At 44.0% G+C, this 71,573-nt stretch overlaps 3 protein-coding genes across 13 annotated transcripts in view; 2 read left to right on the top strand and 1 right to left on the bottom strand.

Moving 5' to 3' along the window:
• The window catches only part of Uros (uroporphyrinogen III synthase), a 23,856-nt gene extending 22,357 nt beyond the window's left edge, over window positions 1-1,499 (top strand). For 7 of the 8 annotated variants that reach the window (XM_076554290.1, XM_042285155.2, XM_015995853.3 and 4 more), the window contains one exon: window positions 1,059-1,499. In XM_076554290.1, coding sequence (XP_076410405.1) covers window positions 1,059-1,196 — 138 coding nt within the window. In that variant the 3' untranslated portion in view covers window positions 1,197-1,499. Of the gene's footprint in view, window positions 1-518; window positions 1,036-1,058 lie in introns of those variants that run through there. The other variant, XM_042285187.2, reaches the window with a different exon arrangement.
• A 3,940-nt stretch (window positions 1,500-5,439) lies between these two features.
• On the top strand, window positions 5,440-12,419 carry Mmp21 (matrix metallopeptidase 21). Its single transcript, XM_006976936.4, has 7 exons — window positions 5,440-5,717; window positions 6,991-7,504; window positions 8,631-8,770; window positions 9,036-9,177; window positions 10,184-10,441; window positions 11,615-11,787; window positions 11,994-12,419. Exons 1-7 carry the CDS (start codon window positions 5,556-5,558, stop codon window positions 12,291-12,293), a joined length of 1,689 nt encoding a protein of 562 aa, XP_006976998.2. The 5' UTR covers window positions 5,440-5,555; the 3' UTR covers window positions 12,294-12,419.
• Window positions 12,420-14,177: 1,758 nt separating this feature from the next.
• Edrf1 (erythroid differentiation regulatory factor 1) lies at window positions 14,178-50,322 on the bottom strand. Of its 4 annotated transcripts, none has more exons than XM_042285076.2 (25): window positions 49,918-50,322; window positions 48,699-48,907; window positions 47,420-47,486; window positions 46,665-46,790; window positions 44,117-44,241; window positions 43,239-43,395; window positions 40,860-40,961; window positions 40,497-40,618; window positions 39,685-39,796; window positions 37,853-38,000; window positions 37,665-37,773; window positions 37,132-37,243; window positions 36,001-36,261; window positions 34,056-34,127; window positions 33,605-33,755; window positions 30,652-30,840; window positions 30,147-30,347; window positions 28,791-29,009; window positions 26,667-26,890; window positions 25,036-25,194; window positions 24,565-24,714; window positions 23,370-23,523; window positions 20,635-20,750; window positions 18,659-18,810; window positions 14,178-15,005 (listed from the first exon to the last, which is right to left on the bottom strand). In XM_042285076.2, exons 1-25 carry the CDS (start codon window positions 50,023-50,025, stop codon window positions 14,825-14,827), a joined length of 3,726 nt encoding a protein of 1,241 aa, XP_042141010.1. In that variant the 5' UTR covers window positions 50,026-50,322; the 3' UTR covers window positions 14,178-14,824. The 4 variants fall into 4 exon arrangements, with proteins under 4 accessions (XP_042141010.1, XP_006977004.1, XP_006977003.1 ...); XM_006976941.4 differs by having other exon boundaries at window positions 14,723-14,999; XM_006976942.4 differs by lacking the exon at window positions 40,860-40,961 and having other exon boundaries at window positions 49,918-50,297.
• Window positions 50,323-71,573: the final 21,251 nt, after the last annotated feature.

The raw sequence follows: 71,573 nt of genomic DNA, 5'->3' as shown, positions 1-71,573 counted from the left end.
GGCATCCCCCAGTCATCACACTGCCGCTGTTCAGTGGACAACACACCAGTAGTTAAAGATGCTGCTGGGAGCTTGGGCTCTGCAGCTGCTAGGAAAGAAAGAGTTTCAGAGCTGACATTGATCACAACTGTGGGCCAATACGAATTCGTGGGAGTCTTCCTTCATCGCTGCGACTCAGTGCCAGCCCACATGGGCACTGTTGAGGTTGACAGAGGACCGAGTCCTGAGATCCATGAACTGGGCGGCTTAGCATCCTTGTTTCAGCTCTACCCCAGATTTGCACAGTGGCCTTCCTTCCTCTAGGAGTTTGTGAGACCCAATGTTTATAACAGTGCTCTTTAAAATGCAAGGGTTCACAGGAGGTTAATGGGTAACTTGTGACCTGTGCTTGCTGCTTATGGCTGACTTACATAGAATACCACAAAGGAGCCATGCCAGAGCAGTGAGAGATTTATGGCACCTGCCACCAAATGATTGGGAGCCATTGCATTGTCTTTTTCTTTCCTGTCTTCTCACAGTGACCACATGGCCTGTGGGGTGACCATCTGTGCACCGAGAGGTCACACATCTGTCAGTGAGCATATGCCTGTGCCCAGCACTGAACACAGTTCGTTCACCCTGACCACCTCATGTAATCCCCCAGCAGCCCAGCAGACAGCCTGGTTAGAGATAAGGAGGTGGGGGCAGAACCCTGGCCTTCCAGCTTATGGCTGTTCTGTGTTCCTGGAGATCCAGACCCACCTTGGCACCCCATGCTCCCCACCTGCTTCCAGCCGGAGCCCCTGAAATTGAGGCAGAACTGTCTGCAGCTGGAGCCCCTGAGAAAGATGGTGCCTACCCCAGGCTTTGTCCCCACACACCCAATCCTAAGGCTATGTGCACTTAGGGCAGGAGACTTGTATAGACTCTGGAGCGAGCTTCAGATCAGGTGGCAGCGTTGTCTATGTGAAACATCCGTAGGAATGACGTCCTAACGGAAAGTCTGTCCAGATGACGCCCCGCACACAGCCCTTGCTGGGGTGCTGAGACCGTGTCTCTTGTGTCTTGCCTCCTCGCAGTTTGTAGCCATTGGCCCCAGTACAACTCGTGCTATGGCTGCCAGGGGCCTGCCTGTGAGCTGCACAGCAGAGAGTCCCACACCGCAAGCCCTGGCTGCAGGCCTCAGCCAAGTGCTGCAGCCCAACAACTGCTGCTGAGGCCGGCCTGGGCGGGCCAGCTCCTTCCCTGGGCGTCGACAGCTTGCCGCTGCCTCGAGGATGGAGCCCAGGATCAGAGAGGGGGCTCTGGAGAAGCTGCTTGTGAGCACGTCACTGTGAGCATGTCATCGCTATGTGTGAAATACGAAAAAATAAGACTGAGCCAAGCCTGGTGGCACACTCCTCATCCCAGCATTCAAGGGAATGGAGACAAGACAGTGGCGAGTTTAAGGCCAGCCAGGACTATACAGTGAGACACTGTCTCAAAAATCCAAATAAAAATAAACAGACCTAACGTTCTGACTCCTTTGCTTGGGATAATTATGCTTCAAATACGAGGATTTTTTATCTCATTCTGAAATGTAACTGCAGTATATCCATCGGGCTAGCTGCTTTTGGAGAGGGGGAGAGAAGAAAGAAGAGGAGGAAGAGATAGAAAGAAATGTAGTGCCCTGCAGAAAGGTTATGAAAAATCTGCCCCCAAACTTTATTTCTTCTAGGCCAGTGATTCTCAACATGTGGGTCGCGACCCCTCCAGAGGGGTCACATATCGGATATCTTGCATATCAGATATTTACATTGTGATTCATATCTAACAGCATCAGGAAGGCTGAGAACCACTGCACTGGGCAGTCCTGGTCTAGACTTGTGTTGCATTAAGACAACCAGCCTGTGGGCTGGTGGTGGGGAAGATGGCTGTGCACTGGCAGAGCTGTCTTCATGGAAGGCCAGGTTGGAAGACATCTTCCCTGATGCACACCATGCCCGCCCAGCCTGGTGCAGTTAGTTTTACGCATGTGATCTGATCCCCAGAGCACCTCTGAAGTCCCTGAGCCACCTCACATCATCACCACAGTGGAGGAGGAAGGGTGCAGTGCCATGGCCTAGTGCTGTGGTCTGGGCATGGTTGGAGTGTGCCCCTCAAAGTTTGTATGGTAGGATCTCGGTCCCCAGGTGCTCACGGAATCTTTAAGAGGTTGGGCATAGGCCTGGCGAGTTGGTTCAGAGGCTCAGTGGGGTAAAGGCCTTGATGTCAACCTTCATAAAAAATCTGGAATGAGAGAACTGACTTCCAGTGGGTCTCTGTAAATAAATAAATATATATAAATATACAAATGTTAAAGAATTTTTTTTAAAGGCCTCATGCCAGAGAAGTGACTCAGTGGTTATGAGCATATACTACTCTTCCAGAGGACCAATCTCAATTCTCAGCACCCATGTCAAGCAACTCAAAACTGCCTGTAACCCCAGCTCCGGGGAACCCACACCTTCCTCTTCTGGCTTTCACAGGCATCTGCACTCACACTGTACCCCCTCTCCACACACACATACACATGATCTTGAGAAGAAAATAAATGTTGAAAAAGATGGGGCCTTACAGGAAGGCCACGAGTCACTGGGGTGTGCCCTGGGAAGGGAACTGGGGAACTGTGGTCTCTGGCTTCCCACTTCAATACGACCCTTATTCCTAAACATGTTCCCGTCACTGCTGCTGGTTTCCAGGTGGCACTACTAATGGGGAGAGGGGGGCTTACAAGGATATGAGTGCCGTTCGGACTTTGAGGCCACACCGAGCTAAGCATAACTGAGAAGAGCTTCGTACGTGGACAGGGCCTGCAGCACCAGTGCTGTGGTGAGCCCTGCTTGTCTACATGGCATCAGAGCCTGGCACAGACTTTCTGATTGGAGAGTCACATCTCACTGTCAGCGTTCAAACCTCGCCCCCATTCTCAAGGACCCTCTTCTGTGGAGGATGCCTATTCTTGAGGGAAGAGCAGGCACCACACTCAGTGCTAAGGAGGCTGGCAGCACCTTCATATGCAGCCTTGGGTGTCCTGAAAGCATGGCGTCAGGTGTGCGGGAGCCTTGGGGCCAGCTGCTGTACCCATACACTGCCCTTTCTGGCAGGCACTATCAGATTACAGTGTCATCCCATCATGCAAGGAACAGGGAGTTTATGCCACAGCGGACTGGCCCTGTGGAGCTGAGGCACAGCAGGAGAGGAGCCCTGGACACAGGCTGCCATGTTAGTGGTGCCAGCTGGCCTTGATAGTCTGTTTTTAGACCCGAGCCATGCAAGCCTTGGCAACCTGAGTTCAGTTCTTGAAACACATAACAGTGACAGAAGTGATCCCACAGAGTTGTCCTCTGACGTTCACACCCACACCCCGAACTCATTATATACAAGTGGATACACACTAGAAAGGTTTGTTCATTTCTGTACTTTTGGCTAAGGCAAGGCTGTGAGGAACAAAACTTTAGAATTACATATAATTAAAATTTCCATAGAAATACCTTGTTTGGTAGAATACTATACCACAGGAGCATGTTTTCTCTCAGTACACTCAGTGAACAGATTTCTATTCCATTTTTAAAAATAATTTATGTTTTTTTCTTTTTGATTTTTTGAGACAAGGTTTCTCTGTGTAGCTTTGGAGCCTATCCTGGAACTCACTCTGTAGCCGAGGCTGGCCTCAAACTCACAGAGATCCACAAGCGCTGGGATTAAAGGCGTGCGCCAACACTGCCTGGCTAATATAATTTATAATTTATGTTTTATGTGCATTGGTGTTTTGCCTGCCTGCATGTCTGTGTGAGGTGTCAGATCCCCTAGAACTGGAGCTACAGACAGCTGTGAGCTGCTTTGTGGGTGCTGGGAATTGAACCCAGATCTTCTGGAAGAATAGACAGCGCTCTTAACCACTGAGCCATCTCTCCAGCCTCTATACCATTCCCTTTCTTCCAGTGTTCCCAAGGCTGGAGGATGTTGACATGTGTCTCCAGGTCTCCTAGTGACCACAGATGCACACGGTGCAGGAGTCACCTGTGAACCTTCTGACAGTGGTCACCTTAGTTAGAGCAGAATGTAGTGAAAGGGCAGGTACGTCCTCTCCAAAAGAAAGCAGGCTAGGGGACAGCAGCATCTTCAGAAGTCACCATTTCAGGGCTCTAGGATAGGCTCAACACCTGACAATGAGAAGCTTTCACTGTTGGATGCTGGACTCGCCATGGCAGGGGCAGAGGGAGGAGGAGGGAGAGAAAGCAGCTGAGGCAGAGTTTAAAAAGAAAGTGGAAGAGATGGGTAGAGGGGTTCCACTGCTCCTAGGGAAGCTGGAGGGGAGACAGACACACTGACAGACAGCAGAACAGGAGGGTCCTCACCATCTGGGGAGGGTATTTACTGAATGTTGTCTCCAAATTATAAATGCCTCATGAATGGTCTTCAATCCCTGGTGCCAATGGCCCTGGTCACAGCAAGGCCTCATGAGGGGCAAGGCAGGGCTTGGGTGCAGATGGGGACCTGTGCATGGGCCTCTGGTATGAGAGTCCAGGCTCAGCTCGAGACTCCAGGGACTGAAGGGCTGCCTCTTACTCCCTCAGGCTGTGTGTAGAATGTTGTAGGCCTCAGTGGTTCTAGATTATCCTCACACCGACTCACTGACCACAGAGTGGGACTCCACAAAACGAACCTGTATTCAGGAACACTCAGGCACCCAGGGCTCCCGTGGAGGTATGGATGACCCATGCATACACTTCTCTACAGACATACACCTATGTGTCTGCGAGAACACTTACCATGGTACTGCCCCGCCGCAGGAGCTCGGTCCCCTTTCCTTGAACTGGTTTTCAATTTTGCTTTTCTATGTGCTGATTAGACATTCTATTTTTTTAATTACATTATTTATTTTCTATTTATTTGGGCAGCGGGCAGTGAGTGTGCTCATAGAGGTGAGAGAGCAACTTGCAGGAATTAGTTCTCTCCTACCATGTGGGGCCAGGGATTGAACTTAGGTCATGGGGCTTGGCAGCAATTACCGTTACCTTCTGAGCCACCTTGCCTACCCTAGACATTCTTTTTTTTTTTTTTTTAAATAAAGAAAAACAACCAGTAGAAGAAAGATGAAAACGAAGTCTAGAAACAAATTAACCTGCCCTAAGCCCCAGACCCCTCAGCGAAAAGAGACCCCAATAGGAGCAAACTGAGGGGTATGGTTTTAAAGCTGCAGGCCCAGTCCTAAAAGGCATGTTGTTAGGGCATAGGCTGGGCCTTCAGAGCAGCACAGGTGGACGCATTCAGCACGTCTCCCTCAGTTCATTTAGGAGCAAACTCAACCAGGAAAGTCAACACAGGAGAGCAATCCACGGACTGAAGGAAGAGGAGTTCTTACACCCATGAGAAAAGTAGCCCTGGGGTCTTCAAAGGCAGCTCACCGGGGCCTCAGAAGCAGCTTCCTCGCAGGCACACTTCAGAGCTGGGTGAAGAATGCTGGCTTGCTTATAAAAGGGTCCCACCATGGCCTGCTCCTTAGGAGGGGAGACGGGGACGCAGCAAGGTAGGACCAGAGTCCCAGTGGAGCCATGCTTGCTGCCTCTGGCTTGCGTCTGACACTGCTGCTCTGCTGGCTGCTTGCACCCCAGCCCACCCAGCCCGAGAGGCTTTTCCACAGCCGGGACCGTTCGGACCTGGAGCCATCTCCCGTGAGCCAGGCCAAGCCCATTGCCGACCTCCATGCTGCTCAGGTAAGAGGAGACCCACAGAGTAGCAGTGTCTGCGTGCACAGGCAGTATACACCACACACACACACACACACACACACACACACACACACACACACACACACACACACTGTGTGTACATGTAGAGGCCGGAGCATAACAGAAGGATGGCTGTGCAGAGGTGGAGAGCCTGCTTAACCCCGGTGTCGTCTTTGTAAAGCTGGGAATGACACCTGGGGCCATGCACAAGCCAGGCAAGCACCTCTCCCACTGAGCTGCACCTAGCTCCATCTGATCTTAATCCTTGCAGCATCAGTGTCTAGGTGCGATCAGCCCTGTGCAGAGAGCAGCTTTAAGTGTCAGAGGACATTCGAACGTGAGCATGTGGTGCTGTCAGGCCCCATGCTGATGGCATCCCTGGGTTGGCCTCCGCCAGTCGGAGCATACAGAGAAATGAGAGCTGCGGCAAAGATTCCCTGCACCGTGCTATTGAGTGGCATTCACTGACACAAGAAGATCATGGCGCCCTTTCTCTAGAGTCATGGGTTGCAGTAAGAGTGGGTTTGAGTTGCTGGTCGGTGGTGGCGCACGCCTTTAATCCCAGTACTCCGGAGGCAGAGGCAGGCGGATCTCTGTGAGTTCGAGGCCAGCCTGGGCTACCAAGTGAGTTCCAGGAAAAGCACAAAGCTACACAGAGAAACCCTGTCTCGAAAAACAAAACAAAACAAAAGAGTGGGTTTGAGCAGACTTCTTGCCCCTCGACAGCCCCTGCAGTCTGGTGGTTCCAGGCACCACGAGCAGACAGATGATCAAGATTTCCCCCTAAACTCCTGGCTCCAGGGCACTCCCATGGTGGAGGGCAGTGAGAAGGGATGACGGGCCAAGCTTGCCTCGGATGCCAAGGGACACCCCCGCTGCCCCTGTCTACCCTGTCCTTGCATGCTAGAAGCCCTCCAGACTCTCAGAATGAATCTTGCCCAGTCCCTGGGAACTGGGGAGTTCCAGCTTCCTGGGTGGGCTTCCCTCTCAGCTCCTCAGCCCACAATGTACACCCACCTCCAGCCGTGACCTCTTCCCTTTGGCATGGCCCCTTCCCTCCAAGTCCCCCTAGCTGGCCTGCTTCGACTTCGCTCCTCCACAGGGCATGTGGCACCCATGATGTCACTCTGGTAGGCCCTGGATACTGTCCTTCCTCTTGAACTCCGCTCTGTATCCCGTGCCCCTCCACACCCGCTACAGCACAGGAAAAATCCTGGCAAGAGGCAACCTATGAATTCAGGGCTTTTCTTTCCCACAGAGATTCCTATCAAAATATGGCTGGTCAGAGGAGCCTCGCCCAAAGGAGTCAGCAGGGGTCCCTGTGGGCTCCACCTTGGCTCAAGCTGTGCGTAGATTCCAGAAGGCGAACAGACTGCCAGCCAGCGGGGAACTAGACTCGCCTACACTGGCAGCTATGAACAGGCCACGCTGTGGCATCCCTGACACAAAGCTGCCACCTCAGGCTGCCCTGCCAACCCCTTTAGGTCTCCGGCCCAGGGCCCGGCAAAAGCGCTTCCTTCAAATGCTGCTGCCCAAGCCAGGTGGGCAACATGAGGGCACCTCAGACACTGGGCCCAGCCGGGCCTTCTCCAAGAAGACACTGACCTGGAGGCTGGTGGGGGATGCCTACAGCAGCCAGCTCTCCGTGGAAGAACAGAGGTATATCTTTAGACTGGCCTTCAGGATGTGGAGTGAGGTGACACCCCTGGACTTCCGGGAGGACCTCACTGCCCCTGGCACCATGGTGGACATAAAGCTAGGTTTTGGGAGAGGTAAGAGGGGTAGGGACTTGGGATCCCTTCCTGCCTCCTCTGCAGGCCGCCTCTGAGTCTTCCCCTAGGGCCCCATGCCTAGTATCATGCCTAGGGCAACCCGGGCCAATCACAACTTGATTGCCTTGTCCCCCAGAGTGGTGTGGTTCCAGCTCCTACCTGCTGGGCTTCTTCAGAGATGACACCTACAAGGAGGGGGTAGCATCTGCTCTCGGCAGATTCTAAGGTCTTTGCTGTTGGGGTTCACTTGCCTGGAGCACATCTCAGCCCATCAGCCACCCATTCTCCTGGGCACATGGAACAGCAGTGGGTACAGCCTACTTGACCTGTGTGAAGACACCACTACCTCCTTGCTGACAGACTGAACGGATACCCTGACTCCTATGGCCCATCTGTGAACTAGAGTGTTCTCATCCACCTTGCTGCTCGCTCTCTTATGCGCTCTCTCTCTCTCTCTCTCTCTCTCTCTCTCTCTCTCTCTCTCTCTCTCTCTCTCTCTCCTCCTCTCTCTCTCTCTCTCTCTCTCTCTCTCTCTCTCTCTCTCTCTCTCTCTCTCTCTCTCTCTCTCTCTCTTTTAATTTCCTAATTCTAGAGTACATGAGACATGGTTTGTTATAAAAGTGTAGAGGTAAGAGATGGTGACTTTGAGGTCTTCCCCATTATAGTGACCCAGCCCCAAATGTCCCCTCCATCAGCACTGGCATCACACACACAACCACAACACACACACACACACACACACACACACACACACACACACACACACACACACACACACACCAGTTAGTAGCCAGATGTTTCTAGTCTTTTTTGTTCTCTGTGTAGCCCTGGCTATCCTGGAACTCGCTCTGTAAACCGGGCTGTCCTCAGAAACCAGAACTCCTCCTGCCTCCACCTCCTGAGTGCTGGGATTAAAGGTGTGCACCACCGCACCCAGCTTGTTTCTAGACTTTATAGCCACACTGTTCACAGACCCCCAGCAGCTCCGTCTGCTTCCACGGACCTTATGCAGAGCTGACTGGTGCACTAGCTCCTGGAGACTGGTGTTGTCAAAGTCTGTACTGTCAGAAAGGGACTTAAGATGGGCACCTTCATTCACTGCTACCCACCCCTCTCCCCACACCAGGCCGGCACTTGGGTTGTTCGAGGGTGTTTGACGGGAGTGGACAGGAGTTTGCACATGCCTGGCGTCTGGGTGAGATCCACTTTGATGATGATGAGCACTTCACCCCTCTCTCCAGTGACACGGGCATCAGCCTTCTCAAAGTAAGAGGCTCCAGCTGCTCTGTTGGGAAAGGCAAAGCACCTAGCACAAGTTCAGAAACCCAGCTTTTCCTTGGTGTGTGCATAACCTTCTAGAAAGTTTAGCAAGTCTCTGATGGTGGTTCCCCAGGACTCACCCTGTTTCTCTCCCAAGCAAGCACTACTCTGCACAGGGAATAGGCCAGACCCCTATAATTTAGTGACTGGTCCCAGCATCATCAGAGACTGAGGTTTGGTTCCACACCTGTGGTTTGTGTTCCCCTCTTAGGTAGCTGTCCATGAAATTGGCCATGTCCTGGGATTGCCTCACACCTACCGGGCGGGATCCATAATGCAACCAAACTACATTCCCCAGGAGCCTGCGTTTGAGTTGGACTGGTCAGACAGGAAAGCAATTCAGAGACTATATGGTAAGGTGCATCTAGGGCAGATCCAGCCGAGGGCCCCGAGGGGGCTAAAGCCAGCAGGCTCCACTCAGTATTCACTTGGAGGCTGGTCCCCAAACAGCACAGGTTGCATGGATGAAGGGACAACCCCAAGCGCATCTGCAGGCTCTTAAAGTGATCGCACTAGACCACAGACAGCCACAGGTGAAGATCAACCATCCCTTCTGTGCCTTCTCTCTCCACTCCTTACACACTGGTGAGGACAGAGGACATCGTGGCTTTTAGACACACAGAGCTCCCATACCTCGGCATCACAGAGCTGTGTGGATACAGAGCCAATGTAAGAAGCTGTGATGCCACACATCAGCTTCGCCACAAACTTTCAGTTGTTATGCCAGGCACCTATGGCTGTTTAATACAAATGGTGGGGTAGAGAGGTGGCTCAGCAGTTAAGAGTGCATTCCAGCCTTCCAGAGGTTTAATTCTCAGCACCTACAACTATCTGCAATTTCAGCTCCGGGACTCTGACCCCCATGGGCACCCACATACATCCATGTAATTAAAAAATTATTTTTTTAAGAAAAAGGACAGATGGTTGGTTACAGCACAGATGCCCAAGCAGGGAAAGCATTTCCAATCCTAGGTCCTCACTGAGCCCATCCCAGTTCTGCTCTCATGTGCTCCCATTCTTGACATTCAAAGCCTATTGCAGACACATGACCTTCCCATAGTGGAAACATGGCTGTTTGTGTGTCCAGAACCAAATCAAATGTCTTTCCTCTCATGAGATCAGATGGACCAACAAGAGGCATGGGCCAGCTGCACTAGGGTGGTCACAGAACTGCATCCAGACTGGGTCTGGGAACCAACCCTGTGAGCAGCTTTCTAAAACAGCCTGTGCAGTCTCTATGGTGCTTCTTTAGGGCGTTCCAACAGGAAGTGCTAGCCATGTAGTCGTCCCCATTCCAGACAATTATGAATGCTGCTGTTTGCAGTGACAAATGGCTGGAATTATTTCTTCTCTTTCCAGGGTCATGTGAGGGATCATTTGACACAGTGTTTGACTGGATTCGCAAGGAGAGGAACCAATATGGTGAGGTGAGGGTGAGGTTCAACACCTACTTCTTCCGCAGTAGCTGGTACTGGCTCTATGAAAACCGTAACAACAGGACTCGTTATGGGGACCCTCTCCAAATTCTCACTGGCTGGCGTGGAATCCCCATGCAAAGCATCGATGCCTTCGTCCATGTCTGGTCATGGGGAAAGGATGAGCGATACTTTTTTAAAGGTAACAATGCTTTGGACATCGCTCTATTTCTCTTACTCAACTTGCACTCAGGATGTTTCCAGCACTTACCAAGGTTTCATTGTTGTTGTTTTTTTAATTTTTTTTAAAAGATTTATTTATTTATTATGTATACAGTGTTCTGTTTGCATGTATCCCTGCAGGCCAGAAGAGGGAGCCAGATCTCATTACAGATGGTTGGGAGCCACCATGTGGTTGCTGGGAATTGAACTCAGGACCTCTGGAAGAACAGCCAGTGTTCCTAACCTCTGAGCCATCTCTCCAGCCCCCAAGGTTTCATTGTTAAGTGCTGGTGACCACTGGCTTTCCTGTATGCTTAGGCAAGACGGCAGGCTCAGGGTGGGCTGTATCCTGATCTTAGGAAGGTTCCTAAGTCACCAAATGAATAAACGTGGCTAGATGCCTCTAGCATGGAAAAGAATGGTATCTTAGGGTTTCTGTTGCTGTGAAGAGACACCATGACCACAGCAACTCTTACAAAAGAAAATATTTAATTGGGTGGCTTACAGTTTCAGAGGTTTAGTCTGTTACCAGCATGATGGGAGATGGAGGCATGCAGGCAGATATGGTGCTGGAGAAGGAACTGAGAGTTCTACATCTTCATCTGTGGGCAACAGGAAGTGAACTCTCTACCACACTGAGCATAGTTTGGGCAAAGGAGACCTGAAAGCCCACCTCCACAATGACACACTTCCTCCAACAAGGCCACACCCACTCCAACAAAGTCACACCTAATAGTGCCACTCCTTTGGATGCCACTTCCTTTCAAAACACATGTGGTCTGTAGACTAAGACTCGAGATTTCCATGAGGTTTGTGGGCTTTCACTGAGAGGCATCTAGCATTCTAAGACAGCAGTGATGGGCAGGACAAACAGTGGGGTCAAACTGAAAAGTCATGGGAGGCCTCAGGAGATGGCTGAGTGAGAAAACCTTTCTCTGGAATCATGGCAGAGCACCACACAGGGCTGACTTAGGTCCTATTGGAAGCTATCATTTGGAATGACATGAAGTGGCATGCCAGTTTGTCATGGGATGGTGGGTGAAGTCTCACTTGGGTGGAGTTCAGGAGTCCTGGGTTGTATCTCTGGTCCATGCCATGTTTCTTGTGGTCTGGTATTAATAAACCACATTGACAGTTTTGGGTTGGCTCTCAGGAAATCAATACTGGAGATATGACAGCGAGAATGACCAGGCACACACAGAAGATGAACAAGGAAGGAGGTATCCCAAATTGATTTCAGAAGGCTTCCCTGGCGTCCCCAGTCCCCTGGATACTGCCTTTTATGAGCGGAGGCAGCAGTTAATTTACTTCTTCAAGGAGTCTCTTGTAAGTATCACTAGATCCAAGTTCTTAGTTGAAAGATATTCTCATTACTTCAGATCTACACAACAATGGCAGATCACCAGATGGGAAAATACTTAGAACTTCATTCACGTCTACATAATTCAGTGCAAAGTCAGATTAAATCAAGACGCTGTTGTAAGTTCGAGTCAACAATCCTCAGAAAAGTGTACGTCTGCTTTACTTTGCAGGTATTTGCTTTTGATGTCAACCAAAACCAAGTACTTAATTCTTATCCAAAGAAGATGAGCCAAGTGTTTCCAGCAATAATGCCACAAAACCATCCATTCAGAAACATCGACTCAGCTTACTACTCTTACGCACACAGCTCTGTCTTCTTTTTCAAAGGCAATTCATACTGGAAAGTAGTCAGTGACAAGGACAGACAACAGAATGCTCAGCTTCCTATGAATGGCTTATTTCCCAAAAAATCAATTTCAGAGAAGTGGTTTGATGTTTGTGATGTCCATACCTCTACACTGAACATGTAATGAGATCAGGACAATTCAGACAGTGCTAGGACTTAGAAACAGTTCTAAGAGAAAGTCAGACTTCTTTGCAAAGAAAACCAACCAGATTCTTAGTGGCTAAAGCAAATATGGCTTCCCAGGCTAAAACTGAAAAAGAAAGCATTACTTGAACTTTAAAAATAGATTTAAGGACCAGTTACTTGGGGAAAAAGTATCTTTTAGAAACATCAAATAATTTACCCTAGGGAATTCCCATCTTTTCAATTCCACATGACCTCTGCCATCCAAATAGTACCACCAGTGGTCACAGCGTTGTGTGGTACAGAAATGGCTTGCTTTCACAGCACTTGAACTGAGGACTGGCCTAGGGTAGGACACAGAATTGAAATTAACTATACTGCACAACACGTTATAATGACGTGTTTAACATTTGACATGAACCAAAGGTCCCAATGTGTCTTAGTCTTGTCTGTCTGGCACAACAGACAGACCTACATCTCTGCACTCTGCAGTGGCTGCCTCCTGCTGCCAAATGCAACTTGTCTGTGCACACAGCTCACCCCAACTGGCTGTGGCTTTGAATGCATGGCCTTTCTGGCTCACCCTAAATGGCTTGGTGGTCTTCTCTCCCTGCAAAGCAGTGAATACTTAATTATGTCCTGCAGGCCAGGCCACACCACAACAGGGCTCTGGAAGCTAGATGGGTAACTAATTATCCTAATCTAGGACAGGCATTATCCTTTATCTTCTACACAATAGGGATTATGAATTTTTTTTTTTTTTTCAAGACAGGGTTTCTCTGTGTAGCCCTGGCTTTCTTGGACCTCACTCTAGAGACCAGGTTGGCCTGCCTCTGCAGACTGAAGGTGTGTATCACCGTCCAGCTGGCTTACAACTTCTTAACACACAAAGCCACTGTCATATAACGATGGTATCTGGACAATGAAATTAACTGAACAAGGTTCAGAAACCTGAGTGGTCAGGCCACAGAGTCTTCTAAAGGAACAGCTAAAACACATGTACTTCAGGAAACTTTAATTTAAACCAACATAAGTAATTACAACACATTTGAGAAGGATGCTTTATTTTTTCCTGCAGAAATTTTCATGTTATTGCTATGACAAGGGAAAGAGCCAAATTCCTACTTCCTTGGTTAAAAACCATCTTCCTTCGATCTGAAGGCTTTTCAGCTGAGGAGAAGGGCTAGGAGACAAGCAGTCCCAACATCCCAGCTCATTTCTAGGGAAGCAGGGGGAAATCCTGATGAGTTCATCTGCTCCAGAGGTGCTATGCTCAGTGGAAGCAGCCAGGTCAACAAAGGGCTGTGTGTTACTGTGTTCACACTCACTGCAAGGGCAAGGGAACACAGTAGTCCTGAAATGGGACTGCTGAGTTGGTTCAAAAGCTTTACAATTTCACCAAAACTTTAAGGGTTTCAGTGATTAATTCTTGTAAACAGACGAAAATGTGCTCCAAGGACAATGCAAACCAAACAAGAACTAGACAAATGGCTAGAGAATCTGCCTTTGCTGCAATGGAGGCCAGCTGAAGTGAGAGAAACCCATAGCTGCAGGCGTGGCTGGTGTGGGAGAGGCTGCACAGTGACTGGACACCAGAGTGTCACCCAAGCAGAAGAGTCTGCTTGATTTACGTGCTGCACACTTCCTTGAAACTATTGGTCAGAGCCCCAAATGCAGTCAGCTTTGGTAACGGGAGAGGATGAAGGCATGCAAGTGGGCAAGATCCTTAGAGCAGCATGGCACAAGCAGAATGTTCCAGGAGCATGAATGGGTGGCAGACCTTTACCTTGAACATTATTATCTAGGTTGTACTTCGTCAAGTTTTGCTAATCACAAGCAAATCAAATCACAGCAATGTGAAGAATGCAAGTGGGAAATACCAAGGTATGTTAAATAAATAGCTTATTTATTCAAAATAGTTCTCTTACCTTATTCACAGTTTCAAGTTTAAAATGAAAAAAAATGATAGATAGTACCTATTCTTTACCAATGTCACATAAAGTCAAAAAAAAAGTGAGTCCTTTTGGAACATGCACTGAATAGAGACCTGCACAATTACCAGTCTTCGAAAAATCCTGCACCACAGCTTAGAGGGTATACTTTTTGTGCAATTTAGAAGGAAATGCTGATGTGCAGAGTTTCTACTAGCCATTTGAACCCGTCAAGTCACTTGGATAAGTTTTCTTAGCCAAAGTAACATTTTATCCAAAATAATCTCATCTTCCACCTGGTGGTTTAACATACTGAAGACTATTTGCAAGTGTAATCTCATCATAGGAAGTGTGCTATCACGGAGGAACCATGTACGTTTCTAGGAAATACACTGGGAAGCTTTTGGTTCCATTCTGGTTTTTCACCTTTCAAAGGAAGAAGCCAAAACAACCCACGTCCTCTGCCTGCTGTGGGAAACGAGTCTCCACTGTGGACCTGTTTAAATGGCATCTCCTCATATTTAATAAGACTCAGCACCGAGTAGACAGAACAGCTCTGGGTTGGGAAGGCACTGACAGAGTCCTCAGGTACAACTTTGGGTCACGGGACAGCACCGCCACTTGACCCGCTGCTCCCAGAGGCAAGCTGCTCCAGCAAACAGATGATGACTTCAATTCTTTCCAGCAGAGTTGAGTTTCTGTTGGCAGTTGCTCTCAAAAGCTGAGAATAAATCTGCTTGTTGGTTTGGAGGACTGTATCTTCTTCAGTGTTACTGCTAGAGCTAAACAGACAGGTGAAGGGGACAGAGGGAGAGGTCAGAAACAACAGGCACTTTATAGAGCAGCTGCACTTCCCTGTGACTGCTCAGTGAAACACACACAGACCACCGCCTCAGTGGCAGGGGCACTGGGAGAAGGCACAGTGAGCGACCATGAAAACATGGTCAAAGAATATATGCCTTCAAGAGAGGAGAGTGGGAGTTGCGGCTGGTGAGGGCACGGGGAGGCTAGGTGGCCATTCTTCTACTCACCAACCCACATCCCAACCAGCAGTTGCGCTCTGGTCTCAGACTCCCAATTCAACTTCTTCCCATTTGTACAGCTCATGCTTTTTCTTAACCTCTTGCTACCCACTGAACTAAAGTCACTGTTCACAGGCTCCACCATGTCAAACAAATCCTTTTCCTCTTAAGATAATTAGCTGATTTGCCTTACCTACCATTTTACTCAACTAAATACTTAATGTATTTGTCTCTGGACAGTCCATGAAGTTATTCATTTGTTCTCTGTACTACAAGAAAGGGCTCCAGGATTCCCAGAGACTACTTTTTATAGCTTTTCATCTCAAATCCTAACGCCTCCAAAATGTCGAGGGAGGCCCTACTCTGCTACAGCAGTGAATACTAAAGTAAGGGAGAAGAAAAGCTCAATTCTTAACCCAAAGTAGAATAGATTCTTTGCAACTTAATAAACAAAATTTACATTTTGTCCAATAGCACCTACATAGTTGTCATATCATGAAGCACACTCAACAGCTTAAAAATGGAAATTTTCAAAAAGAAATTTATCTTAATTTTTTAGATTTCACTGTAATTACTGGGAACTTAAGTTAGGCTTGCTTTTCAATGATTAAGCCCACTTTCTCAGCCTCAGGCTAAGGGAGAAATAGCAGTCAAAATAAACTAATAACATTCGGTCACAGTCACACTCTGACCTCCTTTACTCTCAAAGGAGAGAACTAGGTCTGCTTCTTTCAAATTTCAATGCAATTATTAGCTGTTTTCACCTGTACATGAGTAAAACACAACCAAGTCACTGACTTAGTAACCACAGTGCTCTGCTGCAAACCTGCCACACTATCATGTCTCTGTTGCTTAGCAAATCTGAAAACACAAATCAGCTCAAAAGACATGCAGTCTGCATAAAAACTTTAGATTAAAAAATTTAATCTAAACTAGCTGGGTGTGATGGTTCATGCCTTTAATCCCAGCACTCAGGAGGCAGAGGCAGGTGGATCTCTGAGGCCAGCCTGGTCTACAGAATGAGTTTGGGACAGCCAGGGCTACATAGATCAACTGCCTTGAAAAACCAAATAATTTTTCTTCAACATTAATAACCTGATCAGAAATAAAACTTATTTAGGTCACACATAGGACAATTGTGATATAAAACATAACAAAAGACTCAAATTACCACCTGTCAGCCAATCACTCAAACCACTGATTTATGAAAAATCATTGAATTAGCTCACATGATCTTATATATACTGCCACCTTGTGGACACAACAGTAAATCTTAAAAACCTACCTGCAATTAGTTTTTAGGCAATAAAAGCCAAGAGTCCCTTCTATACAGGTGTTATTTACTCTGCTTTCTGGTTCTTCAAAAAGATGGTTACATGTGCTAAACTGTAGTGAACATACTAACATAACTTGCCGCATACTTAAGACTTCCCCCCAAAAAAGATCTCCTTGGGAGAGAGAACGTTACTCAGAAGCGGTGAATCTAACACTGAGGTGTGCACCAAGCAACTAAGTCTTGGCTCCCCAGTCCTCCCTTCCCAAACAGAATGAGAGCATGGGAGGAGACGCAGTATGGAATGCGGGTGGCAGTGCCCAGTGTGTGTGAAGTCAGTCTCTCTGAGGTATGGTGTGAAAGACAGGACAAAGCTAAGGGTACAGTAGATGTAAGGAATCACCTTCCACAGACCTACCTCACCCTAAATGTATAAATGTACCCCGTCCCTAGTCAGGGAGGGACCTTCTAACACTGGGTAGATCCTGAAACTAGGTATCCTGAACCCCATATATAGTATCCCCCCCCCAATGATAAACCGAGCTCATAGTAAACATAATCAAGGATTAGCAATATTACCATAGATATTAGTAACCCCCAGCACTTATCTGTTTTCTTTCCTTTTTTTTTCTTTTTTTGGTTTTTCAAAACCAAAAAAGGTTTTCTGTTCCTGAGTGCGAGGATTAAAGAGGTGTACCACCACTGCCCAGCTGTTTTCTTTCTTTACTGAGAACTTTTGGTCCATTTCTCTTAAAGCTGGCATATTCAAATTGTCAGCATCATCACCCTCTCATGATTTGGGGCCATTATGAAGACAGACAGATGTTACATGAATACAGGCCACCAGTACTATATATATAACACGATCATCAAGCAGGCTACTAAATGACTAACAGGTAGACTAATAGTGTGTATGGTGTAGATATGGTGGTCAAAGGAATAATTTACATCCTAAGACAGCATGTACTTCATCAGGCTATGCAGAATGGTGCACAACATCTATGAGCTGTTTACTTCTGAAATTTTTCATTTAATATTTTGAACTAGAGTTGACTACAGCTAACTAAAACTTCAGAGGTGGAATTTTAACTATGGGCATCTACTATTGTTAGAACTTGCATCCTGTGGTATACAGAAGGTTGCCATGGCAAGAAGAAATTCTCAACTGTAGCTTATAAAAATGAACTCAACACCTGTCAGGTGAATCCTCTGAGACCGACCAAACCAGACTGTTGTCCTAACAGATGAGCAGTTTTCAACACTTCTGCACAAATAACAGCACAGGGTAAGAAGCAGAGACTAGGAAGCAGGGCAGAGATGATAGCGAGGGGCTATCTTATGGGGGCTTGAAATGACCACTGTGAATGAGAGAGGCACTAAGAGAAAACTCAGACACTGAACAAGATCAGCTTGCTTAATGTCAGCAAGAAGCATTTATGGAGTGATGGGCTGTGTTGTGTCATAGCTGTGAAACTTCTAGAATGCTGAATGCTGTCAAAGCTCACAACAGTCACACATAACAGTCTTAAAATATAAGACAAAAATTACCTGTATCCCAGGATAAAATGGTAAGACAGACTTAACTAGTAACAATGATGTATGTGGGTGCATTTTCTTTTACTTTTATCTATTTCCCCTGTTTTGTAATATGGGCTAGACTACACTTGTGTTTTTTATCATGCTCCTGATGAAGTACTTGGTACTCAATTTCAAGTTACTGATGCCAAAAGAACAGCTCCGGTGAAAGAGCACACTGTACACATCAGCAGAGGAACCGGGATCTCTGGCTGTGCACTCCTCATTCTTCTCTCCTCCTCAACATCCCAGCCTTAGAGACTCTAGCAACTGGCCCTCAGGATCCACATCAGAGCACTGAATTCACATCAAAGACATGCTTGTAAGAGTTACTACAATTTAGGGTCTTCATTCCAGGGCTACTTGTCTCTCCAATATTGTATTTATCCTATGCATATGCATATGAATATACCTAACAAGGAATAGTACTTCAAAATTTTGCATTTTCCACACATAACATAAAAAATGCAACCTACCTGTTCTTTAGATCAGTCGAGAGAACTCATGTTCTTTACATAGGTGACGTGTTAGCAAAGAAGGTTCAATAAGTAAGCAAGTAATTTACCTCATTTTCCTTTTAGAGGATGACAGCAGTTTGATGGATTGAAGGAGAAGGAATGACAGACGAGACTCAAATATACTAAGGAGTTTGATCACTTCTTCTCGATTAAGATTAGGTGAAGAATCAGCAGCCGGTGTAGCTTCATCATTCTTAGGCTAAAGACAGCACAACGTTACTTCACCTAAGCTGCCCTTCTCCCACGTTTATACACAATGATGGCAAAGCTGCCCCTGCAATCCAGTAGACTATGTAATCACAAACAGGAAGCAGACCCAAGAGCACTCTAACAAAGACACGGTAAAGTCCTCACACCTAAGAAGTACTAACAAAAGAAATGAATCCTGATGGGAATTTCATGACTTCTCAATACTAACTGGTTGCTACATAAGCACCATGGAAACGGATATCACCTAGGATCCACCAGGGTTGGAAAAGTTAGGGGTGGGAGGAGCACAGGGGCCAACTCTGCAGAAATGCTGGACATGCTGTGGAGCTTGGGGAGCAAATGCTCCTGGGCAGTTCACTAGGACCGAGAGCACAGGCTTCCCTGCCCTTGGAAAGCAAAGGCAAAGACACCTCCAAACCAGAAAAACGACCTTAAGAGGCTTTGTAACTTGCTAACAGGTCCCTTGGTAACTATGGCTCATTATAACAATCATTCTTAAAAAACTTTCAAAATATAAAAAATATACACTCCTTAAAATAGGTCAGTAAAGCCAGGCGGTGGTGGCGCACAACTTTAATCCCAGCACTCAGGAGGCAGAGGCAGGTGGATCTCTGTGAGTTCAGGGCCAGCCTGGGCTACCAAGTGAGCTCCAGGAAAGGCGCAAAGCTACGCAGAGAACCCTGTATCGAAAAACCAAAAAAAAAAAAAAAAAAAAAAAAGGTCAGTAATACTATCATGCAAATATAACTACTGTGCTTTGGCTGAACTGCCCAAGGCTGTGCTTTGAGGCTCCTGTGCAGTGTGTGGTCACGAGCTGATGAACTTAAGACATGGGCACAGGAGAAAGTAATTGGACCACTGGGCCCTCCCCATGTCAATGCTGCCTCTGGAGTTTACATCAGATAACTGGTGTAAACTAAAGTTCCCAGGGGGTAAGTAAGTGGATGGAGGAGCTGGTGTGTGTTAAATATCCTACAAGGCTGGATGACTGATTAGAACTTCCACAACTGCAAAGAGCTGGAAGGCTGCAGGTCAAACCATCTTGGGCTCTTAGTGCCCTTAAAAGCCATTCACTGCCCACCTCTGTGTCTGGCCTAACATTCATCCTGTTTCAACAAGGTCAATGCTTTTGGAATGTACCAATAGACCCCTAGCTTCTGCCACCCTAAAGGCTAAGGATGCCATCAGATAGCATCTGAAACCTATCTATAGCAGAGATGTCTCCACTTTCTTGTAACTCACCTGTATGATAGTCCCACCAATGTATTTATAAAATGACTTTTTTGGTTCTACTACTATATAATTTCAAGAAACTGACCACACTAGATGGTAGGATCTGGGTGACATTCATCTGCGTTCCCAGGCCATGTTTGGCCATGTGGCTACAGAATAAACTATCTCATTCTCTCTTGGTGGTGAGAGCTGTGTTTCTGCATCAACACTGGACTAGTTCTCCCAAGTGTAAGTTGTTAAAAAGAGGCAACTTCAGATCCTGGCCCAATCTGCATGTGGCCTGTTCGCTTTCCATTTCACCATGCTCAACATAGTTTGAGAACCTTTACCAGGACAATGGTGCCATGCTACTTGGATCCACTAACGTGGATCACTGCCATGGGTCAACAGACTCCTTTGTAACAACTTACCCAGGCTCTGGTATTTTATTATAGCACACAAATAGACTAAGACTATTACCAATTAGTGCTTTTATGCAGTAATATGTGTGTGCGCGCACACACACACACACACTCCTAAGTATGTGCCATATACTTATTACATACATTTAACATAAAACATAAAAATTTTCTCCAATTACCTGGTCACATTCCTCCACAAGCTCCTTCCGGATAAGTTGGAATGCATGCTCAGTTCTCACCATGATGTCAAGTGCTCCAGACAATGTTTTTAACTTTCCAACATTGCTATTCTGACCTAAAATAAACACAAATGATCGTTCCTAAGCTACAAACCTATGAAGACATCCAGTGTTACTGGTACTGACTTTCAGGCACTATAAAGGCAGCTTGTGACAATCCTAACAAACGAAAAGCCAACTTGCTAATTGTTCTTTTGAAAAAAATACTAAGCCTAGCCAAAGTAGTATGCTGCATTAATACCTTTAACTTTTGAATGTAGTTGTAGTAATGTTCCCTTGCCTCAGCATTTGGCTCTATATGGTGAGCATACCAATCTCTCTCAAATAGAGGCTAATATCTTAAAGTAGTAGGTTATAGGGGACCAACAGACAAGAGCCTGTAGTTCAGAGGTCATCCCACCACTTACTTGTGTGAAGTTGGTTGAGTCAATTTAATATTGGCTGTCCTACCATACAGTGCTACACTTTCTTTTCAAAGGTAGATCAGGTATTACACTCTTCTACATCTCTCAACTACTGCAAGGCACCTCTACTCCTGTTCTCTGTTCACATTCAGTGTGTGTGTAGTACAGTGCTATGAGGAAAGGGTTAACCTCCACAGAAATGACTGACCATTCTCTGTGGCGTCCAAGGCCATCTAGAAGTCCTCAGAATTATGTATATGGCAAAAGTGTTTCTATCTACCCAAGGGCTTGGCCATATTGGGCAGTCTAATAATATGGTTTCTATGGAGTTTCTGGGCTGCAGGATGACAGCTTATCTTCCAGAGGCTAGAGGTAAAGTTCAACCACGCACCCAAATCCCAGTATGTACTCTGGACTCCACAGTGTGGCAGAGCTTCCTGGGTGGTGGTTACTGGGCACAATTATGTATCATTGCTGGGATGAGGTAGGGGTCAGCACTACCTGTAACTGCACTGGAAGGACAATGCAGAGCTTTACTTCTGGGGTGTTCCTGAACTCTTCCTTGGTTGATTTGATAGCTTTTCAGTGAGTTCTTTGGGCCCTTTTGCAAACTGACAAACCCTACAGATGGTGTCAGAGCTCTCAAGTGTGCAGCTAGCATCAGAAGTGAAAATGGATATGGGAATTCCCCATCTGCTAATGGCTGCCTTCTTCTATTACGATATAATCTAAAACTGTTAAAAATGGCCTGCTACCCTGAAAGTCAATGGACAAATAAGATGTCAGTGTAGATGTGGCACCTTTGGGGCAGAAAGCAGACAACAGGGTCATAAGAGGCCCCATACACTAGGGTAAACTAAGATGAAGTGTCTTTAATGACAGCACTTACTAATGCGCCTTACAAATACCCACAAATCAGGCTAACTGCCCTCCTGGTCCCACCATGTACCTCCACTATTTTTCTAAAATATTCATAGTACTAGAATGGTTTAAAACTTTTTATTGCATTTATTTATTGCGTGTGTGAGTTGGGGGTGTGTGGATACACATGGGACGGGACACACATATCATAACATGTTTGGAGGTCAGATGACAACTTGTGGGTCCCAGGGTTGGAACTCAGGTCATCAGGCTTAGTAGCAAGTTACCTGCTGAGCTCTCTCACTTACCCTAAAATGTTTTCTAAAGGCAATTAACTACATCATCTTAGATTCCATCTCTAGTATCTAGTCTTTTATAAAAATATTTAAGAATCCTGAAGAATTCAAATATGTCAGAATATTGCAAGATGCAAGTGAAAAAGGTCACCCAGATGCTACCCCAGAGTGGACCGATCAGCCCCAGAGCCCATCCCAATCTGTCATGCATACACACTGGCAAAAAATAAAAATTGAATATAGTATTTTTAGAAAAGGTTATAAATCCATTTATTAAAAGGCCCACAGGGAAATGGTCCTCCTATCTTCCAAGAATCCTATGTACAGGCAATAAACCTGCAGTTTCATATGTCCCTTTCAAGGGCTCTATCTCACACAAACTTAGTCACACATATTTAAAGTACACATTGACATCCCTAACCAGACTGTTTTGGTGCAGAACAGTTCAGATCTTGTCTCCTTATTTTAGAGTATGTGTATAGATTTTATAGGCTGAGCTTCCTTAATTCCAAAATCAGACATCTGGAACGCACCAAAATCCAAATTTATAGCATTTAAAAAAAAAAAAAAAAGATGAAATAAGATGAGTTGCTGTACTCAAACAAGTTTCCCTACCATATAAGAGGTATTTCTCAAAAGCTACCACTATAGGCAAGGGGAGCCCTAGTCAAGAACTCCAGGGAGGGAACCCTGGAAGCATTAAGTGGTGAGAATGTTCATTGATCATTTAATCTCTGCTGTGAAGATGACACAGTGAAGCCCTCACCTTTCACTATTTTCTATACAGCAGCATCCATTCCCTCCACAATCACAGTTGCTAAATCAGTTCAATGTTTAAAAGTAGTGAGCGAGGACTACGGTTCCCATGCTGCTGCTTCTCCACCCAAGATTTTCATACTGTTTCAATCTTAAAAGTCTCTATTCACTTCTCCAAGTTTTAAAAACCGTTTCAAAAAGTATAGGGACTTCTCTCAGTGGCTACTAAGGCTCTAACTACGGGCAAATTAATAGGAGAATGGTCCTGCTTATATCCAAGAGCCACAAACAGCTTGGCCTCCCTTTAAGACAATCCAGAAAACAGCCACCACACACACATCTGAGAGGTTAGACTTACTAGTCATCTGAAATTCTGCAAATGCCACCCTTTCTAATTGCACTCTAAGCAGTTCACAGGGAGCATCTTTGAGAAGCTGGAAAAGCTTTGCAGCTTTGCTGTAGTGAAGATCTGCCAGTACCCGGTGCTGCTTCCTAAGGTGCTCGTCACCAACCTACAAACAAAAATAAAAATCGAAATGCTGAGCTTCAGTATTACTCAAGCCTTCTGCCTGCATTACTAAATGCTTTCATTTTTTTATTTCTTACAATTTTATAAATTTTGTTTATTAAATTAGAATAACCATTTAGTATCTGCTATGGAAATAAAAAATGAGGCAAGAGACTAAAAGGAGAATCATAAGTTCTCAGTAAGCCAGCTACACAGTGAGTTCTAGGCCAGTCTGAATGGCATAGTAAATTGTTTCAAAAAACTCAGGGGAAAAAAATGAGTAAAACTCAGCCAAAGAAACAAGGGGCTCCATACATGAGTGTGGCTGAGTCTCAGAGACAAAATGTCCAGTGACAGGCAGTCATCCACGGGACAAAGGCAGTCCAACTCCTTCCATCAAGCTCCTAACACAGCAAAAACAACAACAGGGCTCAGAGCACTCTTCCATTTCCTGACCCCCAGCCCAGGCCCAGCGGGGTTTCTTTCTTGTTCTGTAAACTGTGTCCATGCTCCTGATGCTTTCCAGGCACTTTCATAAGCACACTCCATTGCACAAAGGTGGGAGAACTGTGTATGAAGATTTATTTTCAAGTTTTAATTATGTGTGTGTGGAAGAGGAGTATGTGTACAGGTGTCTGCAGAGGCCAGAGTCACTGGGTCCTCCTGGATCTGGAGTTACAAGCGGTTATAAGCTGTCTGATGTGGGTGCTAATAATCAAACTCAGGTTCTCTGAAAGGAGGGTAAGCACTCTAAACTGCTGACTCTCTCTTTCCATCCCTGAGAACAGTATTTTAAAATGTACACAGAACTATTACTATACATAGCCTAACTACGTTTAAAAATATTAAGTGACATCCTCAGGAAAACATGATTTCATACTAAGACCCAATCAATGATAGTAAAGTACATGGTTCAGATGCAAAGGGGAAAGCACTACGTTAGCTGACAGGAAGAGGCGGCATTTAAAATATACATGAAAGCATGCAAAGGGAAGGGGTACTTTTCAATAGATGAAGCATGGAATTTAATCTGGGATGACCACACCTGGTTTCTCAGACAGCTGTGGTACATAGAAGCCAGCCGGTGATGGATGGTCGCAGCTCGGTACTGACAGAGGGGCTGCCGAGCAGTCGCAGAGTCAACATCGCAGTGTTTCAGGGACTTCATCATAGCTTCGCTTACTTCTTTCTCAATCTGTTCATATATTTCAATGGGGATGGGGGAAGAGATAAGCTTATAATCTTGTAAGAACTTTCACTTTAAATACTGCTTGCTGCCAGCAGTGGTAGCACACTCCTTTCCTTTAATCCCAGCACTTGGGAAACAGAGGCAGGCGGATCTCTGTGAGTTCCAGGCCAGCCTAGTCTACAAAGTGAGCTATTATACAGAGAAACCCTGTCCCAAAAACCAACAGATAAGAAATAAATACTGCTTGCTAAAGAAGACTGTTGTGCAATATTAAATGAAGGAGTAAGTAATGCTGACATCAGTTTAAAATCCAGGAAATCTTATCACCTGCTCCTGAGCTTTTCTGGACAATGGAGCATAATCTTGCTGTAAAGTTGCCATGGTAAAGTATGTAGTGGACAATTCCCAGTTCACAGAATCCCAAACAACTGGATGCATGTCTCTCGTACCCAATGACCTCAGAGCTTTCAAATAATAATCGACAGCCTGTGAAGAGGGAAAGTGAATTCAGGACTCCGTTAAATGTGCAAAGAACACAATGAAATAAAACATGCTTCAGTCCACTTGGACATCAATTTAATCTGGGAGAAGTAACAAAAGGATGTTATCATCAAGAAGGGAGAAAAGAATCAATCAAGTGTTATAGCAAAGAGCTGTCTTTGAAACAGACAGAATGCCACTACAGGGACTGTCCTTGGCACTGCTTTCTGACACAGGCTAATGCAGGAGGTTGTACTTTGTTTTTTGGTTTTGTTTTCCACTCTGAAGGAAAATTACTTTGTATATAACTAGTAAACTACAAAAAATTATTTTACTGTTAAGAATTAATATCTCAACCTCATCTTCAAATACCTGGCCACAGTATTCTCACAATAGTCACTAAGCCCCATCACCCAGTAGTACTTGCTACATTTTAGCTAAGTATTTGTTAACCGTTTTTTTTTAAGTCACTTCCATTTTAAAACGTTCTATGCTAGGAACATTTTCCATGAGTGCTTCAAGTTTTAAAACAACTAATAATTTAAGTGCTTGTGTATTTTTAGAGCATTTGTGTTTGTTTCCTTACTGTGTGTACACATGCATGTATTAAACTCAAGGCTAACCTGTGGGAGTTGTTCTCTCCTTTGACCATGTGAGTTCACTCAGGTCATCAGGCTTGGTGTCAAGTACCCTGACCTCATGAGCCATACAGGCTCCTTTCTTGTACTCTTTCCAACACTGGAGACAATGTAGCAAAATTTGGCAAATAAACTTAACCCCACCCCCTGCTAGGGAGCCTACAATCCTCCTGCCTCAGTCAACTAGGTGCTGGGGTTACAAGTAGCTCAGAGCCATTCCTTAGACTGATTTTTAATTATGTGTGTGAGTACATGCAAGGCCAGGAGACAGCATTGGATCCTCTGAAGCTGGAGCTGGACAGCTCACAACTGCCCAACATGGGGCCTGAACTCTGGTCCTCTGGAAGAAGCTTTTTCAATTATTAAGCCATCTTTTTCAGTGCCATTAAAAACATTTACTTTAAAAGGTTATTTGCTATTTTTCATATTCAAGTTTCTTAACCTTAAAGGGTGTGTTCAGCTATGACCTGTGATGTGTGTCTGATCATTTCTGTGAGACTTGCTTCCACTCTGACTCTCTACATTTCTATCTCCCACACTGGATAGGACACACAGCCTTCCACCTGTATCTTCTGGCTCTTTCCCAGTCCCACTGCCTCCATGCCAATCTTTAGTACACTGAACAGTTACTCTAGTTGCATCCACACCATTTCCTGAAGCATTCTACCCAATAATTCCATATACCACCCTCAGCACTAACATCTTACTGTGCCTATGAGCTGCCCATTCTTTTGCCATCACAATGTAGTACTCATATTTAGCTTTATTTTAGTGAAGCAAAACCAAGTTGGGAAGGATGACAGTGAGTAGATGAGGCCCAACGCGAAGGCAACGCCTTACCTTGCTGTAATACAAGCCCTCTTCTGGAGAGAACTCCCGTTTGAACTCATCCTCCGCACCACAGTGCGCCTGTGCACAGACCCGCATGAGTCTTCCTGTGTTGCACAGCAGAAGGGCAGCATTTGTAGCATCGTCAATGGACTCAAAGTTGTGAATCCCCTTTTCAAAACAAGAAAAGCTTTTTTTCCACAATTGTTGCTCTGCAGCAGACACAGATTTGCTCACTTCACAAAGAAAGAAAGAAAACAATTGCATAAGCAGACATCAGTGTGACCAACTGGGCCAACTGCAGCACTCTCTCTGATGCCTGTCACATGAGGAAACACATCTTCCTGAGTCATTCAGGTGAAGCACTAACTCCCACTAGCTTACAATGTGGCTATACTTAGAATCAGGTCTTTGAAGAGGTGATTAAGGTTAAATGAAGTCATTAAGAGTGAGGGAGGTCCTGACCTAACAGACTCTGATCCCTGTAAGAAGGGAAAGAGACATAAAGGTGCACACAGAAAAGGGCCTTGTGAGAACAGACAGAAGATGGCTCTTTGAAAGCCAAGAAAAGAACCTTGACTTTGGACTTCCTGTCTTCAGTCACCACCTCAGGTACTTGGCAGTCCCAGCAGAATAACACATTTAATTACAGCTATTCTCAATACTTGCTGAGATTAAAACCAACCAAGACACCCAAGCAAAGCACTGTATTAGCGTCAAACACACATCATGGTTCCATGGAGTTTTAAGAGGCTATAGTCCATTTACCTAATTCTCCTGGATTCTTACTATACCCATGCTCTCCCACTGACAGATCCCAGATGTCTCTTAAGCACTCAGGGTCTCTGTACTGGCTGGTTCTGTGTATCAACTTGACACAAGCTGGAATCATCAGAAAGGAAGGGGCCTCAGTTGAGGAAATGCCTACATGAGATGCAGCAATAAGGCATTTTCTCAATTAGTGATCAATGGGGGAGGGCCCAGCCCACGGTGGGTGGGGCCCTCTCTGGGCTGGTGGTCCTGGGTTCTATAAGAAAGCAGGCTTAACAAACCAGTGAAGCCAGCCAGTAAGCAACTCACCTCCATGGCCTCTGCATTAGATCTTGCCTCCAAGTTCTAGCCCTGTTTGAGTTCCTGTCCTGACTTCCTTCATCGATTAACAGCAATGCTGATATGTAAACCAAATAAACCCTTTTCTACCAACTTGCTTTTTGGTAATGGTGTTAAGTCACAGCGATAGAAACCCTAACTAAGATAGTCTCCCACTAACAATGAACTCTTTGGAGCACTGTTTGTATCCCCTGGGGTCAAGCATAGTTCACAATTTAGCAGGCAAAGAGATATTTTCAGTTTATCTATGGCCGTCAGTTCCAGCTTGGCCCCTTCCCTTTTCTCACAGTACCTAGCCTTTCCACTAACAGCCCCTCTAGTGGCTACAATTAACACCCTCATGGGGATGCTTCTCAACCTGGGTAGCACCAGCCTATAACAGCTCTTAGCACATTTATAATCAACTACTAAATTTTAGACCTTTCCATATTCACTGATGTCACAAACCAATCCAGTGCAGTCTGAACCTCTACCCACTGCTCCCTGAACTCACATGTGGCCTCCTGCTGCTACTCTGGACTTTTCACCCCAGGCTCCCGTGCCCTGCACACACAGCCTCCAGAGCCTTCCCTTCCTTATATTTGCACCAGAGGTCCTTCTAAGGGACTGCCTACCCAACTGTATCATCATTCCCAAAGCCTTCAAATACCCTACAACTGGGACAGTTTCCCCTTCCACTGTACTGCATGTAACCTTTACCACATTTCCCAGGGATCTGCATTTATAGCAGATTTCCAAGTGGAAGGGTTGCCAGATGCACATCCAATACAGAACCTGGCACATGGCTGGCTGTCCAAGCTGTTTCTGGATTGACCCAACAGTCTGAAGTATAGAAGATAGAATGGAAGACACTAGGAAGAATGAATGTCAAGGGGGAAATAATGTTTTCTCTAATTTTATTTCTTAAGATTCTCAGAAAAGAACCTTGTAGTCAAACACCCTCAGGTGCCAGTTCTTTGCTCCACCCACAAACAGTGCAACTGATTCTCCAGTATAACAGGGATCGGAAAGGACATAGACACTCACCTACTCGCTCACCCTGCAGTGCAGCAGCCTGATTCATGTAAAACACACCGATTTCATTTCTAATGTTTCCCATTCTCTTCAACACTTGTACATAGTGTTCAGGATTCTGACTTTTTAAGTCACTAAATTGCAAGATTTCATTAGCAGCCTCATAACATTTACAACTAACTGAAAGTTGACTTTCTAAGTCTGTAGATAGATCTGTTGCCCATGCAAATCCTTAAAAGAAAAAGAAAAAATGGAAATATCAATACAAGTCATGTTATGAGTCCTTCCTCTTTAATATCTACTGTACCTGACATTTTAAGTCAAAAAGAAAAAAAGTGTACTGCAGTGTAAATACAGATCCCATTAATACAACAAAAAAAAATTAAATGTCACAGTAAAAATGTCTATTAATAAAATGGTCTTTTCCCAGAATATTCATGTTTGATTAAAAAAGTATTTTTCTGTCTATAAATACCAAATATTTCCACCACTCAGATTTTTTCCACGCTACTAGGAAATGATACATCTCTGTCTTCCAGTATTCTATGCTGGCTGTAATTACCCAAGACTGACACTTACACCCCCTGCAGTGTGTACACATGGATGCTCTGGGCTGAGCTGCTCCTGTGGTTAAATCACTATCTCCCTTTGGAATGATGATAGCCATGAGCTAACTTTCTCTTAGCTCCTGGGCTCATCTAGAGGGTACTTACTTAACCCACTTTCACCAACCGTTTTTTTTTTTTTTTTTTGGTTTTTCAAGACAGGGTTTCTCTGTGTAGCTTTGCGCCTTTCCTGGGACTCACTTGGTAGTTCAGGCTGGCCTCGAACTCACAGAGATCCGCCTGCCTCTGCCTCCCGAGTGCTGGGATTAAAGGCGTGCGCCACCACTGCCCGGCTCACCAACCGTTTTTTTTCCCCCTCCAAAACCCTGGCTTGACCGGTAGCCTAGATCTGTACCTATAAAAACCTCACCAAGACTGTTTAAAGGAAACACAACTGTACTCAGCACTTAGTTAGCTTTAATAATTGTAAAATATTTGAAAATTATTTAATATAAACACACAGGATCATTCTCAATTTATTTTTTATTTTTTTGAGACACAGTCTCACTATGTATTTCTGGCTGGCCTGGAACTCACTATGTAAACCAGGCTGGCTCAAACTCTCAAAAATCCGCCTATCTCCCCATGCTGGGACTAAATGGACTAAAGGCATATAACACCATGCCCAGCCAAGCTCAATCTTAAAACTCAAAAAGGAAAACTTGAAAATGATATAAAAGTTAACCAAAAAGCACTTTTGGAGCATAAATGGACATAAGATGGACAGATAATCCCACGGTAAACAAGGGAGGTATCTGCATACCCTGGCAGCTGGATTCTCTGTGGAGACTATGGAGGATCTCCTGGTCCTCTTTTGTTTGGTAGTTAAACTCCTCAAGGTGTGCTGCTCTGTTATTTGCGTTCTGGGCCAGCATGAGTTGGATGTCACCGCAGAGTGTCAGATATTGAGAGAGAAACAGCAGCACTTCAGACAGCATGTTGGTGCAGAGGCAGCAGTAAGTATCTGTGTGAACAATGGTGAGAGGGAGAGCCCACAAGGACGTTAGAATTGATCCTCATGGTAAACATTAAGAGGCTGTCACTAGCTAGAGCTCTGTGCCTGACCGCCACTGTCCACATCAGGTGACACAGGGCTTTGCACACTTCACACCAAGATGTTACAACACTGCAAAAAATCAACTATGACATGCTAGGAGGTACTTCTCTAAAACTAAGTATTTAAAAAAGAGGAGTGAAGGATCACTATTATTTAGATGTCTCCCTCCCTCCAACAAGGCCTTTGGACATACTCAGTTATGGTGGCTTACCATGGCTTTGTAGAGCTAGCTTAATGTATCGCAGTGCTCTTCCGTACTTCTGAAGACTCATGGCAGCGTCAGACAAAATGTAGTAGGCTTTCGACGACTTGAGAATCAGCTGAAGTTTCATTTTATGTTGCCAAGAACCAGGGGTCATTCCAGACTGCCCCGAACAATTGCCCTTCTGAAGGGAGCCCACTGCAACAGGAGAAACATGACATTCTGTCTGAATCTAGGCCTCAATGAAAAACGAACCTGCCAGTCGAAACCCTCGGCTTCCCTACTTATGAAAGTAGAAGAAAGCAGCAGTGCCATGGCACTCCTGTGTGGGTCACTTCCACTTTCAACCCCCAAGTGACACCTGGGTCTCCAATTTCTGCATCAACCTACCAAACAGTATGCATTGTAAAGCACTCCTAACCTCGGCCAGAGCCTGCTCTCAGACACCAGACCACTTCTCTATGCATCAGAGCCCACATTCGAAGAAGCTGTTTTCCAGCATTCTTCCCAGCCAACACCCATCAACCAAAGCCGTTTCCTATCTGTTACCCGCAAAGATGCTTGCTCTTCTCTATTCCCCACTGCACCTTTCCATCTCCTCTATCAAGAATACTGAAGTTGCTAGATACAGTGACTCATATCTAACTCTGGCACTCAAGAGCCCAAGTCTGAGGCCAGCTTAGGATATAGAATGGTGACCCCAACTCTAACAAAACTGTAACACAAAACAAAACCCACGGAAATCCAGCCTTATTACTGTCTATACACGATCATGTTTATCAAACATTTATCATACTTTATATACACCATCATTTATACATTCTACACATGATCATTTTCACACCAACCATGGCATCACACACAGAAATGGTGACAAAGTTAAAGGACTACCTTACTAACATACACTGGAAACTCCATGTCTAACTACATTGATAAGATCAAAATACTGTGAACAAACAACAGCCCCAGCCTGTGGCTTAACTCCCCCCCCCTCGTTTTTTGAGATTTTTTTTTTTTTTTTTTTTTTAATTAACACCACACACACTTTTTCAAGGTATTTGGTTGCTTTGGCCTATGATGGCCTGGGTTGTGCCTGTATCTGTTTCCTCTGCTGCCATAAGCACTCTCTGCATGTGAGGTACTGTGAGGAGACCAGACAATGAAGGTCTTGCTCACAGCTGTGTGTGTGTCCAGAGCTGTTTAACACAGCAGAAGATCCAAGCCTGGGTTTAGCACATGCTCACAAGACACATTGGTGACAAGGGACAGCAGACTGCAGAGCAAGACTAATACCCTTTTCTTCTTTCCCCTGAGTCTCACTCTGTACCCCAAGCTGCCCTTGAACTCAGCCTCCCCAGGGACAGGACTACAGTGGGGCCATCAAATCTGAATAGGAGCAGGGTTTTTCTATAGGGGAGAGGGACAAGAAAGGGCATTTTAGGCAGCAACAGTGAAGTCCTGGTGTAGTTTTCTGTACATGCAGCATGAGCCTGGCACACCAGAAGCACCACGTAAGTACTAGAGAAAGAATCTGTCCCCTCTACCCGTCATTTCTACATGTGTATTACTTCAAATAAACACACTTTCAAGTCATTATAAAAACGAAAACAGCCAGGTGGTGGTGGTGCACGCCTTTAATCTCAGTACTGAGGCAGGTGGATCTCTGTGAGTTCGAGGCCAACCTGGGCTACAGAGTGAGTTCCAGGAAAGACGGAGAAAAAACCAAATGGAACTGGGTGATGGAGAGAAGATGGCTCAGCTGTTAAGAGCACTAGCTGCTCTTCCAAAAGACCTGGGAGTTCTGTTCCCAGAAACCACATGGTGGTGGCTCACAACATCTGTAACTCTAGTTAGAGAGGATCTAGTGACCTGTTCTGTCCTCTGTGGGCACTACATACACGTGACACCCATACACGTAAAACAAAAATGAATAAAATCTCAAGAAACTAAACAACAACCCAAACTGGAACTAATTGACACAGTGTAAGCAGAAAGGGAAATATAACTTACATTAAGAAACAAGATTTTTATTTCCAAGTCTATAATGGTCCTTTTGAGGGGTAACCTCAGAGGGACCTTTAAGACATTTTTTTTTTTTTTTTTTTTTTTTTTTTTTAAAGATTTATTTATTTATTTTGTATACAGCATGTATGACTACAGGTCAGAAGAGGGCACCAGATCTCATTACAGATGGTTTTGAGCCACCATGTGGTTGCTGGGAATTGAACCCAGGACCTCTGGAAGAGCAGTCAGTGCTCTTAACCTCTGAGCCATCTCTCCAGCCCCCTTTAAGACATTTTTAAAGCTATTTCTAGCTCATTCAACAATGGCACAATAGCAACCATCTCTTGTAGGTGCTCATCATGTACGGCTCTAAGCACATTATCTTTTTTATAATTTTGGTTTTTTGAGACAAGGTTTCTCTGTGTTGCCCTGGCTGTCCTGGAACTCACTTTGTAGACCAGGCTGGTCTCGAACTCAGAGATCGCCTGCTTCTGCCTCTCCTAGGTTAAAGGCGTGAGCCATCACGCTTGGCTAATACATTATTAGTCATTTACATCTCCTAAGGGCCTCTAAGGAAGCTGCTGCCAATGTTTGCATTTCCAGAAAGAAAAAGCAGCTCATCTGAGTAAATAAGGTGTCCTTCAGAGCCAAAGTCTTAAGTGAATACTCTGGTTTTCAATTCTTTGCTCTTATAATACTCCATACATTTACCATGGCAGCAATTCCCTAAAACTCTGTAGGCAGAAGGCTTCCCAAGGCTGACAACAGAAAGAGGCAGGTTCCTTAGGAAATTAGAAATTTGAGATTCTACAGAATCTCAAAATTATCCTTCAAGGATAGGCTACCCTGACTTTCCCCTTACATGGCTTCCTTTTTCTCAATTCCTTTCAGTACCTTGACACATTCCTGGCCACAGGACAGTTTTCTGAAGATATTATCTGCATATCACTCAACTTACTTTTGTCCAGGAACAAGGCCATCTGCTTCTCCAGCCCCTCGGGACTGCCCCTTGTGGATTCATCTTCATATTTTAAAGGGATAGGAGTGCTGGGGTCAGCTGCTGGAAGGTCACTTTCTTTTTTGATGCTGCTATCCACAGATTTCAAACCCTTCAAAAAATTAAAACATACAAATACACACCTTTATTCCCTTCTTAAAAAGAAAACCACTTGCTATATTCCATTTACCAGTAGTCAAACAAAACCTAAACACACAGCAGAATTTCTGTCTCAGAGACTTAGGCTTTCAGCGACCTGAAAGAGCTGAAAAAAACTAATTTAATTTTCACTTTAGGTTAAGAAAATAAAACCAGAGCAGGGCATCATTCAGAACATTTAAACACCAACAAACATGTGCTACTTGCAAATAAGCACATACTGCTGATCAATGAGGAGCAAACCTAGACTTACCTCTAGCACATAGCTAAGTACGAGTCGACAGCGCTCTTCTGTGTCGTGGCAAACAGGAAACGCACAACTGGGCTTCAGAGACAAACAGTGACAAGTTACCAGCATGCTGTTATTACAGCAAACAAGCTAACTCTCATTTTCCCAAAACTATTAAAACTCTGCAAAGCAGTAATTTAGAAACAGGCTTTGTATTCAAGTTGGTGAGCTAGGTATCTAATATGAATATTATCAGTACTGCTTCAAATCTTGCTTAACAAAAGCCCTTCCAGCATCTGGGCTGCCCAACACTTAAAATTCTAAAAAGAATTCTATTTGGTAAGAAAGAAAGTGCAAGAGTCGCATACCAAAACAGGTCAGCTTACTCCTATCGGTGCTGAAAGCAGCCCACTGTTAGCAATGCCATCCTCTGGTAGTAGGTTAACAAGTACCACTTCCCATCAGCCAAGCCCTTCCTTTCATTGATTTGCTTAATTAAGGAACAGAACCACTTAACAGCCTCCAACTAAGTGACATTAAATGCAAGAGCATTTCATCTAGCTGACTCCTGGGAGGCTGCAATCACCAGCTTTCATAGGAAAACCCATCGAGAAGACTGAGGGATTTGTCAGAGGACAGAATGAGTAAATGGAGAATTAGGGACCCAGGAGCCCACACACTAACTACCAGGTCATACATTATAGGTCAGGCAAAGCTAAGACATGTTCCCATGAAGATGATTGTACTCTGTGTGCCTCAGACATTGGGAAAGAGTGTTCTCTGTTAAATCAGTGGATGCTATCACCGCATACCATCCTTAAATCATCCAACTGTCCTGGGAGTCCAGGGCTCTGTGACAGTGCACTTTCCCCAATACACAGAAGTGCAGTAACCACTGATTTAATTATAAAGATGTGGGGCTCAAGCTGAATGTGAACTAAGATTTAGACAGACAGGTAATGACTTATTTGTAAGCAATATATTACATGTCCTAGTCGGAAGCTTACACTCTAGTGAAGAGAGGATACACACAGCACAAGGCTATCAGATACAGACAGTCTATGAGAGAGATAAATCAGCATGATTTGGCCAGAGCAGTCAGGGAAGGTCTCCTGAAGGAGGTGACACTATTTAGTCAAGACATAAGCCTAAAAAGGCAGCCATGAAAAATACACCAGAAAAAATATGTTCTAAGAAGGAGCAACAGCTCAGGACCTTGGGTGACTGTGATGCTTTTCTTTATAGAAAAGAGGGGTGGGGTGAAGAAAGCAGGTCCGAAAAATCAGGCAATGACTTAGGGTAAAAGAAACGCTATGCTTTCAAAATTTTACTTGGATATACAGTTCCCATCTCAAAGCTAAACTCTAGCTTAAATTAAAAGATTATAAATATGAGTGTATTTCAGTTCAGGGAACATCGGTCTTATGGGTTGACCTGTACTTAAACACAGGGAGGTAGTGTATCTGAAAGTCCACTGTTGCAAACAGATGGCTGGTAGGACAGTCAGTGTTAATCATGCCAAAGAGGATGAGTCGTCAAGGTCCACCTGGCCCCAACCACAGCTGACAAAGACCATATAAACAAGCACTGTCTTCTGTAACACATGGATAATTCACCAGTTTTCTCTACATGGGGACCACCGTGCCATCCCCTTCTAAACTCCGGTTCTGTTCTCACCCACAAGCTGTAATTAACCAGCAACTAAAATGCTAGACAGAAATGCCCTGGGAAGAGAGGACAATGCTATACATGGGTCACAGGAAAGAAAAATCCCCCTACATAAATAGTGAAATATGGTTGCCTGGTTATCACATTTGCTCACCATGATCTTGCATAACGTGGATCAGTTACCCCAGGTAATTTTACTTCATTGTGCAGTTTCTAAAATCAAGTTCTAGAACTCACAAAGTGAGTTATAATGCCATGTTCTGCAAGGCTAACAACAAAAATACAAATAAAGCATGCTTACTCTGATTTGATGTATTGACTTGTATTTTTCTGGTACTGACAGTTCTCCAACAGATTTAATTATAGCCACTGCCTTGTTGTCATCTGCTGGGTCAGAGCTGGTGCTGTAGGCGCCGTTTTCATCACTATCAGGCATCTCCTCTTCCTCTTCACTGTAGCTTTCATCAGAATTCTCATTTAAAGGGGAGTCAGAACTTTCTTCCTTTTTAGGCTCATCCAACTGGAAAAGCTCTGAAAGCATGTAGTTGGCTGAAGCAATAATCTTACGAAAAAAAAAAAAAAAAAAAAAAGAAAGAAAGAAAAGAAAAAAGAAAAAGAAAGAAATATATGTAAAGACTGAAGCTGCCTCACCACACTGAAAGCCTAAAGTTGTTTTCACCACTGGTACCACACAAAGGATAGGTCCCAATTCAAAGCTACAAATACCCTAGGTGTGCTCTGTGAACAGTTTTCTTCCTTCTAGAAATTCATGTTCTCTGAGCCCTCCTACTCAACTGGAGACAAGCTTTCATGTGTCAAGAGTCCTAAGTAGAACATTAGCAGATTCCATAAGAAACCAGAATGTCTCTTTATAAACTGTGACTGCTAATCTTTAATAGGCAACTAACAGTTACTATATAATCTATGGCTATCAGGGAAAAACTCATGATATGCAAGAGGGAAAATCTAAGTATGGAATGAGCCTCCCTTACTCTAACAAATGACGACATCTTGCTTCTGTAATGAATCCTTTAAAAGACCCTCTAGTTGTGATAAAGCAAAAGAAAAATGCACACTCTAATGGGATTACGAGTGCTTGTCACTGAACAGAGCTGTCAAAAAGAAATGTTAACGGAAGCCACATGGAGTTTTAAATCTTCCAGTAGTTAGCCATGTTGAAGATATAAAATCTAGTAAACAATTTAATACTTTTAATTACATATCAAAACTTCAACACACAACTTTCTTTCTTAAAATTCAGTGTGCACTTTCCACTGGCAGATGCCTCAATTCAGGTGAAGCACATCCATATTGCTCAGTTATAGGCAGTTAGAGGTACACAGTATGGAGAAAGAATTGGACTAGGTTCCACCCCAACAATGCTCTATCAGAATGCCAAGACTGGCTTACTCATCAGGCATGTCAATCTTACTTGAGGATGTCTGCTTTTGTCCAGCAACTTAACACAGTTGAGCAGCAATGTTCTAATAGTCCCATAGTGTTTCTTGTTTTGATTTTTCTTCATCATCATGTTACAAGCAACCCTGAAAGAAAAGCATGTCAGCTTCACTACGTGCTTAGCCTCTCCTGCAGGACTGAATGGTGGCTCATCTCGTATCCTTCAGGTAGAACAACTGACACAAAGAAGCATCCAATGCTGCCTCCTGACCACCTGCCACCACCGAGCTTTCACAGCAACGCTGGACATAATTTGTATAACGTGCCTGTATTTATTTATCCTACACACTCCAACCCCAAGCCAGCCCCACACTAAGATGTGTATGTTTGGCACTCTATAAACCTTTAATAGTACTTAAAAGCTTTGGCTTGGACAGTGGGACTATTTCCTTATCTTCAACTTTTGTTTTCAGACAGTGTCCTGAGACACAGCCCAGATGGGCCTCCAACTCCCTCAGCTTCCCAAGTGCCACATTACGCTGGTGTTTGAGTTCTTCACTCACTCACTTATATAAGAGGATGGCCACTGGCATTGTGAACGGGTTCTGGTACTTGTCTTCAGTTTCTTCACAGAGAGTCGTGAGGTCATAGAGCTTCACAATATCACTGCCACTGGCTGAAAAGGGAAACGATCCACCGTATGTTATAGCTCTTACCCGAATCACTACTGTCCACTCAAGCAAGCATTAACTTACCTTTAAAGAGCCAGTAGGTATGCCCTTCTTTGGTACAATTAGATTTTAGAAATGACAAAATATTTTGCGCAATGTCTTTTATGACTTTAGTAGAAAAATTAGAGTTTTCCAAATTGGGGATTTCTTCTGTCTTTATCATTTCATATTTCTGTAAAGCACAAATCAAAGGCTTTAGAAAAACCTGACGGAGCAGCTATTATTAAAAACAAATACGTAAGTCCTGGATAGAAACCTATGCAGCATATAATTTAAACTGGTGTTTTTCAATCTTTTCCTGTTTCAAATGGCACAGGGAACTGAGGGCCTTCACTTGCCCATAAGGGGGATTACTAGTGTCATTCTCTAAGAGTGACCCCTGGTCTACAGACCCAGGCGAGGCACCGTCTCAATTCTCCTCTACCACAGCACAGTCAGAACACTTCACCCAATGTTTGCAAGTAGGAAGGTAAATGAAGGTGGACTTTACGCAGAAAATTTTAAAAAACAAACAAACAAACAAACAAACAAAAAGAAACCCATATTTCTTTTGTTCTTCAGACACAAGTGTCAGTGGGTCAAGAGTAGAGCATTACTCCAGGTGTTTTCCCTGGACCTGCAGAATTTTCCTTTGCAGGGATGGAGCAGAGCAGGGAGAAGTGGTAAGAGGAGGAAAGGCTGTATGGCTACTACTATTGCTATATACAATATGGGTTTTCTTGCACCACTGGGGATAATGCTAACAGCCTCACACCTTAGGTAAGTACTCCAATATTCTGAACTAACTCCCAGCCAACTACTACTACCTTTAAAGTACCTTTGTATTTTTCCAGTTTGTGTTCTGTGCCAAGGGCTCTAAATATCTCTTAGCATATTTTCTGATGTATATATAAGACTAGATATTCCTAACAAACAAAGTTGTGTCTCATCCTCTTACACTCATTTACAGTTCTCAATATGGTTATCTCTCTCTCTAGCACTTCACACTGAGTTATCTCCCTCAATTTCACTTGTGTGTAGGAACTCCAATGCATGGCTTTAATAGAGTCCTTGGTAAGGAAACCTACCAGCACCTGTTCAGATAAAGTGCCAGCTTTTTCTCCAGCCCCAGCATCCCTAGTAATTGCATCTTAAACATATTCATTAGACACTTTTATGATTTCCTCATTCTGAAACAAATCAATGTCCCATGTCAGTGGTCTGTCCTTTGTCCTAGACCTGAGAGTCCCTCTACTCTTCCTCCACCCCCATCATTAATACTCTCCCCCTTTCTCCCCTATACTTGCTGCAAACACCTCACTACAGGTATGAATCTAGGTTCATGGAACAGTGGCTCTCAACCAACACTGCAAATTAGAATTGTGTACAAAGCTTCCTGAGAAGAAAGTTGGTTCATAGATCCTAGAACACTGGCATCCAAACATATACAGCTGTTTAAAAATCCTTAAGTGATGTTGACATACTACACTGGGTTGGACTATGATGACGGAAAGCACAGTATCCGCCAGATGCAATTATTACTGTGGCATTTTCCTAAAGGTTTGTAAAACCAAGCAGATGTTTGCATAACAAAGAAATATGTCCACTGTACACTCACTTTGAGTTAATCATCACAGGTGCTTGACATGAACATTATAGGACTTCAGCGGTATTTATGACCTTCCCCAAAACTACTTGTAATGATACTCCTGAAACATCTAAAATTCTGCTCTTACCAACTTAACTGTGAAAACATTGAAATTTCAGTTTATTCACACCTATCTTCTTTGCCAAAAACACACCTTAGCATTCAGAGCTGAAGTTCTCTCTGCGCCTATCTACATTTGAGAGATTAGAATAGTCACTCTGTATCTTACCTGTACAATCCCATTTACATGGAAGCACATCACAAGCTCTGGTACATTGCAGATCAAGTTGTCCAACCAATAGTCAATTCCAGTCAACACATTAATTGGTTTGTTGTTATCCCTGAAAATACACATTTCTAATGTTATTTGGCTTAATCAAAACACCCCATAATGAATCATCTTAGATGTGTTTTCGCATTAAAACATGTTACTCTACTCTCCCTAGATGGAAACTGCCATACATATTCTTTCTGATCTGAAGACCTAGACACACACAGCTACATTATGTCTATAATCCTTCCAAAAACCTTGACTTGCTAACACACATTGCTAAGTTCTCAGTACAAATAGAAAGCAGTATGATGATATGATTGCAAGCTCCCTCCATGCTCTTCACACATCCCAAGGAAACACTGACCACATACATGATAACACCCGAGTCAGAATTGATGCTGGTTAATGTGCATGGAGCATTAAGAAAATGTTCACGATTACTTAAAAGGAAACTGATTAATCACCTCAAGCAATTAAATAAACTCTTGAATTTTGACTAGTTGTAGACTCAAACGTAAGACTAGGCCATTTCCACAGATGTCTGGCCTGGACTTTGAATCACTATCAGAATAAACACTTGTTTACGGGGCTGTCAGCATCTGCTGACAGTGCTTCCTTTCGTAATGTGGCAATTTTCATTGGCAGGAGGAAGAAGTGGGGGGAAAAAAACGAGAAAGAGGCGGACAACCCAATAGTCAGAGGAGAGCAAATGGGACATTCACGTTCAAGGACGCAAAGAAAAGCACAAGGGGCATAAGGTGGTTTACCTGAGACGTAAGCTAACTGCTGGGTATCTGCCACCACCAAATATAGGCATGTTAGAACCAACCAGCATATGGATATCTTCAAAAGTCCACAGAATATTCCGGACGAAATCATTTTTAAGACCCTTTAATTTAAAATAGAAAAGATTATAATAACAAGAGATTCACAGTTTTCCCCCGTGATCCAAAGAAACACCAGGAAAGGAGAAGAGGTCAGTTCCCAAGAGCTGTAAGCAGAGAGATGTTTACAAAGCAATTCTGAGGACCAAGTGGAGTTATTCCCTATCAGTTCCAACTGAGACTAGTTTTCAAGTGATGAAGTGGACTGGGGACTAGTTGTCTCAGGTGGGCACGTGGAAAGCATACCTGACTGTTCTCCCCGTCATTGAACAAAGTAGTAAGGTTTTGCTCTTTGGGTGCTGAGGCCACATGCCCCACTATGCATGAGGGCTCAAGAGGCTCCCTGCCCTGTGGAAAGTGCAAGATAAGGAGTGACTGTGCTGCCAACACTTCTTACAATTGACCTACGCTTACAGAGTATCACCCACACACCAGAACACCCACCCCACTCTACCTGTGTGAATTAGCCAGTACAGGGAATGCACGGTTCATCACTCATGGAGTGTGGCTCACTTTACCTTTGATTTCCCACAGGTACTGCAAGCTAATTATATTCATATCTTAAGTGAGATGGATTAAAGATCTTTCAAGAATTCAGTTTTCATTTTTAAGTCTGATTACCACTCTCTGGCAGCCTAGCACATCTCTACTGAACTGAAATATCTAGCAATAGTTTAAAACACTCTTCACACCAGTCTCCAGTTGAGCATGTCCTATGTCAGCTTCACAGAATCCTAAACCCTGAATACCCAGAAAAAACTTTCTCTTTAGTATGAAAACCTGCTGCCTGCAATACACTTGCTTTTGAAAGTTAATGTCTATTGAACATCATTCCCATCACTGTCCTAAAAAAACAAACAAAACAAAAATACCAATCAAAACCCAAATGTTTTAAATGTTATTACAATAGAAAAATCTACCTCCCTCTCTGAATAATCCAATGTTCTCCCATTTATTTAATATTAAAACTTTTTCTTTCTTTTTTTGAAACAGGGTCTCTCTTTGTAGCCCTGTCTGCCCCGAGTGCTGAGATTCAAGGTTTGTGCCAGCACTTTTGTTTTCCAGAGTCTGGAATACATTTAGGAAAACACCGAGATGCTGGATAAACACAGCATTGTCCAGTTTTTCAGCCATTAGGCAGCTGTCACTAGGAAACACTACTTTAAACTTTAAATAGTGATGCTGTCGTTGTCTGCTAATTTCACAAAACTAACTTATTCTACTATGTGTATATCTATTTGGGAATGTATATGTGAGTGCAAGTACCCCTCGAGGCCAGAGGAGGACAAGAGTTCCCCTGGAGCTGGAGTTAAAACAGTTGTGAGATGCCCAGTGTGGGTGCTAGGAAAGGAACTCAGATCATCCATGACAGTAGTGTGTATACATAAACTACCAAGCCATTGTTTTAGCCACTGTAAAATAAGTTTTAAAAAATCCTTTGGTTATATATAACCACATATAATAAAACATGCAAAGTAATGAATACAGAATGATATGCCCCTACTCCTTGATGTAACCACCAAGTAACTTGCACATGAAATACCTCCTTCCTTTTATATGTTCTCTTTGGAAAAAAAAAAAAACAAAACAAGAACAAAAACACCCTCAAATTCATTTATGTACTATTATGGAATGTCTTCTCTACTTTAAAACCCCTACAACCAAAATCAAGTTAGTTAATATTTTATAAAATCAAGCTAAGTTGTGATAATTTTTTATAACTCTATCATGTGTAAAGACTGAACCAATCTGGTTGAATCATGTTCAGTGCATGAAAATACACAGCAAGATGAAAAAACATGATTTACCAAGTTAAAAGTTCTACTTTTATTTCTTCGGGCTTATTAGTGTATTTTCCTAAAAATAGAAATGCCACAATTGTTTTATAGTGTTATTTCATCCTGCGGTACACTCAGTTAAGTGAAAAATAAATAACTAAGGGCTGGAGAGATGGCTTCATGATTTAGAACACTGGCTGCTCTTCCAGAGGACCCTGGTTCAATTCCCAGGACAAACATGGCAGCTCACAACTGTCAGTAACTCCAGTTCCAGGGGATCCAACACCCTCTTGTGGTCTTTATGGGTACCAGACATACACATGGTGCTCAGATATGCAGGCAGGCAAACACTCATATACATAAGGTAAAAATCTCAAAAATGAGTAAGTAAGAAATCAAGGATATAAGACAACCATCTATTCTATCTTCTTTTCTAAAATCTTCACATAATATTAATGTGGGGCCTATGTCAGGAATTTCCTTTTAGGCTGAACAATCAATCTAAATTATAGGCACACCTATTGTCTAAACACAACAGGTAATTATTACACATCTAGAGTTAGAAATATACTTGACTGTTATATTCAAAAGTACTCCATTTTAAGAGAAAAAAATTAGCTGGCTACTTTAAAATATTTTGGGTTATTTAATAAACAAAATTTATCTAACCATTCATATTAACTCCTGTAAAGTCTATCGTAGGAAACTAAAAGCATTTTTTTCCTAATTGTGAGATGAAGTTGATGAAATACTACTCCTCACCCTTATTCACCACCTGTTATTTCAGTAAGGTTCTCTTTTCCTAAGTGAGTTCATTCACAGAATCATCATCCAAGGACTGACAAACCTGACTGGAAGCACTGGGGTCTTCAGACACTGAAGAAGGCATTTCAAAGGGAGCAGGCCAGGAAGCCCCTTCAGAATCATGTGTCTGATGAGAACTAGATGACTCTTGCTGTTCTGCAGGAGATGGGACAGGCTGGGCAGCTCCATCACCATTAATGCTGGTCAGGTCAGAAATGGAGAAAAAAGTCATCACATTTATGTTACAGTCTACCCATTTGTGTGAACTAGAGTCTATAACCAAGCATACATACATCCTGCCTATAAGAAATACAGTAAGTATTTCTTATAGTAGTAATATACAGTAGGTTACAGTATATTACAATATACAGTAATATACAGTAGGTTATATTCCTACCCTTAGGAATATAACCTCAAACTACTGAAAATGTGCACCTATGAAACATGTACATGAAGATTTACAGCAGTGTGTTGCTAATAGTAAAAAAGTTAAAACAACTCAAATAGCTATCAAATACTGGAGAGAAATAAAATGTGGCTTATTCATACAATAGAATATTATTAAGACATAAAAATGAATGAGAAACTGACAGATTAAATGACTTTGGTGAACCTTCATAATTTCATTTGTAGATCTTTCCATTTCTAATTTATAAATACATTTGGGGTTATAAATTATAAATGTACTGCCTCCTGTCAACATTGTATACTTCTATTTGATGATTTCTGTGTCAAATATTATATGGAAATGTTTCCAAGTAAAAAAAAAAAAGAAAAAAAAAAAAGAAATACAGTAAGATAAATGTTAACAAAACCACAGAAGCAAAACTTGAATTGTTAGTTTTACCCTCTTCGAACTTAGTAAATTTTAGGCCGAAATCTCACTTTTTCTTAAGATAAAAATAAATAGTGGTCAAGTACCTGTAGTACAAGAACTTGGAAAGAATAGCCTTCTGATACCAGTGCTCTTTACTTTTCTTCTTCCTCTGCCACTTCTGGTCGATCAGTCTTTGATAAAACTCTTTCAACCACGTCCAATCACCAGTCTGAATAACATGAGACATTACTGAACAATATGCACACATATAACCAATGTGGAACACAGTGAGTTAAAGGCTCAGCACACAGACAGTGATGCTCCTGGGACCTTTTAAGATGGAGAGCTTAGTAGAAGGAAGTTAGGTCATTGGAGGTGTGGCCTTAAAGGGGATACTGAGACCCTGGCCCCTTCCTTCTCTCTTTGCTTCTTGGCCACCACAAGGAAAGCTGACTCTTACACCAGGCTCAAAGCAATGATGCTGTGGTACTGTGGAACTTCTGAACCCACAGACAGATAAACCTCATCTCTTTAATGTTGCTTCTCTTGAGTATTTCGTCACAGTGACAAAACACTGACCAACTCTCATTTATAAGGAGATATTCTTTAATTTCTGAATACTGTTTCATAAGCATGCACTTATAAAACACTTCAGTCTTCCTACACCCAATTCACATCTCTTCTAAGCTCACATTTTTCTCTTCTAAACCAGGCCTGGAAAGGAAATCCTTTCCTGTAGTACCTTCTTAGCAGCCCCCTACTTTTATACATTATTCCAAGTATGTGTATATCTCAACAATCAAACTACTAAGGAGCAAAAGCTGTCTCTCACTTTACACACACACACACACACACACACACACACACACACACACACACACACACACACACACACACTGTTCTTTCCCAAGAGAAAACTACCTTTGGTGTCAATTTTATCACCTGTAACTTAGTTTTCTTTATCAAAGCACTGGAGAAGCTAGGACTGGGGTCAGGCCTGTCATCCCAGCTACTTGGGAGACTGAAGCAGGTGAACTACAAGTTTAAGACATGCATGAACTACAAAGTGAGTTGGACCCAGCCTGGGCAATCAGCAAGACCCTATCTAGGGAGGAAGGTGTTGGTAGCAAACACTTGTCTAGCATGCGTGAAGCCCTACGTTCAAACAAAACAACACTGTGTAAGAATATTCTTTAAAAGGTAGTATAAACTGGCAGAACCATCAACTACTTGTCACCAGTTCATGAAAGTAAGTGAAAACATGGAAATAGGCCTTGAGCAGCAAAAACTTTCCCCAACACCTGGGGGGAAACATCTGTTACCAACAGCGTGAGAAGCTAGAAATCAGTTATTTATAGGAATAGCTCTTTAACATTGTTTACATTTTTGACAGCCATGTTTCCAGAGTATGCCTATAGTAGACTTTTAAAGATTTTTAAAAAACTCAATTAGCTTCTTTAATTTTACAGATTTAACAACTTTTTTTTAATTTGACATCATCCTTTTCCTCCCCCTCCCCCCTGGTTTTACAAAATGAATAAAAGAGGGGGCTGGAGAGATGGCTCAATGGTTAAGAGCACAGACTAATTTTCCAGGGGACCTAGGTTGGATTCCTAGCACCTACATGGTGGCTCACAAACATCTGTAACTCTAGTTACAAAGGATCAGACACCTTTCTCCTGGCCTCCCTGGGTACAGGCACCTAAAAATAATAATTTTCTTAAAAAGAATTTTCTTCTCTGTTCTCTGTTCTTTTCTTTCCTTCCCTCCCTTCCTTTATAAAGACAGGGACTCTCTAACTAGTCCTAGCTGTCTTGGAACTCTACATAGACCAGGCTGGCCTTGAACTCTGAGATCTCCACCTGCCTTTGCCTCCTCAGCCTTGGGATTAAAGGCATGGGCCATCATATCCAACTGTTTTTCTTTATTAAAGCTTTTTGCTGTTTTTAAATCTTTTTTTTTCCTTTCTTTCCTTTTTTCTTCAAGATAGGGTTTCGCTGTGTAGCTCTGGCTGTCCTGAAACTCACTCTGTACCTCAGGTTAGCCTCAAACTCACAGAGATCTGCCTTCCCCTGCCTCCTGAGTGCTGGGATTAAAGGTGTGCTGCACCACCTGCACCACCTGCACCACCACCACCACCACCACCACCATCACCACCACCACCACCACCACCACCACCACCACCACCACCACCACCACCACCACCACCACCTGTCGCTGTTTTTAAATCTTTAATGAAACCTTTCTTTTCTTTATTGGTGACGTAGTCAGCTACAATTCTAATTTTGCATTTTTAAAAACTGGGTATGCATGAGTATGTACATATGCATGTGAATGTGCTGGATGCACATGCAGGCAGGTTTGGTACAGGTCAACTGAGGTTGTCAGGTGTTCTGCCTTATCATTATCTGCCTGTACGCCAAGCTTGATTTTTGTCATTCCCCACCCCGTCACCGCCCAGCAATCCCATCTCCAGTTTCCCACAGTAACGGGGTTACACAACTGCATAATTATGCTCAGTTTTTCATACAAATTCTGGGAATTTGACTCAGTAAGTGCTCTTAGCCCTACCTTGGCATTTCTTTACAAGAAAGTCATACTTTCAGTGCTCCTGAGCAATAATTCTAAATAATTTTTGCATAAATTAATTACCTGCGATGACCTCATAAATAGTTCTTGAATATCCAGCTCATCTAATAAGAGCGTCCTTCCAATTCGGTGCACAGCCATGCTTACGTGGGACTTGCTGTAAGGAATCTTCAGGAGCTTTTTTATGTTCTTTAAAAAGAAGTTTAGAAAGGTCCTTTTACTATGACCCAGAATCTTTTGGATTTTAATTTCATTCAACTTGTAACTTAGTAAGCCTTATTTCCTCAAGGTTACACAAACTAGACTATGCAAGAATTACAAATCATATGGAAGACAGATCTTTATAAACCTTTGATTTATACTGTCAGTGTAAATGACAACCCAACACTTACTTTTACAACAGAATTCCTTTTTATAGGAATGAGTGGAGGCCTCTGGTCATACTGTTGTACTGACCAACAGAAAAAGAGCTACTAGTTAGGATCAATAGCCATTAGAATATCACTTTCAATTCTCAATTGGTAGTATATGAAGAATAACTAACTTCAGATACAGTATGTTTCAATTATTAGTATTAAAATAAAACCAAAATATTCATATTTTTATCATTGCCCCTGTTTTTGGGATTTTTGTCTTCTTTAAAGGAAGGAGACAAAAAGTTAGTATTTTAAAAACAAACATAGGTATTAATAATCAGTTAACTTTACCTTACTGAACTGCTGATAGCAAGACTGTAAACCAAAACATGATTTAACACCCCCCACCCCATGCCACCTAGCACTGCATATCCCCAAGTCACACTGAATAACAACACTCACTTCTGAGTCAGAGACGACATCCACATCATTTCCCACTGAGTCAATGAAGTCATACGCCATGCCGAAACTATGGAAGGAAGAGGCCACAGGCTGAAAGCTGAACAGAGTATCAAGTTGCATTGCTTCTAGAACATGCACAGCTACATCTCACACTTGGGAAACTTGGGAATCAAGGTGCATACTGCCATCCAGCAGCCTAGTACCTCCTTTTTAGGTGTACATAAAATAAGGCACACCTTATAAACACATCTCTGACTTCATCAAACAGAAAGTAAGAACTGTGAAAAGCAATTAGTATTACCATAAACCCCAAACCTTTCCAATGTAAAATAGTTCAAGACTTTATTCTTTTTACATGTGGAGAAGAAAAACAAAGTAAAAAAATATATGATTTTGTGCTTCTAGGAGTATATAATACCAATAAAAGGAAAACTGTACCTAAAATCAATTCACTCATAAAAAGAAAATGAAAAACTGGTGAGTACCCAACTCATTCCAAGTCACTACATGAGGTACATCTGTGTAATTTACATGCTTGAAAAGCAGCTGATGTCACTATTTTCCCATTAGTAAGTGATAGAGTCAGGATACTTACCTAGGACTTCAAACTGCATATGTTTGTATGATTTTATCTGCTTTTCATAGTATCAAAAATGCTACAAATAAACAACTTGTGAACATGGCTTTTACCCTTTGAGGCATCAGGATAATTTCTAAACTAATAGCTCATAGGGTATGTTTGTGGTTCTTGCTATATGAAAAGTTTTATGTCCAATCATTCAAGGGAAGAAAAGGAACACATAGTAAATGGATGGTCTACAAGAATATGGACACTAGCCAAGACCAAAGGATACTCTCAACTTTAAATACCATCAGTAGAACTTCCACTGTGGGTCAAGGGGTGTCGGTTACTAAGCACATAACCTCAGGCTTTTTCAAATACTACATCATCATTTAATAAAAACTCCAAAAGGCAAGCTAAGTTGTGGCTTAGGTCTTGCTCCTCACACACCACCCTATTTGCACATATTCAAAGCATATACAAAGGGCTAAAACAGCTTATTAGCAGTCAATATTCATGTTTGCTAAAACAACATAATGCAGACTTGAAGAATGCATATAACTCTGATATTTTCTTATTGTAACATGGATTTGAATGACAGCTATAATTTTTCATTAAAAATATCTGAGCCAGTTACTGCGCATCTCAAATTGAACTGGAAAGCAGCTTTAAGTGGGGGTTGAAAGAGGGAAAGAAATGACAGCGAATAAAACTTACCTCGAAAACGGCTTGCTTTTCTTACTGTTGCCAAGAATGGTAGTGCCTGCCGGCCCCAGCTTGGCACTCTCTCGTAGCCAGTTGGCAGGTGGGAGTTTCAAGTCTGTTTTTTCTTCCAGACGTGCAAACGCTGTTCGAGGAGGGGCAGAAGAATATTTCACCACGGCTCGGCTTTTTACTTCATTGCCTCCGAGAAATAAAGCTGATCCCTAATTAACATAGGGAATGAAGCTTTAATGAATACTGCCGGGAACGACAATCTCACCTTCTTAAAAATAAAGCAAGAATCCACCAGATCGGGCTTCCCAAGGAGCCTAGGCTGCCTGTCAGCTGTGACACTTAATCAAGCTTAAATTATGCTTACCTAGCTGTTCTCCATTAAACTTAAGAAAAGGATCAATTAAGATGTGGATAAAGGCCAACCAAACTGCGTTTTAAAATACCGGGCATAGTAGTTGCAGACCTATGCTTGGAGGCAGCCCCAGAAAGGTCACTGCAAGGTCTAAAGCCAGCCTCACTGGTCTGCATGACCAGTGCCACACCAGCCGTGACCACCAAGTATGTTGAGTCATATAAAATGAAGCATCCGAAACCAAGTGCGCTCAATTGTGTCCTGTTAACCGCATGCAAAACAAGCAAGACCTGTATATGGTTTTAATAGAATATTTTAATTTAGCAGACATCAATTACAAAGTCATCTGTAGTAAGGTCGTGTTTATTTTATAAAACACACACACAGCGATTGATTTGTAAGCTCATGGTAACATTGTTTTAAATCAGCTCCATGGCCTTCACCGCACCCTCCCGAGCATGCTCAAAGTCTGGACTCACTATTCTACTTCTAGAGCCCCTTCAGGCTCGACAAACACTTTGCTCCTTTTAAGAATCAGCTCAGTTAGGATTTCGGTGAGGCCCTCCCTGGTACTGTGTCCTCTTTCCCCCGCCTTCGGAGGGCCGTGGCCCGCCCATTCGGTAACCAATTCTACCCATCGATTACTCCCGAGCGGGGAACCCAGGTGTCTTTTGCATTGCATGCCTTGCAAGCAAACACTTGCACACCCGACGACATTCCCACCAGTGACTCCCTCTGCAGGAGGACACTCCGGAGGTGTCAAGGAGGCGTGGAAGGAAGCTCCAGAAGCTTCCAGATTTCCCTTCCAGGCCCGGCGGGCCCGCAAAGCCGGGAGTCCCGGCAGGTCGTGCCCCGCCGAAGACTCACCTGGGCAGGTTCCTCGGACTCCGCCTGTGGCAGGAGGCTGAGCCCTCCTCGGGCGGCCGCCCGGGGAGGCGAAGCCTCGGCTCCTGCTTCCTTGGGGTCCCCCATCATTTCCGCTCCGGGGGAGACGACCAGGCGCGCGAGCCCAGGAGTCGGCGACAGGAACGCGGGCCCAGAGGCGCAGGAGAACCGCAGAGCGAGAGACTCGGACGCTCAGCAGCTCGCACTTCCGGCGGCTGACAGGAAGGGCTCGAGGTGACGCGACCAAATCTCGCGAGATTTACACCCAGCCCGTCCGCCGGCTTGGCTCCTCCCTCGCGGCGACTCAGGAGCTGCAGCGCGCCGGCGCCTGTCACACCACTCGGGCGGCCACTTCTCGCGATATCCGACGCCCGGGCTCCTCCCCCCTCGCTCGCGACTGGTCTTTGTTGGCAAACAGTTATTAGGACTTGAGTCAAAGTCGGGTTGGTCAGGGAGGGGGCCCGTGCTGCTGGGGGGCTGCGCGTAATCAAAGCCGGCGGCGTCAGGCCTCCCAGCGGGTCCGTGCCCGCAGGGCTTCTCCGGGTTCCACACGCGCAGGGACCACCTGTGGGTCTCAGCACCGTCAGATCACAGCCTGCATCTCCCCCTGAAGCCGCTCCAGTGCTCTGAACAGCAAGGAGAGAAAAGGAATCAGCCTGCTGAATAGTTGTCTAGGCAGCGCCCCGTGCAGCCCTGGCTGGTCTTGAACTCGCGGTGTAGAGGAGGGTGCCCTTGAACTTCGTATCCTCCTGCCTCCAGCTCCCAAATGCTGACGTTTATTCCAGCCCGGGGATGGAACCCAGGCCTTCGTGTAGGCTGAGCAAGCACTCTGAGTTACATTTCCAACTCTACCCCTAAGATCAGACAAACGCTGCCACATTCCCCATAAAATATGTGTGTGTGTGTGTGTGTGTGTGTGTGTGTGTGTGTGTGTGTGTGTGTGTGTGTGTGTGTGTGTGTGTGTGTGTGTGTGTGTGTGTGTGTGTGTGTGTGTGTGTGTGTGTGTGTGTGTGTGTGTGTGTGTGTGTGTGTGTGTGTTTGGCCTGGACATACAGATGCACATTGTGTGCATGCAGTGCCCGCAGAAGCCAGAAGAGGGCATCAGATCACAAAGAACAGGCGTTAACAAGCAGTTAGGAATTGCCGGATGTGGGTGCTAAGTGCTGAACAGGGGGTCCTCTGCAAGAGGAGAAAGTGCTCCTAATTGCTAGGACATCTCTCCAGCCCTGAGGTGTTACGTGTTGTTTTTTTGTTTGTTTGTTTTGTTTTGTTTTTTTGTTTGTTTTTTTGGTTTAATGTTTTGGTCTTTGCAGTTATTTAGTTATGCAAGGTTATACTTTTTCATTAGGCTTTGAGAACCCAGTTAGTGCATCTTTAGGGAATCCTTGTAGCAAGCTGGTGCCGTCTGCAAACTGTTTTCAAGTTAAACAAAACATTTTTTATGAATTAGCATTTTGATATATGTTTTGCAGACATTTACTTTAAAGTATGTCTTTTTTTTTTTTAGAAAAAACTACTTTTTTTTATTATGTTACTGTTGTTGCAATAATTTGTTGTTTATTACATTACAAGGGCTGGCAAGTTCAGGTAAAAGCTTTTTGCCTGCCAACCAAGCTTGATGACCCGAGTCCCATCTCATCCCTGGAACCCATGTTAGAAGGAGAAAACTGACTCCAGAAGGTTCCCCACGGCCCATCACATGTCCTGTGGCATGAACACACAGGCACATACGCAATAATAATATAAAGTTTTAATAAAACTTAAATATCTAATACAAAAAGATTAAACTTACTTTGAGTGCATGATAAACCTTATACATCCATTAACTCATTCTCCAAGAATATTTTTTTAAAAATCTAAATTGCACCCTGTAATATGTTAAATGATAATCCAATATTTTAAAAGTAATATGATTCCAATTTTAAAAATACATCTGTTTCTGTGTCTCTAAATGAATGTAAGAAGAAACAATTCCACATTTATTCTTTGAAGTTTTCCTTATTTTCCTAATTTTTTTTCTTTCTGGCTGCTTTATAATTAATTTTATTAACCCTTTACAAATATGTTAGGTTCTGAGAATCTTACAGTTTTGTCATTTGTTGTATAATATTGTACCATTAAGAAAGGATTTACTGAGGTGGTGGTAATTTTTTTCCTCAGGACTCAAATACTGCACATTTTCTCTAGAGAAGGAAACATTTGGACCCCTTTTGATGCTTAGTAGGAAAATGTGCTGGCAATATCCTGCAAAGGGCAGAGATGAATGAAGCGGAACTGAGAACTTGATATACAGAAAAAGAAGCTGACAATAACAAGGCGATCATGGGAGCTCAGAGCTCAGCCAAGGCAATCAGGCCTCCCAGGCCTTAGGAGGGAGGCCTGGCCCTGGGCTGGGTCTCTGGAAGCCACACACAGGCAGGGACTAATTTAGCTGGGAGAGGAGAGTGACCCCCGAGGCCTGGAGAGACCAGGCACATATGGGTTACATAAAGTTTATACATTCCTCCAGCTCCAAGAGCTTTTTTTTCCATAATCAAACACATGCTGTAGGCTTTTAAAAGTTATTATCATTGCCTCTAATGTAACTGATTGAAATCCAATGTTGTGAGAAAACAGATGACTCCTCCCATAATTCAAATGTTAAGACATGAACTTATGCTTTTGTTTGTACTGTGCCCAACTTAGCATGACTTATGTCCCCTCAGGATGTCGTCTGTCACCCATGCCTCTCTGGACAGTTGTGTCGGCTTAGGACTCTCGTGTTTCCTGTCTCAGTGCCGGATGCCCTCTCTGCTTAGGACACACATGTTGAATGCATGACTAACTTACAATGTGCCACACCAACAGCTTGCTCCAAAGCTCCAAGTAATTGGTGCTTTTCTTCTGCTTAGAATGCCTTTTCCCCAGTTACCTAGTTTATTCTTGTTCATCTTCTAGATTCTCTCTCTCTCTCTCTCTCTCTCTCTCTCTCTCTCTCTCTCTCTCTCTCTCTCTCTTCCCCTACACACACACGCACACACCCTTTTTGGTCCCTTACTCTGGTACAGCTTTAGCCTGTACTTGTCATGTTACAGGAAAATGATGTTTATATCTGCCTCCCTTGCTGCCTGTGAGCCCAGAGGCAGCTGCCCTGGCAGATCACCTATTTCACCAACAGTGAGCTCTGCACCTGCCGACGGAGCTCTTTCAGCCCGTAGGGAAAATTGACTAGTGCTGTCAGGCTTTTAAAATGCTTTTCAAAATGCTGGAAACATAAAAATAATGTTAACTCAAAATTACTTTAATACTTAACATCCAGGCTAAAAATGTTTACTAAAGTGTTCCTGCATAGTGTAGAGCTAAAGTCATCAGCTATTGACATTCGTACTGATACACCGCTTGTCCCATTCTGAAAGGGTTTATAAGCCAGACCCTCCCAGACTGCATTCAGGATGCCCTCGGAGAAATTGATAGATGTGGTGAAATATCTTTAATCCCAGCACTCTGGAGGCAGAGGCAGGCAGATCTCTGAGTTTGGGGGGTCAGCCTTGGATACGTAGTGAATTCTGGGTTGACCAGGGATACACAGTGAAACTAAGCCTCAAAAGTTAAAAAAAAAATTGTTTTAGTTGTTTTCAACACTCAGTATTTTTTTATTTTATCCCGAAAAAACAAATTTATATCCCTCCAAATGTATCCCATTAAACACTAGATTTTCTTTATTTTTTTAGATTTATTTTATTTATATATATATATGAGTGTTTTACCTGCATGCATGCATGTGCACCATGTGCATGCCTGGTGCCCTCAGAGACAGAAGTGGGTGTCAGATCCCCTGGAACTGGAGGTACAGATGGCTGTGAGCAGCCATGTGGGAGCTGAGAACTGAACCTGAGGCCACTGTAAGAGCAACAAGTGCTCTTAACCAGTGAACCATCTCTCCAGATCCCTGTTAAACATGAGACACTATTCGAATGTTATAATAAATTTGCTACTGCGTACTGGAACCCTCTCTTAGATAGTCCCAGCATTCATTCATTACTAAAGGCCCAGGGAAGTCCTGTAGCAAAGACAATACTAAATTATTTTGGAAGTAAGCTTTTTGGGTTTTCTTTTTTCTTTTCTTTTTTTTTCTTTTCTCTTTTTGAAGACTGATGGTTTATTGATTTATTTTGGAAGTTAACCTTTTTATCCTGATACCTGCTATGGTTTCAAGACTCACATCTCAGGACAGTGACTTTCAGTCATCATTGTTGTTATGCTCCAACCACAGACTGGCCTAGGGTGGCTCTCAGGACAGCTCTCCCTTTGCCCTTCTTCCTTCAGACCTCTAGACTCTGTCTGGGTGCTTGAGCTTCTCTGTAGCCTTTTCAATGGCCTCTACAGGCCTCCATCATCAAAATAGGCCTTGCTCTGGTTCCTAGATTCTTTCAAATCAAAGGTCTGTTACCTTGACGGCACCAATGCCTGCAAGATGCCCTCGTAGACAGAAGAAGTGCCACCTTCAGGAGCTGACTCATGCTTGTCCAGTATTTTTTGAAACCAAATGAGAAGTCCTTTACAAAACTTTTCTAGTAAGAACTGTATGAAAGGTGGGTGTGGTTGGGATGCTGCTGAGTTTCATGGCGAAGTCAGTGCACTCAGAGTTGCTCTGCAGCTGCCCTAGTGGAGGAGGCTGACCTCTGAGAGCTTTGATACTTGGGGAACGTTTGGGAGTGTGGTCCTCAGCTTACTACCCTGACCCTCACTGACCTAGGGTCTTACATGTACCCTACCTCACTCATTTGCTTGGCGAACATTGGAAAGCCATGGGCTTTCTGACTCTTGACTATGCTCAGAGCTAGAAGTGGGATTTGAGATAATCTGAAGCCATCTGTTCCTTTTTAAAGAAAGTGGCATGGTCCAGAAAGGCAAACAGAACTGATTCATTGAAAGGCATACAATACTAAAAGCAAAGCTAGGTAAGTGTTCAGGTCTACTACTCAGGTAGCCTTGAGTCATACTGCTAATGTAGGGCAGTAGAATTTCATTGTTTTTTCATGTTTATTAGGATCTCCTTATGCAGACTAAGCTGGCCTGGAACTCATGATCCTCTTGCCTCAGCCTTCCCAGTGCTGGACCACTGTGCCCATCTAGAACTTCAATTTGTTCCATAATCACTGACTAAAGAGCAGACTCTCAAACCACCATCAGTTTTGAAATCAGTATTTGTGGGTTAGTCTAAGAAGTCCACATTTTTAATGGAATTGCTAGTTCCAGAACACATTGGCCTATAGACCACACCTTAGGATAGTGACCTCCAGAGGCAGTTCCCAGTTGCAGGAAGAACCAGAGCATCATTTTTTTTTTAAAAGATCTGCTAAATGCATGCCCTTCCTTGGGCCATGATCAGCTGGGGTACCAAGCAAGTGAGATTCCATATGCAATGAAAGCAAATGACTCCCAAGTATCAGTGTTTATGAGGGTTGTTTGCTAATCAAAATATAGACTACTAAGGTAAATCTGAATTGCAGATGAACACTGAAGAAACTTGTGGAGTGAGAATATACCGAATATTTATTGTAAGTATACCTCATACAGTATTTGAGTTCTGCTAGTCCATGCCGTCTTTATCCAGGACCCAAGCTTCTGGCTCCTTAAAGCCTTTGGTCAGTGACAAGCACATCTGCAATTCACTTTGTTTTAACAACAACGAATCACATGACCAGCTGTGGTATTAGTAAGATAGGGAAGAACGAGGCTTCCCCAAGGAAGGACATTGGTTATCAGTGACCACTACACAGTATACATACCACTATAAGAAATCCTGTCTAACCCCACTAACAAGGCCTTTCAGAGATTTTTTTTTTTTTTTTTTGCGGTTGTATAACGGGGTAAGGAATGACCTTGAGATGGCACACAAAGAGGTCACAGATCCTCAGTGACAAAACACTAATGAGAGTTGTCAAGCTTGAAAATGAGTTACTCTTATTTTTTTTGCAGTGTTCACCATTTTCTCATCTAGTCTGTGATGACAGGTAGCTGTCATTAGGATGCTACTTGGAGAAAGTTTCACAAAAACCAAAAGTCTTTCTCTGTCCCTGCAAGATAAAGGTGATGTTCAAGTGACGAGTGAAAGCCCATTTTGTTTCCAAAGAGTTCAGCCCCCTGGGGGAGCGTTTCTGAGGATAGATGTTTGGAAATCTTTGCAACATTCTATGACTGTGTAGCTCAAATTGATGTGCATGGCCTTTATATTAAAGCTCACATCTGGCTGGGGAGATTTCTCAGTGAGTAAAATGCTTATTGCTCTGCAAGTGTGAGGACCTGAATTCACAGACCCAGAGCCACATCAAAGCCAGGTGATGGTGCACGCCTTTAATCCTGGCACTCAGGTGGCAGGAGCAGGTGGAGCTCTGTGAGTCTGAGGCCAGCCTGGTCTGCACAGAGAAACCCTGTCTTGGGTTGGGTGGGGTGGGTAGGGATGGTGCTGGGGCACTCAGCCTGTAATCCCACTGCATAAGAAGAGATGGACTCCTTGATGCAGGCTGGCTAGAGAGACTAGTAGGCACAACGCCAGACTCCAGGTGCAGCCTTGGATATCCACATGAATGCACACATGTGCACGTGTACATGCGCACATACGTAAGCAAAAAGAAAAGATGAAGAAATGCAAGAATTCAAAGTGCATATTTAGTGACAGTTGGTGTTCTCAGCACAGATCAGCTCTGACTTAGGTGGGCCAGATTCTAAGGTAAAAGGATCCATAAGGTCAGAGGCAGCCAGCCCATATACCCCTCTGTCACATTAGTGACATTTTGCGGGGGGGGGGGGGATCTGTCCATACTTTATTGTGTCCTTTGATACCACTAGTTAACCAACTCGGATCACCTAGCCTAATCACCTTGTCAGCTGTCAGCCCCCCTGTTTACTCCATACATGCTTGTGCGACCCTCCCTTCACAGCCAGCCAGCCAGCCAGCGGGTCTTTTCCCGATCCTGTTACACATCCTGGTTTTAAGTTTATTCTATGACAACAGTCTGTCAGCCTTTCTTCTTGATGTATGACAGGACACATTGCATGTGAACCAACCAACCAAGTTAGTCCTTGCTCCTGTGTCACTGCTCCGTAAGAAGGGCAGCTGGCTTCCAGAGGAGATGGAGATGTAGCCAGCAAGCTTCGTTCAAAAACCTCGTGTGATTTGTGCCTGCAACAGAAAGTGCAGACTGATATGGTAGTGCCTGAGGCCGTCTAATTCTTTTAAGTAGGTCTAATTATCTTTTAGGATAGATTAAATGGGTCAGCCATCTAAAATCAAGTTTTAAAATAAACAGCCGGGGCTGGAGAGATGACTCAGTGGGTCAGCGCGCGTGGTGTGCAAACACGAGGACCTGGGTTGGGGTCTCAGTGCCTACCTAAAAAGTCAGGCGTGCATGTGCTTGACTGGAGCCCGGTGTGCCGGTGGGCAAAGACAGGTTGCTGGCCACCAGGCTCACTCAGGATTCGGTGAAAGGTCTTGTCTCAAAGGAGTACGGTGGAGAGTGACAGAACAGGACACCCAGCATTCTCCTCTGGCCTCTGCCTGTGTGCCCAGGCTCACACACTTATGTGTACATAGATACATACACTATAGTCACAACTCTCTCTCTCTCTCTCTCTCTCTCTCTCTCTCTCTCTCTCTCTCTCTCTCTCTCTCTCTCTCTCACACACACACACACACACACACACACACACACACAAGTTGGATGGAGGCCTCAGACTGATGTAAGTTTTCAATCAATTTCAATTCTGAAAAAAGGAAGGAGCCCTATTCAAGCACTTTGCTATCTTTAAAAAGTATATTAGTAAGAACAGAACTAGTTTGCAGTCAATAAATCAAAATGCTTCAAATACTGCTTTATGAATTTTTTACTATTAGGAGTTTTTTGTCAAAGTGTTAGTGTCAATACATAATTTATAAATAAATAAATAAATATACATATGTTACGTTTTATGCTCAGAAATATTTTTAAAGGGCTAGTTTAGTTGGAAGAGTGCTTGCCATGCAAACATGACATAATTCAGATCCCTAGCACCCACATCAAATGTCAAGTGTGGTGCCATGTGCCTGCAATGCCAGCATCTGGTGCAGAGACAGCAGGATCTTTTGGTCTTGCCGGCCAGCCAGTATAGCCAAATCAGTGAGTTCCAGGTTGAGTGAGAGACCCTGTCTCCAAAAATAATGTGGAGGGTGACTGAGGAAGACACTCATCATCACCCTTTGGCACACACACACACACACACACACCACAAATACTTAATGATGTGTGATTTTAAAAGTTTGTAAGCTACTGCTTTTGTAAAGATGATCTTGACTTATTTTGGATTATTTATTGATTTGATTGATTGGGGATTTTTAAACCATGGCCTCATGTAGCCCAGACTGGCCTCAAACACTCAAACTCTTTTTGTTGTTGTTGTTGTTATTGTTTTTTGTTTTGTTTTTCGAGACAGGGTTTCTCTGTGTAGCTTTGTGCCTTTCCTGGAACTCACTCTGTAGTCCAGGCTGGCTTGAACTCATAGAGATCCGCCGGCCTCTGCCTCCCGAGTGCTGGGATTAAAGTCGTGCGCCACCACCGCCTGGCTAATAGCCAAGAATTACCTTGAATTCCTGATCCTCCTGCATCTGCCTGCCACATACTGGGGTTACAGGCATGTATCATCATGCCTGGCTTTAGAAAGACTATTTTAGATGCAATCAAATGCTATCTTTAAGTCAAGAACAATTAGCAAGTTAATGAGGTATACTTTGCTTCACATTTTAATTTGACAAGAGTAGACAATTTTGAAGCATAAGACAATATAAGCCTGGATGCTTCACTGGTTTAACAGCAAGATAGCTTTGGTCACGACTGCCTCACACCTTATTCATGAACTGATAATTATATAATATCTGTTCTGAAATTAATAACATCTAAGCAGAGCATTTGGAAACCTTTTTTTTTTCCCTGCATTGGAAGGAGTTTGTTTCCTAGACACCCATGAACTTGGATTCTTTTGCAAGCTCTCAGCACTGGTTTTCAGAATACAGACAAGTGTTTATAAGGGCAAGCTGTTTCTACTAGCTCTCTCTTTCTGTCTCTGTCTCTCTGTCTCTATCTCTCTACTCTCTGTCTCCGCCTCTCTTTCTCTGTCTCCGGGGAAATGTTGAGGGAATGACTGTGAATACATGTGGAGCCCAGAGGAGAACAGTAGGTGTCTTGCACTATCATTCTCTGCCTAATAAGGCAGAGACAGGGTCTCCCACTTAATCTGGAGCTAGGCTGGCAGCCAGCAAACCGGTGGTTCTCCTTCATCTGCCCCCCGCCCACATCGCTGGGGTTTCAGGTGCAGGTGTAGCCACACCCAGCTAGCTCTGCATTGCCTGAGGTTTGAACTCTTCTCCTCACGCTTGCACAGCAAGTGCTCCTACCCATTTAGCCACCTCTCTGACCCTCCGTTTTGCTTCTTATAGAAGGAGTGTTCTTAGAGTATTGCATTTTATCCTCCAAGCCTGATCAATACCAGAATCCTGGGAATAGTTTCAAAGTCGCTAACATCTGCTCTCTAAGCATTTCAGTGGCTGGAGCCCAAATTCAGTTATTTACACAGCACATGGATGAACGAGAAAAAAAAATTGCCCAGTGAACCAGTCAATGAGTGTACCAGTCAATGATGCTGTGACCTCCCCCCCCACCCCCTTCCTATACCACCCCCTGCTTTCCCAGTTAAGGGCATGGCATCTGCAGACCTAGATGAATCCTTCAGCTATTAGACATTTACAAGGAGGCATCCAATGGGGCCAACAAAATGACCACCTCCTGAGCCTCATCTCTAATCATCTCATAACATCATTTGATTGTCTTCCCCCAGGCACTGAAGAGATGTGGTTTCTATTCTCAGAGTCACACAGTCATGAGGACCCCAGTGACAAGACCTATTGCTTATGAACGCCATGCAGGATGACAGCCGCTGCCTGAACTGTGGGTGTTATCCACATATGACAGTTTTTTACATATTTATTTACATTTTTTTTCTCTCCGGGAAACGGAGCCAGAATCCACAGATGTCATTATCCATCTGCACACGTTTGTTTACTACCCAGAAGGCAAGATTGCATTTTAAAAGTCTTGGATGGTTATTCTTTCTCATCACAAGTGACTTCAGAAGCTCTGACCATTCACATTGACCCTGGCTGAAAGTGTCTGTCAAAGCCTTGCTTCCTGGAGTGCTTTGAGATTTTCCTACAAAAGGCATTTTTCCACAGAGTGGAAAAATATCATTTATATTCATCCTTCGCTGTGGCATTTCTCCCTGGAATCTTCTTCTTGTCTGTCAACATTGGGAGAGAGGCACTGACCTCATCTACATTACAAATGGCCTCCTTTTTATGTGAGGTAGGTAAGATACATGCTACACACACACACACACACACACACACACACACACACACACACACACACACACAGAATGGGGGGAGGGCAAGAGAGAGACTTTTGTTCTTCCCTAGGAGAGTCTCAGGCTTGGCTATCCATTAACTGGTTGAGTCAATAGGTGTGGTGTTAGAAATGTTCTGTTAAGACCTGACTGTTCGAGTGTTCAATCAATACAGTGTTTTTTGGATTTTGTGTGATGTTCCTGGGGAGGAGGGGCACATCTATACTGAAGATTGTACAAAACTGATTGGTTAGAACTTCCTTGATTATGAATAGTTGAAATGCTGTAGGTCCAGAGCCAAATTATCTTGAGCTCTCTTAGTCCCCTCAGTGTCCATCCATTGCTCAGCTCTGTGTCTGACCCAGCATCCTTTGACAGTCAGCTGAGTAAAGCTTTTGGAATTTATTAACAGACCACTAACTTCTACTAACTAAAAAATTAAGAATACTTTGCAATAACATCAAAACCCTACAGCAGAGTTTTCTCTGCTTTGCTATAACCTGCTCATTTGATGTGCCCACCATTATATTTCATAGATGCCTTGGTTTATGACTGTCTTTTGTTGTATGATAATAGGTTCAAGTAAGTTTCCACACTAGACACGTGTTGTTAGGACAGCCTGCATCCCTGTTGCTACCACATGGTCACTCATATTGGACACAGAATAAACTGTCTCTTTTTCTCTTTCAGGTGAGAGCTGTTTTGTGTTGACACCTGAATGCACAAAGTGTATATTATTTTATATCTTTCACTGTGACTCATTTGAGTGTCACCAAAAGAGGGGAGGACTCCCAAAGGGGTCATTTAGAATGTAGCTATCATGGGTAACTGTTAATCTAAACTGGTCTACACTATCCCAGGACTGTCTAGAGTATATAAATTTTTCTTCCTTCCTTCCTTCCTTCCTTCCTTCCTTCCTTCCTTCCTTCCTTCCTTCCTTCCTTCCTTCCTTCCTTCCTTCCTTCCTTCCTTTCTCTCTCTCTCTCTCTCTCTCTCTCTCTCTCTCTCTCTCTCTCTCTCTTTCTTTCTTAAGATTTATTTATTTATTATGTATACTTTGTTATTCCTCATGTATGACTGCAGGTCAGAAGAGGGCACCTGGTCTCATTACAGATGGTTGTGAGCCACCATGTGGTTGCTGGGAATTGAACTCAGGACCTCTAGTAGAGCAGCCAGTGCTCTTAACCTCTGAGCCAGCCCCTAGAGGAGAGAAATTTCTACCAAGCTGGCTCCATGATCTGAAAGTAGACTCTCTCACACAAAGAGAGGGTGAGGCCCTGCTTGGTGTGACTTGAAGGACATCAAAGAGATTTTCTTTGCCTTTTTGTAGGGAGTGGTGAGCAGCTGGATTAACAGAGGGAAAGTCTCCATTCCATGGGCTCTAGTTCCCATGTGGTTATGTTCAAGGACATGAGGCAGCCTGAGGCAGTACCTGAGGTAACGATACCAAATGCAGGAGTCTGCATCTCTCAATGCACTCTGAGTGCTTGCAGGGCAGGAGTGCTGCCCCAGGGAGTCAGGGGACCAAGGGAAGAGGGACCCATCTGGAGCCCTTCTCCCTCACCGCTGCCTGACAGCCTGGTGCTCTGCAAATCGGCTCTGCTTGCTTCTCTTTCATCTTAAAATCTTCTCATCACAAACACATTTGCAACGCAAACCTGAGTAGAGATGACAGAAAAAACAAGCTCAGTACTTCACCCAGTCACCATCATCTGCTTCCTCAATTACCCACACATGGGCCATCCAGGTCCATGTTCCCACCTTTCTTCCTCCTCCAGATTACTAAAACTGCATCTCCCTTAATTGTGTTTAATTTAGTCCTCTCTGATGCATTTCTTCTGGCTATGCTTTTCTGTTCTGTCAATCACTGTCATCAGTCAGTCTTGGGTTGCCTAAGAAAAACCATGTCACCAGAAAGTCCTGAGCAGCTTTGAGAGAAGTGTTGGGATTGACCAACACCATGAGGTATGATGAGTTTAATTCATTTCAATGGTTTCTTGAATCCCGAGTGCAGCTCTGGGTGGAAGATTATTATTCAGACATGATTTCTGACCTCTGAGGTCTATGCTCTAGGTCAAGATCATGGGTAAGGGTGGTAGCAAGTATTGGGGCATGAAAGGGAGAAGGTGGTCACTGGCAAAGGGAAGGTACAAGACATGATGAGCACAGAAGTTTGGTTATGAAGGCTGACAGGGGAGGGAGATTACAGAGTGCTACAGAGGCTAGGCCCCTGGAGAGACTGAGAGACTGGGGGTGGGTGAATGTGAAATATGGAGGTAGGAATGGCGGCAGGGAACAGGGGAGCCCTAGGTAGCTAGAACATACTGTGCAAGAGGCCTGTCAGTAGACAGGCCATTAGGTCCTCAACTTCAGAGTTCTTCTTAGCTCGGCAGTGAGATAATTCTTACTCTTTTACAATGAGTTAATTCTTACTCTCTGACAAGTTTCTTTCTTGTTAAAGATTTATTTATATCTATTCTATGTGGGTGTTTTGTCTGCATGTATAGATGTGCAGCACAAGTCTCATACATGGAGACTGGAAGAGGGTGTTGGATCCCTGGGATTAGAGTTATAGACAGTTGTGAGCTGCCATGCAGGCACTAGGAATAGAATCGAAGTCCTCTGGAGGAGCAGCCAGGGTTCTTAGCCCCTCAGCCATCTCTCCAGCTTTCTTTCTGTAAACAGTGAGGTTTGGGCAGAACCATCTCTCTTTGTAAATGAAACAGAACCCTGACAATTCTTCAGAGGAACAAGGTTTCATTAGAGATGTAGGCACATTTACTGAAATGCTCTCAACAGCAGCAGCAGAATGTGAGGGGGCAGGAAAATCCATCGTCTTAAGAACATGCTCCTTAGTCCTCTGAGACTAGTCTGATGATTCTGAACCATGTGTTCAGTATGGGATGACTCCCATTTCTCCACCGACCCCATTCATCATGCTTATCAACGAGTTTGGACAACACAGCTATTTTTAAAAGATTTTGTTTGCTTGTTTGTTTGTTTGTTGTGTGTGTGATTGGCCCACAGAGGTGAAAAAAAGATCTCTTGGAGCTGGAGTTATAAGTGGTTGTGAGCCAAGCACTGTGAATTCTGGGAACCAGTAGCAAGCTCCCTTAACTGATGTGCCTTGAGGCTTTGCTACAGCCCCAGAACGATCATAGTTTTGTCTCTGTTGATACTAATTGTCAATTCTCCTTTGAACTTTGATTTCAGAGAAGCCCATGGGATACTCTTGGAAGGCAGCTATGTGCCCCGCTCTGTCTTACCACACTCCCCGGAGATTGTCTTGATATAAAAAAAAAACCATAAAGCTTATTTTCAGATACACGTGAAACAAACACAAGGCTTGAGAATGCTTACAAACAGAGGCTCACACGGCATATGTCTCCTATTAAAGCTTCCTTAGATTGTGTTAATTGTTAAAAAAAAATAGAACCTAGCTTCCTTCCTTGATAAATACATTTTCATAACAGCCACCCTTTAGAAATTACTAACTAAAACACCTCGTTTCTTCTATCTCCATAGCAGCTGTCCCTTGGCCACTCCCTCAGTAGGGGCTGTATTAATCAAGGTTCTCTAGAGGAGCAGAACTGATAGAGTGAACCCATAGATACTGAAAGGGGATTTCTTAGAGTGGCATATAGGATATGGTGGTTCAGCTAGTCTCTCAATGGCTGCCTCCCAACAGGAAGGCTGAGAGTCCAGTGGTTGTTCAGTTCACAAGGCTGGGTATGTCAGGAGACTTCAGTCTATGTTAGAACCCAGAAGAAGTAGGCTCAACTACCAGTGAAGGAATGTTTCAGCATCAGGACAGAGGAACTTGTCAGTAAGACTGAGGGCGAGCAGCCAAAGCCAAAGCTTCCTTCTTCATGTCTTTTTATGTGGCCTGCCATCAGAAAGTATGGCCCAGATTTAGGGTGGGTCTTTTCACCTCAGATGAGCCTGTCAAGAAAATCCTCCTTAAGGTGCTTGGATTTCAGTTGATTCCAGATGCAGTCAAGTTGACAACCAAGATTAGCCATTATAAGGGTATATGCCAAGCCCTCTGATGGACAGGACCTGGAAGCAGATTTAAACGATTAGTTAAGGGTTTCTGAAGCTCCAGGTGGGGTGATCCATCTTTACCTGGTCACAAGTGAGCCAGAGTAGGGCCCAAGGCAGGTTCCCTTTTGGGCTCCAGTCTGAGGTAATCATTCTATATTTCCTATGTGAAAATATACTGGGTGCTGGGACATTGTCTTTTGAACACTAAAATGCAGTTAGAATATCTAGAAACTTTAAGGACCCCCAACTCTTAAGACCCAATCAGAAGTTGGTTGTTATACAGCCAGGGGTGGTAAGGAGGACACATTCCAGGCCAAGAGGAGCTTCAACAAGGTCCTAGTGTGGGATGACTCATCCCTAACAGGCTTAAGGGCCAGCCAGCTCAAACCAGTAAAAAAGATACTTTCTGAGAGCCAACCTGGGTCTGCCTAACAATGTAACACCAACTTATCTATCACCTTCATTCCATCCATGACTGATATTTCCTCCACCACTGCCGACAAGGAGAGGCATGAGAATAGGCATAAAGGAAAGGGATGGACAGAGAGAGGCAATGATTGCAGCAGCATCCAAGCCTACCTATACTGGCAGCCCCTCTCTCTGCTCCCCCATGCTTCAAGTGGCTACCCTCCCCACTGCAGTATCCAGAGTGATCTGCCTGGATGTCTGCCTGCCCATCCAGCTGCTTCACATACCTCCCAGCCTATTCTACCACCATGGCATTTCCAGTTTATGTGGGCCCCAATGCCGCCAACCACCCATGGATACCTACCCCTCCTGCAGACCTGTCTTTGGCTGCTAATGAATCGGGTCCTGACTCACCATATTTTGAGCAAATCCTACGACAATGGGCAATGCATTTATAGACTTATTATGATTGGTACCATTTGATGAAGGCTGTATTGGAGCCTGTAGTCTTCCTTAATTGGTGAGCTGCCTATGATGACCAGGCTGAGGCTCAGGCTCATTTAAATACACAACACCACATCGCTGTTTCTCTTGAGATGCTCACAGGCTGAGGACCATAAGTTAACTGTCACACAAGCTCAAACTGGACAACATGCTTATTTATTTGCCTCAGGAGACACCATTGCCCTTGATGCATTGGAGGGATCCCATCACCCTTCAGTGGCAAACCCCTGCTCTCCTATTAACCCAAGGGCGAGGATGTGCTTGCATTTTTCCACAGAATACTACCACACCGATATGGATATCCTCCAGAGATGTACGTCCAGCAACAGACCAAGAGACTTTAGCCAAAGGAGAAGCTTCAGAGGGGGTAATGTATGATTTGCTTGGCTACTGCAGCGTTAGTAAAGGTCATGTCATCACTGGCATGTCACCCTAGATATCAAGCAATTGTCCCACCCCCTACAAGGTCGCTAATGCATTACCAGAAAGACTTTGATTGGCATAATAAATATGACTAGGGTCCCATCCATGTCCTTGAGACTGAATTTTTTGACTAATCCTTTTCTTGTTCAAATATCTTCTACAATAGGTTCACCAACAGAAGGTGGCCACAAAGGTGACCCTACAGGTTTTATTGGCTCTCAGACACCTAGATCAGAGTCCTCTTAGAGAGATAATGCACATATGGCTCACTGAGATACAGAAAGCTACTGCCTAGAGCCCACCACCCGGACAGCTCTCCAGGATTGATGCTCTTCCAGGGCTGGTAGTCAATGATGGATACAAGCTTGTTTGGCAAGCCAATCTAAGGCAGGCACAGTCCATTATGCTGAGCTCTCCTGAGGTGGGGGTCAACAAGGTTAGGGCAATGCACTCTAGCTCCCACTGAGCACGTCCTATAAAATAATAAAAAGGGTAGATATGTGGTATGACTCATCCCTAACAAGCTTGAGGGCCAGCTGGAATAAACCAGTAATAAACATACTTTCTGAGAGCCAACCCGAGTCTGCCTAAGGGCCTTAGCAACAGCAGCTGAGACATGATCTGGAGATGACCTAGACCAATGAGAAGCAGCCATGTCACTCCAGTAGATGCATATTCATCAGACCTTCCCCTAAGGTGGGGTGGAGAGTATATAAAGCTTGCCTTTTCCTGAATAAACTGAGCTTGTTTCAACATTCTCCCCGGAGTCTGTGTTGTTGACTCTGTGCCTACTTAGCCCCCTTCCCCAAAGGGAACAACATCATAGGACCCTGATACAGTCCTAGCAGTTGAATGGAGCATTCTTGGGTGAAGACCACAAGTGAGACTGGAATACAAGCAGCAGTGCAGGCTGAGAGGGATTGGGCAGGTGTGGGGCTGGGGGTGGGGCAGAAGAACAACCTCTGTGGTGGTGTTAAGAAACCTCTGCCTCCCAAGTGCTGGGAGTAAAGGCATGCACCACCACCCTGGCCTAAAGTATTTATTTTGAAAGTACAAGGACCTGAATTTGATCCCCAGAACTCATGTGGGAAAAACAAAAACAAAAAACCCAAGCACGGTGGCAATCTTGTAATCCTTGAGGAGACAGGTAAACCCTTGGGACTCATTGGCCAATCAGCTTAGATTACTTTGTGAGTTAAAGACCAGTGAGTGTACATGCCTCAAAAACAAAATAACAGGTGGAATAACACCTGAAGTTGTCTTCTGGTACACACACACACACACACATACACACACACACACATCACACTCAAACACATCACACACACACACCATACACATACACACACACCACACACACACTCAAACACACCACACACACTCAAACACACAACACACACATACACCCACCACACATACCACACACACATACACACACACCACACACACTCAAACAGACCACACACACTCAAACACATCACGCACACATACACCCACCACACACACACTACACACATACCACATAACCTATATACACACCACACACATCATACATACACACATACACACACTCAAACACACCACACACATACACCACACAAACCACACACACACACAACACACGCACTAAAATATACCACACACGCTAAAACACCACACACACCATACATACACACCACACACACATTACACACACATCACATCACCTATATACACACCACACACACCATACATGCACACTATACATACACACCACACACACATATGTATGCAGACTACACACACATACCACACAGCATATATACATACCACACACACAACACACATATAACACACACACATATACACACACCTCACACATTCATAACATACACACATACACACACCACACCCCCTACACCACACATCATATGTACACACATGTACACCCTGCACATTAACACATGTATGCATATACAAATAATAATGGAAGACCTTTGAGTCACCTTGTGACATTGTAAGCAGGCTCTTTAAACAAATCATCTGTAACAACAAAGAGGTTTGTGGATGGATTTGGTCACCGTTGCCTGAGATCTTTCGTGCCTCTGAGTTGAAGTCAGAGTCTCGCTATTTGCACACCATTTTGCTGTGTGTGTTTGTAAATATATGTCCCTAGCATATTTTATGCTCCAGTTAATTTAGCTGACATCTAATTTAGTTGACATATAAAAATAAAATCAATTTTCAGACAAAATACCCATAAAATAAGTGAAATGGTATAATAGGTTTCAAGAAATTAAAATGTAATATATTTAGACTTCTATTCTAAAGCAATTTCATCTAGAATGGTAGATACAGTAGCTGTAATTTAAAAGACAATCCCTGTCAGTTGTACAATAACAAATGTTGCCACATATTCAAAAATTTATTGCTTGGAGTACTTTGTTGTAAAAAAATGGAAATTTTTGTTCAAGTGTCCTTCAAAACGTGAAAAAGCCTCAACAGGAGTGCTTGGTGACTTGATGCTCAGGCTGTGATTAAGCTGCGACAATGATGATTACTCTGGATATAAACACTATCACATTTCACTGGGTGAGTTCTTTAATTAATGCCGGGTTCTGTTCTGTTTATTACCCCGTGTGCTTATGCTTCCTGTCATTTCCTAGTTGTCTGCTTGAATCCGTTTTTAAATAGTGATTTAGCAACTGATAATGTGTATTGATTTCCGTCTTCCCTCTCATTTACATTTTTATCACTTTGGTTGGCATATTCGGGTTTAATCATTTTGTTTTTACAAACAGTCATACAGTGTGTTAATTTAGCTGCATGGTTAAGTTTAGTTTCTAAAGAGAGTTTGCTCTAGAAAATGGTCCCCAAAGTGACTCAGAGTTGGGCATTTTCCACGAGTCAAAGGGTCTGCACTCCTGCCGATAACTGGAAACATAATTCACGTTCTTCTGTCATCCGAGGTTTACAGCAGCTGTGTTCCAGCAGGGGGTGCAATGTGATCTCAAGCCAGGATCTGCACTACAGGGACGCGGTTTCAATGTGTCTTCTCAGCTGCACACCGAGGTCTCAGGAGAGTCCGAAGGTCCCTTTCTGCTGATGACTGCACCGAGGAAGTGGGAGCAGAAATCAGGGAGGGCTAGAAAAAACAGAGGACCTTCTAAAAATCATGTGTATGTAGAAAAAAACCTTTGCTCATTAGTTTTCATGTTCGCAAGATGAAGCGAATATCAGGCTTTATTTTAAAGAGTCAATTGTTTACTTTCTTACTTTTTTGTTTTGTTTTGGTTGGTTGGTTGGTTGGTTTGAGACAGGGTTTCTCTCTGTAGCCCTGGCTGTCCTGGAACTCACTCTGTAAACCAGGCTGACCTTGAACTCAGAGATCTGCCTGCCTCTTACAGACTCCCCCCACCCCCACACTCCCACCCCCCAGTGCTGGGATTAAAGGCATTAAAGGCGTGCACCACCACGGCCAGGCTACAGCTGTTTACATCGCGGTCATTTATTTGTGTGATCTGTGGCAACACAGGATGACTAAGTACGGGGACAGCTCTGGGGCAGTCTGCCTGAGAAGGAGCCTGCTCGAGTTGTCCCTGCTACAGCTCAGGCAGCTGTTTCCTTTTCAGGGTCCAAAGCTCCCTCATAGTATTGATGCATAAATGAGCACATAGGCAATGCATTTGGAGCATGGCGGGCACGTAGCAAGTGCTGTATGAATGTGCCACTCTGTTATTCTTGTGTGTGTGTGTGTGTGTGTGTGTGTGTGTGTGTGTGTGTGTGTGTGTGTGTGTACATGTGTGCAGAGGCCAGAAGAGGATGTCAGGAGTTCTGCTCTCTCACTCTCCACTTTATTCCTTTGAGGCAGGGTCTCTGATTAAACTCAGAGCTAGGCAGGCAACTGGCAAGCCCAGGCATTCTTTTAACTTCGCTTTCAAGAGCTCTGGTGCTGCAGACATGCCCCACTATTCTTGACTTTTTATGTGAGCGTTGGGATCCGAACTCAGGTCCTCAGGCTTGTGTAGCAAGCACTCTTACCCACTGAGCCATCTCTCCAGCCCCAACACAGTATTTTAATAAGTAAAATAGCTAGATGTGGAGGCTCACAGCTTTAATCCCAGCACTCAGGAGGCAGAAGGCAGATCTCTCTGAGTTCGAGGCCAGCCTGGTCTACATAGTGAGTTCCAGGACAACGGGCACTATGTAGAGTGGCCCTGTCTCAAACTAAACAAACAAACAACAAGTAAAATAAAAAGTAAAATAGGACTGGAAATGGCTCGGTGGGTCAAGTGCTAGCCCTGCAAGTCTGAGGACCAGAATTTGAGACCCCGCACCCACAGAAATGCCAGGCAGCATGGCGGCTCCCCGGTAATCCCAGATCTTTGGCGCAAGCTGACTAGCTAGATGAGCCTAAGTGGGAGCTCTGGCCTGACTTGAGAGACCCTATCAATATGTAAGGTGGAACTCGATAGAAACACAGAGCCCATGTTTCTCTGCCACTTGCTGTCACAGCTCTTAAATGTCATCCTGTTTTTCAAAGCCATTCAAGCCACTTTAGTCACTTTTCGTGGGTAATTTCGTAGCATTAAGTACATCCACAGTGTCATGAAATTATCTGTTGTTATCCACTTCCAGATCTTTCTCATCTTCCCAAAGCGAAATTCTGCCCATGAAACATAAATTCTCTGGCTCCCCTATCCCACCCCCAATTCTACTTTCTGTCTCTATGAATTTGGCTATACTAGTGACCTCAGGAAAGTGGAACTAGACAGTATCTGTTCCCTTGTAACTGGTTTCTTTAGGGCATTTCCAAAGGCCATCCACTTTGTAGTGTGTGTCAAAATTTCATTCATTTGTGTGTGTGTGTGTGTGTGTGTGTGTGTGTGTGTGTGTATGTATGTGTACATGTGCCAGAGGCCAACATTGAGTGCCTTTCTCCGTCATTCTTGACATTCTTTTTTTGGATAGGGATTCTCACTGAACCTGAAACTCGCTGTTAAAGCTACCCTGATGAGTTCCTGGGGTCCACCTGTCTCCACCCATCTAGCAATGGGGTTATAGGGATGTGCTACTGTGCTCAGCTTTTCATGGGGGTGCTCATGCTTACACAACAACAGTTTACTGGTCGGGCTCTCTCTCTCTGCCCCCACTCCTTTATAAGGCTGAGTAGCATTTCATCATATGGACATACTGTACTTTGTTTATCCATTTCCTTGCCAATTGACATTTAGGTTTCTTCTGTCTGCGGCTATGTGAAGATGTTTATGTAAACATAGGTGCCCTTGCTTTCAATTCTCTTGAGCAGGTATTTCTTGATTTATCTTTTTGTTGTTGTTGTTGTTGTTTTGTATTATCTCTTGACTTTCAGACATGACATATTAGTCAGGCAAAAAATGTGACCTGTAGTCAACCCCCTTTCTATTACTCACAGAGCCCCAATTCCCACTCAACATTGGTACCAAGCCCATTTTATTATGACCATAAAAATATGAGTTCCAGCGGAGGCATGTGTCCTGGACTTGTCTTTTCTCAACATTCATTGCTTTTTCCTGAGTTTTCCAGGATCAGTTCTCATGTGCTGGCTCTGTGTGTCACAGTTCTCATGGGCTGGCTCTGTGTGTCACAGTTCTCATGGGCTGGCTCTGTGTGTCACCAGTTCTCATGGGCTGGCTCTGTGTGTCACCAGTTCTCACAGGCTGGTTCTGTGTGTCACAGTTCTTATGTTCTGGCTCTGTGTGTCACCAGTTCTCATGGGCTGGCCCTGTGTGTCACCAGTTCTCATGGGCTGGCTCTGTGTGTCACCAGTTCTCATGGGCTGGCTCTGTGTGTCACAGTTCTCATGGGCTGGCTCTGTGGGTCACCAG

The sequence above is a fragment of the Peromyscus maniculatus genome, chromosome 1 (assembly GCF_049852395.1).
Source record: "Peromyscus maniculatus bairdii isolate BWxNUB_F1_BW_parent chromosome 1, HU_Pman_BW_mat_3.1, whole genome shotgun sequence".
NCBI classification, from domain to species: Eukaryota; Metazoa; Chordata; class Mammalia; order Rodentia; family Cricetidae; genus Peromyscus; species Peromyscus maniculatus.
Note: the sequence above shows the minus strand (reverse complement) of the source record. Positions and strands in the feature narration are given on the sequence as shown.

Bases quoted from the DNA above. Each gene is read 5' to 3' on its own strand.
- Mmp21 (XM_006976936.4), top strand. From the start codon at position 5,556: ATGCTTGCTGCCTCTGGCTTGCGTCTGACACTGCTGCTCTGCTGGCTG. The intron at 9,178-10,183 runs GTAAGGTGCATC...TTCTCTTTCCAG, and splicing joins AGCAATTCAGAGACTATATG to GGTCATGTGAGGGATCATTT. The intron at 10,442-11,614 runs GTAACAATGCTT...GTTGGCTCTCAG, and splicing joins TGAGCGATACTTTTTTAAAG to GAAATCAATACTGGAGATAT.
- Edrf1 (XM_042285076.2), bottom strand. From the start codon at position 50,025: ATGATGGGGGACCCCAAGGAAGCAGGAGCCGAGGCTTCGCCTCCCCGG. The intron at 24,715-25,035 runs GTGATAAGATTT...ATATATGAACAG, and splicing joins CCAGAAAAGCTCAGGAGCAG to ATTGAGAAAGAAGTAAGCGA. The intron at 23,524-24,564 runs GTGTGGTCATCC...TTTTGTTTGTAG, and splicing joins ACAGCTGTCTGAGAAACCAG to GTTGGTGACGAGCACCTTAG.